The sequence below is a fragment of the Dendrobium catenatum genome, unplaced genomic scaffold, assembly GCF_001605985.2.
Source record: "Dendrobium catenatum unplaced genomic scaffold, ASM160598v2 fragScaff_scaffold_1220, whole genome shotgun sequence".
Taxonomy (NCBI): Eukaryota; Viridiplantae; Streptophyta; class Magnoliopsida; order Asparagales; family Orchidaceae; genus Dendrobium; species Dendrobium catenatum.
The window spans coordinates 1,650,980-1,712,756 of record NW_021319682.1 but is presented as its reverse complement, the minus strand read 5'-3'; the positions used below and the strand labels follow the sequence as shown (position 1 = coordinate 1,712,756).

At 34.2% G+C, this 61,777-nt stretch overlaps 1 protein-coding gene across 3 annotated transcripts; it reads left to right on the top strand.

The window, feature by feature from the left end:
* The first annotated feature begins 4,516 nt into the window (after nt 1–4,516).
* On the top strand, nt 4,517–22,545 carry LOC110111879 (ankyrin repeat protein SKIP35). Of its 3 annotated transcripts, XM_028699168.1 has the most exons (6): nt 4,517–4,685; nt 5,021–5,099; nt 5,236–5,305; nt 5,421–6,069; nt 6,415–6,847; nt 21,465–22,545. In XM_028699168.1, the coding sequence occupies exons 4-6, from the start codon at nt 5,426–5,428 to the stop codon at nt 22,278–22,280; spliced, it is 1,893 nt and encodes a 630-aa protein (XP_028555001.1). In that variant the 5' UTR covers nt 4,517–4,685; nt 5,021–5,099; nt 5,236–5,305; nt 5,421–5,425; the 3' UTR covers nt 22,281–22,545. The 3 variants fall into 3 exon arrangements, with proteins under 3 accessions (XP_028555001.1, XP_028554999.1, XP_028555000.1); XM_028699166.1 differs by lacking the exon at nt 5,021–5,099; XM_028699167.1 differs by lacking the exon at nt 4,517–4,685 and having other exon boundaries at nt 5,015–5,134.
* Nucleotides 22,546–61,777: the final 39,232 nt, after the last annotated feature.

The window sequence follows — 61,777 nt, the reverse complement described above, 5'->3', positions numbered from 1 at the left end:
TTTAATCATATAATATAAAATAAGAATAATTTATATTAAATTTATAAACTTATGTTAGAATTAAATTTATATTAAATATGTATTTATATTAAATTATATGGTTATATGTAAATTTAATTTAAGTTAAAAATTAAATTTAAAATTTGAAAAATATTTAAAATTAAAATTATCATATTTTTATAAGTGTAAATTCTTATAATTATGAGATTTAGAATTTTTTCTTTTATACGAGAATTTAAAATAATTTTTTACTTAATTATATAAATTTTATGTTTCATAGTTTTTTTAATTTAATTTTTTGTATCAAAATTTGAATGATAACATTATTATTATGTTAATTTTATTAAAATTTAATAATATTTATTATTTATTACATCATTTGGTTCGACCCACCCCGGTTAGACCGATTGAACCGGTCGAACCGTGAACCTCTCCTTCTTTCGGTTCGTTGTCCGGTCCGGTTTTCACAACCTTGGAAAATCATGGCTTTGTAATACTTGAAAGATTAAAAGGTAATCAAAAGATTAAAAAGTATGCATATTTAGGGGTGTCAAAATTTGATATGATTCTAAACCTGGCCCAAATCCGACCTAAAAATTTTTGGGTTCTGGTCAACCAGTTTGATATACAGGTTGGGTTCGGGTTTGTAATTCCAATCGTTTGTAAAATTTCAATCGCGTTAGGCATCAGACAATGTCATCTTTATGCTCAGGCTGAGACTGATCACTCTCTGAGTTATCCACTTTCAATGATATATTTTTACTTCCACTTCTCACCTGCATCAAGATCTGTCTTTGAGCTAGTCCTTGCTCACAAGCAATTAGAGATCCAAGAAGAATGTCAATAGAATAAACATTTAAGTCCTTTGATTAGTTATAGTAGTTATCTTTGCATCATAAATAGTATGCAAACAATAAAGAATTTTATCACTTTTTTAGCATTCGTTAATTCTCTACCTAAGGTATACAATGAGGTGACAATTTGTGTGAAATGAGTATACATATCAGTGATAGATTCATTCAGTTTTATATGAAATAATTCATAATCATGTAGAAAAAAATTCAATATATATATTATTTCACCTTGTTAGTCCCTTCATATGTGATACAAAGTCAATCCCAAATTTTTTTCCAATTCTATAGGTAGAGACACATATAAAGTTTTCAAACTTAAGAGCAAAAAAAAAAAAAAAAAAACAATTAAAATATTTAGTGTTTAACTGAGCTATGTCTTTTCTTCTACAGTCCAGTCAGTAAACAGTGTTTTAGTTCCAACACCATCTATAATTCTAGTTGGTCTAGTGTAGCCTTAATATACTAAAATTCACATGTGATAGTCAAGTGATTGAAGAAAAGTAGACATGCATATTTTTCAAAAATCGAAAGGGATGTTATCAAATAATATGGGTCTAATGATCGAATATCCTTCAGGTGTATTACAATTTCCAAAAGTAGTCATAATCGTTTTCAAAAAGTTGTATAAATCTTAATTTTTGAAAGTTGGTTCTAATACCACATAAAAGTACGTATAGGTTATTAGAGCTATCACAATTGTCTCAATGCTAACCAAGAGGGGGTTGAATTGGTAATTTAAAAAAGTATTGAAAAATTATAGAAAACCATTCTTATGATTTAAACAGAATGAAAATTTATTAAAATAAACTTTTAAACCACAAAATTAAAAGTGTAGAAAATAAAAAATATGGCAAAAATAAAATAAAATAAAATAAAATAAAATAAAAATTTATAGTGGTTTAGTCCAACTAGACCTACGTCCACTCCCTGAAGACTCCCTCTTCAAGTATTGCATTATACCAAAGTGACTCTCTTTTTGCTCCCACAACAAGATGAAAAAACCCTTATAATTATTATATCTTCCACCAAACCCTGATGCAGTAGAGTACCATCTTCCTTTCACACCCTCTTGGTGTCAACAGAGAATTGTCGTACTTTCGCACCCTCCTAGGGGGATATACCTTATTTCTTTCTAGTGATATCACTCTCTTGTATTTTTATTCTTTTATAAATTCAATAAAATTGAGTTTTCTTGCCATGTATTATATGTCTCGCTAAATCTCTTATTTTGAATTGATGATGCAAAGAATATGTTAAATACTAATGAAGACTCTTATTTTTAAATATCTAATGATATTTTCACTATTATCCTGTTCTTTATTTCATACACATAGTGATCATATGAGTAATTAAAGTATAGTGTGATGTATAGCTTCGATGGAAGAATGCAAGAATATAACCATGAACATTAAAATAGAATATTGGCATGCCTAAATATAAGATGTTAAATATTCTAACTTCTTAAGGAGATGTTATAATTATAGGAAGTCAGTAGATATCCTTTTCACACCTATAAACTTGATAAATGTCTAGGGATACATATAAATTGAATCATATTACCATGAAGAGTCTAATTAGAAAAAAATATAAATTTTTATTCATCAATCAAAATATATTTTTATTAAATATTGTATCTATTATTCTACCATTTTATTCAGTGGTAAAACCTCCAATTTTTTTTTATTTCAGAAGGATAATTCATACAATTAGAGTAAACGACATATTTTATTATAGTAAACATAATACTTTCTCATAGGTTTGACACACTACTCTATCACTTTAATACTTTATTTGATACGTATACTTGCGTATATTACGTAGGGTTTTGATATTACATATAAAAAAAAAAAACAAAGCATTATTTAGGATTGATATTAGATAGTAACTTTTAACCTTTAGCAGTAAGTTGCTCCGCGAGACAGTTTATTATCATTGATCGGGACAGGAAGCCGCGAAGAAAGGAGGAAGCGTACATTGTGAAAATCGAATCATACACAATGGAGCAAATGCAGGCCAATGGGAAATTGGACGGGCTCGGAGATCCTTTGTGTGGTTGCCACGTGTGGTTGCTCTCTGATGTATGTAATGTCTGAGATTCAGAAAAGAGTAAAATAATTCCTATTACAAAGCTACCAAAGATAATCAATTCTAGGTGAATACATGCAAAAAAAAGTAAGAGGCCAAAAACCTTTAGGGATTTTAATTCCCTAATTATTTACAAACCAAGTTGATGTTTTGAGATGATCAACCTCACTAGAGCATAAGAGGGTAAGAAGATCTCATCATTTACTCATTAAAAACACTACAAAAGAGGAAAATATACTTAAGAATAATCGAAAAGATCAAGAAATTGAAATAATAATCATGACACATTTCGGTGCAAGAGAACGCCAATATAACAAACAATCGCACAACAAAAAAGCTGCCCAGCCGAAGCAATTCCAAAAAACCCACCAAATTCCTTTGAATTCGATCGACAAGGAGGCTGAAAAATGGGACTTTGAACATAAAAAGCATCAAAATCTTACTCAAGGTAAGTACGAGCCAAAAAAAATAAAGTAAAAGAGAAAGTGCAGGACATGAGCAAATGATGTGAGATTTGTAGCAGTAAATAAGGAGAACCAGAGCAAACCTGTATTCGATTAAGCCGAGATTTGATTTGCGATTCGATTATTTCTACCCCGCCTCGACTTGGGTGGGTGGAGAGAGAGAGAGAGAGAGAGAGAGAGAGAGAGAGAGAGAGAGAGAGATCAGAGTTCGTAGTTTTACTTCCCCGCAGACAGATTCAAGACAAGCTCAGACATGTTACGTACGAAGCAGTTAACTATTTATTGTTAGCAATTCCAAAAAAAATTTATAGATGTTTTCAATAACTCCCTTTCTTAATTTAATTCATATAATGGTCATGTGTGTAATTAATATCTAGTATGATGTATTAACTCGGTGAAGGAATATTATAATAATTAAGATTATTAAAATGGAATGTTGGCATACTTAAATATAAGATGATAAATCTTTTATGTTCTATGGAGAAATTATAATTATAGGAAAGCCATAAATCTCCTTTTTTACCTCTATAAGTTCGATATAAATCTAAGGATATATACTTTGATACACATCTAAAAATTGAGTGTCTCATTAGGAAAACTATATTGTCTTACATTCATTAGTCTAAAATATTTTATTTATATTAGTATTTTTTATCTTGCAAGTCTTCATCTATTCAGAAGGATATCTCATGCATCTATATTAGACAGTGGTAGTTTAATTGCAATTAAGCAGAATACTTTTTTGTGGGATTGTCACTCTTATCTATTACTTAATTACTTGATTAACACATATAATTATGTATCTAGTGGCTATTATTATTTTTATATTAAAGAAAATCGAAACATAGTCATATTGTATGCTAGCTTTCTGTGTAGCTCACTGTTACCTGCCAACAAGCCCCCATTAACATTCAAAAAAGCCTTTCACATATAATTGTCCAAAAAAAAAAAAAAAACTAATGATTTGGTACTCGTAATATTATGTATATAAATATAAGAATTAAATACATAATATTTAATTTTTTTTTTTAAAAAAAAATTTTAATTGGGTTTTTTTTTTTTGGAATTGCTGACAATAAATAGTTAACTGCTTCGTACGTAACATGTCTGAGCTTGTCTTGAATCCGGCCGCGGGGAAGTAAAACTGCGAACTCTGAGATCTCTCTCTCTCTCCCTCGCTCCTCTTACTCTTTCTCTCTCTTTCTCTGTGTCGCTCCCCCCAAGTCGAGGCGGGGTAGAAATAATCGAATCGCGAATCCAATCTGGTCTTAATCGAATACAGGTTTGCTCTGATTCTCCTTAGTTACTGCTACAAATCTCACATCATTTGCTCATTTCTATACTCTTTTTTTTTTTTTTTTTTTTTTGTGTTTGGCTCGTACTTACCACGAGTAAGATTTTGATGCTATTTCTGTTCAAAATCCCATTTTTCAGCCTCCATGGCGATCGAATTCAAAGGGCTTTTGTTGGTTTTTTGGATTTGCTTCGGCTGAGCAGCTTTTTTGTTGTGCGATTGTTTGTTATATTGGCGTTCTCTTGCAGTGAAATGCGTCATGATTATTCTTTCAGTTTTTTTATCCTTCCGATTATTCTTAAGTATCTTTGCCTCTTTTGTAGTGTTTTTAATGAGTAAATGATGAGATCGTCTTACCCTCTTATGCTCTAGTGAGGTTGATCGTCTGAAAACATCAACTTGGTTCGTAAATAATTAGGGAATTGAAATCCCTAAAGGTTTTTTGCCTCTTACGTTTTTCTTGCATTTATTCGCCTGGAATTGATTTTCTTTGGTAGCCTCGTAATAGGAATTGTTTTTCTTTTTTTCTGAATCTCAGACATTGCATACATCAGAGAGCAAATCTCAGTGAATATCAACGAAGTTAGCTCCCTACATACAATTTAAAGGCGGCTGCTAATTCACTGCTCACTTTTATCGTCTGGAAGTAATCGATCAATTCATCTGTTGAAAAGGATCTTCTTATTTGGGAAAAATTAGTTGATATAGCTTTTCCTGCTCTAGGGGAAATGGAACCCAAGTCTATGTCAGTCGGAAAGAGGGATACTGTAAGGCTGGGGAAGGAAAGCCAGTTGGAAGAGCCCTTCTGCTCACATGTGGAGAAGGATGAGAACAGATTCTTAGGAACTCAAGATGAGCAATCTCTTGTTTTGGAGAAAGAAGGGGAGGCAAGCGGCATGGGTTTATCAAAAGAAGCGCCAGTTTCTACTGAGGACAATAAAGGAACTACCGGGGTCTACAGATACAGCACCAAAAAACATAAATTTGTATCTTCGACTATACAAGGATTTGATGTCCAAAGGAAGGATAAGGCTCGAGAAAGAAGGCTCAATCGGCAGGAAAGAATTGAGCTTGGCCGAAAGTTTCAAGAGGCTGTGAGCATTTTTGACTGGGATGTTGCACAGAGACTCATTATGGGGGTGGACATACAAATACTCAATGATGCACTTTGCATTGCTCTGGATTCAATCTGGTTCTTGAGCACTAGACAGGAGCTAAATGAGATCACTCGGCTCATAAATTTGATAATCTCTAATGGTGCTCATGACTTCACTAGGGCGGTTTTACGGACATCCTTTCTTGCATCTTGTGTGTCTGCTTGCAAAAGCAGTAAAATGAGTTCTTTAGATACTCAGGCCATTATGGCCCATAGGTAATCCTTAATCATTTATACTTTAATTCATGAAGCTTATTAAAAATCTATAAAACCTATTGCTTTCTTTTTTATTATGTCCTGAAAATCATGCTTTTGTAACATGGACATCTCGTTTTTTTCCATCATTGTTCTTATGAAAGGGGAAAGGGTTTTCTCCGTCCATATTGACTTTTGTCTTCTCTTTTTGTAGAATTTCAGTCAAATATAAAAGAAGGTGAAGTGTTTAATGCTATTGTGAATTTCTTATAGTTATTATTCATGTTTTCAGGATGGGTATTATTAGTATGATTTGACCTCACTTAGCTTTATTGTTAACATTTTTCTCTTTTTCACCTTTATTAGGTTGCATGAACGGCTTCAAGAGTGCAGTGGTGATGAGATTTTGAAAGCAGAAGCAAGTGTTAAAGTTCAAAAGTTTACAGAATGGGCTATGAGATGCATTGGTATCCATTCTCGTGGGCAAGACAGTGTAAATAATGGGGAATGCAAATCACATTTTGAGATTCAGATCCAGTTGTCAGCATTCAGAAGCTTTCTAGACCTTGCAGGGGATCAGCTCACTGGAAAGGACTTCACCGAGGCTTTTGATGCAGCTTGTTTCCCGCTTACTCTGTTCTCAAGTTCATTTGAAACAGGCTGGGCTTCTACAACCTCGGCAGCCACGGTGAGAGGAATGCTGGGAATGTTGGTTGAGGGTGGTGCAGATAATGTCAACCATTGCTTATTAGAAGCCTCTCGTTTTGGTAGCACAGAGCTAGTTCAAATTTTGTTGCAGGTAAATGCTATAGTATGTAAATATGTGCATCTGCTCATGCCAGCAAATTTTGGTGATCTCTTTAATGGCCATTTTTTTCTTCAAATGTTTAATATTATCTGTAATGCCTACCTGATCTCTCTAGTTCTTTGATTTGAAACTTTCCTCTGCTCGTCTTTCTCTATATAGATCTCTTCCCTCTCAGACTGCTTGCCTGCCACAGGTAGAAAGATCTATCATTGAGGTGTTGGTGATTTCTCATTTATAGAGTGCTTTTTACGTTGAAAGAAACATCAAACAAGTAGGCTAATTGTTGCAAAAGGCATAGGATGGGTAACCTGCAATACATGTGTAAGGATTAGGCGGGAGTGGAATAAGTTCTGAGAATAAAGTTGAGATAACCAGATGGCTGGGAAAGAAAAATTAAGGCTGTTTTATGGTTGATTTGAGGTTTGGTCATTGTGATACACTACACTTTTATAAGAAAAATGAAGGAATTGGTGAAACCACAATTAATATCAGCAGATTTTTGTATCAACGGGACGTGTGTGCGCTAGAATCTAATGTCAAATGCACTCTTAGCAAGAAAAAGCTTGAAAAAAAATTTAATCAACTCTAAATAACTTTGATATTGTTTGATGATAATACTACATATTTCATATTTTTCTTGAGCCTAGAAATGAAAAAGAGAATGGATTTCACTATTGGCTCACTAAGAAAGTTTTAATTCTTGATCCTGCTTTTACTGATAAGTAGCAAACCTGTATGAAGCCCTATGCCCCACATACCCCCCCACATCACTCTTTTCTTCCATTGACTACACTTATTTATGATATATTATTTATTGATGTAAGACTTTAAAAAGTTAATATTGAGAGTGAAGCTTTCAGATCTATTTTGTAAAAAAATGTTCATAAATTGTTATATGCATATTCTTATGAAATTATCAATAAAGATGTAGAGCTTTCTGTAGCAATGCTATGTCACTTTACTGTGCACTTGCGTGATCTGTCCCTGCTCCTTATAAAATATTTTTGTTTCAAGTAGGAACAGGGGAGGTGAGGCAGTAGCATTGGTGATAGGCATTGGTATTGGTGTTTCTTTGTAAGGTGATGAGCATTGGTATTGGTGTTTCTTTGTAAGGTGATGGGCAACCAACTCCCGTATATCTGTCCCCGATCTCCTACCGTCGAGCTCCCTCTCCCTCTTTCTGTATATATATATATATATATATATATATATAATGAAATAAAAAAAGAGAAGAAATATAACTAAGAGATTTTGAAATAAGTACCAAAACAAGAGAAATTTGAAGGAAATCCCGGGTTTGATTCGGTCTCCCTAAACTCTCGGTTGTCAATCTGATCCAGCTGAGTGGAAAGAAGACTGAAAGCCCAATTTCGGGATCCAACAACGTCCTAAAGCCCTCGATAATTGATTATCTTTTCAGCTGGACAGATTGAAAGGGTGAGTGCTCTCCCCAACCTCTCTTCGCAGGGAAAGCGTCGGAAGGCTGCTGATTTTCAAGGGGAGTAAAAATATTTTTTAAAATAAAATTAAACCTCTTAATTAATAGGTCGTGTGCAACAAGAAAGGCTTGAAACCAATTCAGAGACCCAACAAAGTCTCGATGCCCTCGACCGTCGATTATCTTTCTAGTTGGGCGGACTGGAAAGGGCAAGTGCCCTCCCCATCCTCCTCTCATGGAGAGGAGAAATTATTAGGTCCGGTCATTGAACCTAATTTTGCGTTTGGAACCCTGCGCTTTTCATGCGCTTTTGAAGTATTTTTGCAAAAGGACAGCTAATATGCGCTTTTACTGTGCATATTAGCTGCCCTTTTACCGAGTATTTGAAAAACGCAGCAAAAGGGCACCAAATACACAATGAGTGAGATTTTGTTGCGCTTTGCTACACTTTTGATGAATTTTTTCAAATACTCAACAAAAAGCAGTTAATATGCAATTACAAGCGCATATTAGTTGTCCTTTTGCAAAAATACATCAAAAGCGCATGAAAAGCCCACGGGTTCCGAATGAAGATTTAGGTCCGTTGACCGGACCTAATAAGAAACTGGATTATGAGTACTACTCTGAGCCAATTAATTTTGAAACTACCGCAATCATATCATGAATCTCTCATATCGGAAGGGATCAGTAATATTACCAAATAGGAATTGATACACAACAAATTGGAAGGGTTTAATATATCTTTCATATTCCGAGTTCAGGAAACATATACAACAGAACATTTGACTTTTAATTGTCATTTGATGTCTTGCAACAAAGAACTTCTCTAGGTTCCCTTATGAAAGCTCTTCGAAAAATCTTTTTCTATGTGGAGATCAGCTTAGATATTCTTTTTATTGATGGACATGTGTCAAGACTTAGCATCTCTCAGGATCTTTGTAGAACTGAACAAGACCCTTCGAACCTTGTAGTTATTCAGATGGATCTAGCCATCTATGCATGTGCAGAGATTATAAGAATTACAAGAAATCTTAGTGAGCAATTGTGTTTAACAATAAAGTGAATCACAAATTGATTTGAAAAATTAATAATTCTCATAATTCATTAAGATCTTATACTCAAAGAAATTGTGAAATTATTTAGGCCACACTCGCTTACGGGTAACAACAAATGACTTGTAATGAATGTAATTTGTTGTGCTGTTATACGGGCAATATCACCAAACTTGTGAGCAGTAAACTACAATTCACCTGTAAATGGGAGTAGAGAATTTGTAGTGTCCAATGATTATCTTATGGACATGGACAAGAAGCTCGTACAAAACAAACCAGCATGTCTAGGGATAGTAGTGGGGAACATCTAATGCCTGCTACACTTCATCTATGAGTAGGAGCAGGGGATCAGTAGTGCACACAATCAGCCTGTAAGCAACAATAGGAGATTCATATCAAATGGTTTAACTCATAAGCCAGAACACAATTTCCTAGTGCCTACTGAATAAGCATTTTCTAAATGCCATCGGATCCGTAACACTTGTACGAGTGGACAATAAATCCAATCTATATATTAAAATAAATCCTGCATGTGCTCCGATCAACCTGTTAAAGTTAAAACACAAATGTATAAGAATGCAGTGCATGATCAAATACTCACTAATATAACATGCTATTTTCAAACTAAATAAAACCCGCATGTGCTTTGATCGCCACATATGATTCCTAAATCCAACGGTCTGAAAATGCTGCGCGGGTCAAATATTTAAGTCTCATTCTCCTCAATGAGAGCACTGGAGTCGATCTGACTTGAATCATAAAAATACTTCTCAAATTTCTAAGAAATACAAGTGACTTTAACGTCACCCTAATGATGGACGTGTTAATGGAAAATCTCAATCAGAGTGGTTAAATCTCAAATCAATAAAAATCTAAATCCTTAAAATGAAGTCTATCATCTAAAAAAATTTAAAACTTAAAATCATCTACCTCCCACAACTATTTGTCGAGGGTGATAAATTTGAAATTGATCTTAACTTATAAAGAGCGAATGTCATGTCGGGTGTATCACTAAGATTCATGCTCAAATATTCTCTTACCAGCAGGGACGTTGCATGTGCCCTATGATTGGGTGGTTTTGCTACAAGATGACCATTATATTACGATCACGACCGAAACTCATATGTTCCCTAACGGTGTCAGACCCTTGAGTAATGAATCATAGGGTATATTCGATAGGGATAAAACTCTCTATCAGCTAAGGTGGATTCATATCTATCTCCTTAGACAAACACCACCCTAGATTTACAAGGTATTCGTGGACGAAGCAACCTATGGCTGCTTATAAGGTACCTTCTGTCAGGCTGGTTCGACTATCTCCTCTGATTAAGTAGACCAGGGACTATGATAGTTCGGAACGACAGAACCATGGGATCTTGATCGGGCTTGTCTTAATTCCCCCTATCACCTACTTTTAAGTTTATGTTGATAAACTTTAAAGTCTCAAACTCCAAAATTCATATCCCAAATTCAAACCCTAAAACTATTGCTATTATACCCTGGATTTATGACCTATGCGATCTCTTTAATGACTAGCCTTAATCAAAAGTTCTCTCTCATTATCGGGAGGAGTAATTAACTATAGGGGCTTGCGCCTATAGGAAACCTAAACTCATATCATAAGGTCCTCACAAAATGAGGGCGAAATCTCTGCGTAGTGTCTTATCTAAAACCCAATATGCCTTCTAAAAATTCACTAGGAACCTAAATCTTGTTAAAACTCTCTGTCGTCATAAATAACAAGAAAAGTGACAGTGTAAAGTGGCTGGGGCGCAACGAATTTTCGGAGCCCACAATTATCTTGTCCAAAGCCTAGGTAAAAATCACTAGAGGCAGGTTTCTTTGAAGCTTGCCATGGAAACTCATCACAGAGCACTCATTGGTAGGACAATAGTTAATGACAAAAACTTGGAAAATAGAAGACATTGTTTAGGATTATAAGATTTTTGTTACTGAATTGTGATAAAAAGCATTCATGTTAAGATTGCAATATAGACATAAAAAGTTGTCATCACTGCATCAATTACAGGAATTTAAACAAATTAAATGTAGAAGATACTATGATAATATGGTAAGAATAAATTGATTGCTAGAAATTTAAACAAAAGTTATAATGTTTTTTTAAATATAGTGGTTTAGAGCTGTATGGAATGTGTCAAGCTTTTGTCAAAATGCTGCTTAAGTACCGTTGTTGTTCTTAAAATACAAAGTAAAGCAAACCAAATGGTCCAGTCTAACATAGTGTTTACTTTGTTGATGTTTTTGGATGTTCAACAAGGGTGTCCAACATGCACATGAAAACACGTTTGAAGGATTCATGCTTCTTAATTTGGTTTATATTAGAACTAGTTATGATTGCCAACTCTATTATTTTGATAAAAATAAAGCTAGGCAACATGCACATGAAAACACGTTTGAAGTATTCATGCTTCTTACGTTGGTTTATATTAGAGCTAAGTTTGATTGCCAACTCTATTATTTTGATAAAAATAAAGCTAGGCACTTTTTAAAATGCTACTTAGTCATTAGTATATATTTGAAAATGATAGAAAACAATATTTGAACTCCTATCAATGAAAGCCTTTCAAACTCTTGTTTGGAAAAAATGTGGCAATCAAATAACAAGCCATTTATTTGGGAATCTTTTCCATTCATTCCAACAAATGTTATACAATGATGCATAATATTTTTGATAATATTGTATGATGATGCTTAATATTTTTTTGATAGTGGTTCACACCGAGGACTAAAATCTGAAAAGCAACGCAAGGAATAGAAACAATTAGAAGTTAAAAAACAACGTAATAAAAAGGATATTAAATAAGCAGACCGCAACCAAGAGGGAGGAGAGAGGCTTTTAGCACCATACAATAGAGGTTGAAGAAGACTATGGTCAGGGGAGGAGCTGGTTGACTTCTCCAAATGAAGAAAGCTAGATAACAACCATGATTCTTTCAAGCATTCACACATCTAAAAAGTATCCTAAGCAAGCCTTTACATAAAAGCATGTCCTTCTATATGTTTACTAAAGCAATCAGATGGAATTAAAAGGACCATTATATCCCTCTAGATATATAAGGAGTGCAATATCCTTATCATATGAAATAAATGATAATACAAATTTATCATATGACATAAATAACATAACATAAAATAAACACTGAATATAATGACACTTATTTGAACATATCAAGCATCAACTATTCTCCTACAGCAATTTTTATTGATTAGAGCATGTGATTCTGAACTGATTTGATGGGTTTTTTCCTTTAAACTATCTACCCCACCTACCACTTTTGACCAATCTCCTTGGCAGTTGTCGCCCAAGATGATCAAGGGAATCATTATCATGGTGGCTATTCTAGTGGTGGATTCGATTGTGGCTGAAGTATTTTCCTAGAGTTACCTCATGAACATTATTGGGAGAAATTTGGCCATCCTTCTTGTGCTCATTATACTTCTACAAACAGTCAAATTGCAATTACCTTCTTTGGTGCCTCATTCTTTGAATCAGATACCTTTACTCAAGAAATATAGGATTATGAGCCAACCCTTTAAATATTTCATGTTGTTTCTTCATTTGGATGCATTGAAGCTACCTCTACCAATATGTCTTGGGTTTTAGATTTAGACGTCATTCCCATTATGATAGGTAACCGCAGACTCTTCTTATCTAGCTGCATGACCTCTCTTTCTCCAATATTATTATTAACAGGTCTCCCTCTCCTATATCTAAAGAGGGTATTACACATCATTTGAATGCTCTATCTTTCTCAGGTGTTTTATTTTTCCCATAATTTTCGATGAACTTATTATCTACTCTCTTCACTTATAAAAACTCATAATTGTACTATAACATTTAAGCCCTCTTATTACATCTTTCAGTATTTCAACAAGAAGAAGATGATTGTTAGAGTCTACTACTTAATGATACACATTCCTTCCACCCTCTTATCCATTGTAACTCATTTTCACTAACATTTGTGGTTAGGTTATCCTCCTCTTAGTAGACTAATGGATTTTGTTTTTGTTTCTTTATTTCTGTGCAAACATGATTCTCACGTTGTGAGTTTGGTAAACTCCATAGCATGTCTTTTACATCTTCTTGGCCATTGTTCTCTTCCTTTTGGGATAGTTAGACATTTGAGGTTCTAGCCTTGCCTTACTCAACCAATCTAAGATTATGCTTATTTGTAACACTTATTGACTATTATCTAGAAGTGAAGCTCAACAATTCAAACATTTGTGAGATAAAAGAAACCGCATACTTATGTCAAGATCAAAGCATTGGCTTCAACTTCAAACGATTTATAGTGATTTGGCTTCTCTTGATTTATGTTCACTCCCGGAATCCTCTACTCAGTGATATGGTTGCTCCCTCTTTTGGGATCAAATTAATTTTCTATTAATGGATTTCACTTTTAATTTTTATGTTAATGGCTCTACTGATTGGTACAAAACTTGACTAGCTACGAAAGGATTTATACAAACTCTTTGGGATAAATTATTTAAACCTTTTCACTGCCCGATTACTTTAATCAAAATTATTAATGTGTACATCAATCAAGGATGGACTATGCTACAACTAGATGTCAATAATATCTTCCTCTTTAGGGAACTTGAAGAGGAAGTCTGTCTGTAGCAAACTAATGGCAAATGTTGCTTAGGAGGGGAAATACATGCTTTCTCAGGAAGGTTATCAATGGACTTAAACATAGTCAATGGGGTTTGTTTGAAAAACTTTATAAAGTCCTGAGATAGGCCTTTATAATAGCACCACAAATCATTTTTATCTTCATAAACATAGACCTTCTGTCTCCATCATACTATTTTATGTTGATGACATCTTAATACTACATATTTGAGGTAAAACACTACTTCCATAAATTCTATCACCAAAGGTATGAAATGATCAAAGTATTTTCTTGAAATTGAATTTACTTAGGTAAAAAAAGAAAGGGTTATCACTCTCTCAATGGAATATGTTATTTATTTTATTGAAGAAAGGATACCCTTATGGATCCTTGTACCATATATGAAAATAAAAAATTACTTGGTGATCCATCTCAATATTGAAAGTTAGCTGTTAGGTTGATTTATCTTATTATTATTAGGCATGAAATTTCATTTGTCGTTGTAGCGGTTAATCATCACATGTATAATTCAAAACAAAAGGAATTGAAAGGCAGTACAATGAATTCTTTGGTATATTAAAAATTTTCTGAAATTGGTTCGCTCTATACTAAAGTTGAGGACTTAGATGCTGAAATATTCATAGATGTCAATCATAGTGGTTTAGTTAAAGGTAGAAAGTCAGCCTTAGGATATTATATTTCATTGGAGATAGTCTAGTCATCTGAAAAAGGAAACGAAAAGCAAACTATTGTAGCCATATTTAGTGTTGAAGCTAAATTCATAGCGATAGCTCATTTTATATTTGAAATGATGTAGCTTAAAATTCTCTTAGGAGTGCTAGATTTTTCTGATACTTCGCATATGATACTATATCATAACAATATTTCCACCATTTGTATTACTAACAATCTTATTTTTCATGAATAATCTAAACATATTAAAAGTTATTATCATTTCTTATGAGATGTGCTTTCCATGAAAAGTGTGTCATGTTTTCAATTTGGAGCAAGCATTGAATATGTTAATCAAAGCTGTTGCTAAACCTTTTTTCTCATTTATGTAACAAGTTAAGAGTTGCCATACATATATATGATCTTTTGACTCTTCACGAAGGACCAAAATGGTTCTTGACTATTTAAATATCCCATTTTAGTACTTGGCTTTTTAAATAGGGACCTAAATGATCCCACCAAAGGATTAATTTGGTCTTTATTTAAAGAGTCAATGGACCAAAATTATAATTTATATAGTCAGGGAATATTTTGGTTCGTTAAAGAAATTTAGGGACTTATTTGGACCTTTTCTCTCTCTCTCTCTATCTATATATATACACTCTATTTTGAAGGCGAGAATTGACTTTATTTCAGTATTTTGTAAAGAAAAGTAATAATTTTGGAAGGGTTGATTTATATCTTTATAATTGAAGGATACTCTTCTCTCTATTAGTTTTCGTATCCGATTCTTTTTCATTTTTTAAATCCTTAAGAGGGATGTGATGAATGCATGCATCAGTGCTCCTATCCATTAGAGTTTTATTTGGACAGTTATGCATGCTTATGGTACTTACGGTTGCAAGTGCAGTTTTCCTCACGTGCAAATTTTATTATAGTAACAAGCCTATGTTGATTTAGAAGCATCATTGGCTCTTTCAAGCTTTAAGTAAATGCAGGTGCTTTGTGAGCCTTGTTTATTTGGTCCACACTGACATTTAAAAAATTGTCTGTGATGCCTTGAAAAGTCTTGTCATTACTATTAGGTGCTTGACTACAGAGTACAAAATTCTTTTGATTTCTTTTCTATGTCCAACTCATTTATGGATTGTATTCAGCCTGTTGATTCTACATATTTAGTAATGGCTTACTGATTCTTTTTGAAAGGGAGTAGTTTATGCTTGAATGCTATTTCTATAGGAGATCATAATGTTTTGCCATTCACTAACGTAATGGTTATATGACGTTCAAATTAAGCGTAATGAAGAGCCAAGCATGGCTGGCTGATCTGATACACTAAGATTAGCACTCCATAAGTTTTATATATACTTATGGTTTTTTTGGACATTGTTTTTCTCAAAAATAGCATGAACCCTTTCAATTAATCTGTTCATTGGCATTTGACCATCAGTGATAATATACTGTTTGATTATTCATGTAATAATCATACTCATCATGATCATCATCATTATTAGCCTTATTGTAGCTAATTTGTGACTAGCTTTATGATTCATTCTTCTTTCAAATTTTTTTTTTGAGTCATGTTATGTGTAAACTTAAAGTTTATTCACGTTTTAATTTTTTTTTTTTTTGTAATTTTTATAATAACTCTCTGCCATGTTATTTTTGGTCGAGTCATTTTGGTTTCTATCCATTCACAAAGAAACTGAAAAAAAAAAGAAAGAATACACTTTTAGGTGCTCTCCATTTTATTTGCTGTAATAGAAGTTCAATAGCTTTTGCATCTTCTGGTTTCTTCATGGGCATTACATGGTGGTGTGAACATATAATAAACATGGATGTTTTGGGGCTTGCCAATGAAGTACAATATTATAATTTAATGATATGCATTCATTTTGGCATTCAATTTTTTTTTTTTTATGTGAATTTGGTCATGCTAAATCGGATTCCTGGTCAGCTTTGTTATATAAAGTTCTTTGATCTATGAAGTCTAGTGGAACTCCTTTAATTTTTTGGTAACTGTTCAACTCAACATATAATGGTTTTGTTTGCGGATGTAAGTTATGTTTCGTAGATAATAAAGCAATAGTTTACCTTTCATCAATAATCATAAGTGACTTAAATATTTGTGTTATGAAAATCATTTTAGAATTGAAATTTTGTAATTTTGAATTTTAAATTTGAAAATTGAATTCTATTTTTTAGAATTTAGTTATGATTATCTATTTTTATCAATTGGATCCTGTGTATATACTTGTGTCTATGATGTCATCATATTTCTTAGGTTACCTTGCTCCAATATTGGGATATTTCTAATTGTTTGCTTTGTTTTTGTGGTTGCTGTTTATTTTGCTGCATTGTTTTCCATTCATAGCTCCTTTCTTTTTTTAATTTGACTTCTCTATTTTAGATCCTGTTGTTCCTTTATTTTGATTTTTGCGGCTTTTGCAACTGCTTCCTTCTAGCTGTCTTTGTAGTTACTATTTGACCTTTGGCTGTGCTTGTGTTTGTTCGCGAGCATATTACATTATCTTTTTTAAAAATATTTCAAGAACTTCCGTTCTTTAATCCAATAGCTTGAGTTTTTCACGTTGCATGGCATTTAGACTTGATACTTATTTTTAAAGTGCTAGGTGATGTGAAGCATCAACTAAGCAATTTGTCCCTTTCCATAATCATTATAGATAGCCCTATCCCATAATTTGAGGTCAGTTTTATGAATAATCTATTCATTCCGACTAAGTACTACATGAGATATTTACTCTAATATACATGTCTTTTTCATAGCTAGCTATTTGATTTGGCCTATCAAGTTTGTTTTATATTCCTTGTGCTTTCATTCTATCTGTCTATTTTATTTAGCATATTTTATACTTTATTGTTGTTGCTTAGACTACATAAATATATTTTTCTTAGGTTTATTTTAATTAGTACTATATTTTATCATCTCTTTGATATAACTATTTTTCAATATAACTTTTCTTGTTTTATGGCTTGATGCCCAAACATCTTAATATTCTTATTTTTATGACACTTAACTTGATTAATAATTTCTCTGTTGAAATAGTTAGTTTTTATTCATTTGTTTCTATATCTCCGTGATGTTCTCTTATGACGTAGGATGAAGTAAGATGTTTTTTTACTTACATATCTTTGAATTTAGAAGTTAAATCTTCATTAATATACCTATTCTTTTCTAAAGTAGATCCAATGTAATATCACTTATAGGTTCTCTTATGTTTTGCATAATTATTAATTTTGCAATGAAGTAGGTTTGGAGGTGTGGTTGTTATGGGTGTAATTTGGATAAGGTCTAATCGATTCCATCTAGGGGTGTAAGTGAGCCGAGCCGGCTCGTGAGCCGGCTCGAGCTCGACTCGATAACGAGCTCATATTTTATTTTCAAATCTCAGCCTTCTCCGATGGCGAGCTCCACGTGAATGAGGCAGATTTCTTCTTCGATGGAGAGCTCCACATGAATGAGGCGGATGGACGAGGAGGAAGACTTGCTCGAAGGCTGCCCAGACCGCCGAAGCTCGCGAGCCGGCTCGAACTCGTTAACAGTGGAACGAGCTCGAGTTCGAGCTCGAGTTCGAGCTCGACTTTCGAGCTCGACTTGAGCTTGAGCTCGAGTTCGAGCTCGCTTTCCGACTGACGAGCTGAGCTCAATAGTGTCAAAACTCGACTCGACTCGACTCGTTTACACCCCTAATTCCATCTAAAGTTGTTCCCCATATTAAATATGTTTCATCATTATTGTAACTAAAACTGACCTAAATTATGTTGTAACAGAATAATATCCCATACTACAATTTTTCATTATGTTCTTAAGTCCACATAGTACTCGTGTATTTGATATGCCTTTTTCAAAGATGAATGCTTTAGCCTTTTTTATAGCCTCATGAAAGATAATTAAATCTCTCCAATTCAGTTACAACAACATTATAATTAACACTCAATTAAATAAAACTAGCTTGCAATACATAATTTTTATTGTTTATGTTTCAAGCAACTTGCAAGTGAGCGTATTGAGTAATGTACTGCATCACTTTTAAACAAATAAAACTTACAAATTTATGGTAAGATTATTAATGATACATTTAGGTTTTTTGAATCCTTCATTTAATTTTTTTTAAAATAATTTCAAGAAATTCTTAGGTATTCATTTGGATCATCTTCTTCTTGTTACATGGCTTGCGAAGTTGAGAACTAATCGATCATCTTTGTTCTACATATTTAAGTAACCCAATCCAGTCATCACATTTTAGAATTGACTCATATTAGTTGCTTTGGTTTGGGTTGGGATGGTTCTCTTAGTATTTTGCCCATCCCTCCATTCTGATTATGTGATTATAGGTTCAACCACAAAAAAAGGTAACTTAAAATTTAACGGTTAGCATGCATATTTCACCCCACTTACCTCATTGAAGCTTCATGTACTCAACTATGAATTTTTTCTTTAATTATAAAATTTGTTTCCACTAATATTTCCTATTATGTAAATACTGTCTTTAATAAATCTTGAACCTCAAATCTCTTAAAAATTTCTTTTATTTATGAAATTTTTTTGCTTTTGAAAGACCTCAACCATCAAATCTATGTCATCCGTTTATACCATACATCAGATTATATCATCTTAAATATTTTTTATACTTGCTGCATACCCATTACTAGAAGATTAGGATTTCTATTCTTAGTATAACTTATATAAATGAAAATTGGCCACACCAAATTTACTGATGGCAATCACCACTTCATGCACAGTTTTAAGCACTTTAGCATGCCATTAGCATATATTTTATCCTTGATACCTTTGCGTACTTTTTTTCGCTTAAAACACTTCAAAGTAACTTTAGCTAGTTGTACTTTATTAAGATCTGTATGTTGTTTTTTATTTTTGTTCTATCAATTGATCTCCAATATAATGCCATTTTTTCTTGGTGTTTGTCCATTTCCCTTCTCCTTTAATTATTATTTTATGACTACCACAAAATTGATTATCTCTTCTGAGCATTTGTATAGAAATATATTTTTCTCCATCGATTTCTCATCTCCTTAGTCTTTAGGATTTTTTAAGAAAGAAAAATGTTGATCATACTGATCAAATATCTCTCATAGCACTCCAACTCATTAAGCCATATCTGCATCTGAAGTTGAACTTTTATGCATGTTGTTTAAGCTAAAAGAGCCTCACCTTTTTTGGGGTTTGTCTGTATATTTAAATACCAAATTTATTTTAGTTTGCTAAATAATTCCCTCATCAAAATTTTCATTTAATTTCTTAAAATAACAGTTTTTAAATATCTTCACTTTCTTTTCATTTTTAACTAAAATTTTATTATTTACACTACTAATAAGCCTACTTGATAGAAGCTCTAAATCTACCATCTATTGTATTTGTTACAATATTTATGTTTTTTTCTACTTAATAACTAACTTGTTATATATTTAATCTAAGCCTCTAGATTTCCTCTCTATTGTGCCCTTCCATGTTATTCATTTTTAAAGGATAGATTTTGTAATATGTGTGCTCGGTTGTGTAGCTTACCAGGCCAGCGCCTTCTATTATTTGGCACTTTATAACCCTTTTTTTTCATTTTGATTTTCCTTTTTTTTCCACTTTTGCATAATTAATGTTCAATATATGTTAAATTGGTTTGAAATTATCATGACCTCCATCAATTGATTTATGTATTATTCTGCTTTATTTTTATATCTTTTAATGCTTTTATGACTTAGTTATGATGATCTTTTTTTTTGCTTCATCATCATCATTCTTCTACTTTATTTTTTATTTTTTTTTCATGCATTTATGACTTTGTTATGATTATCTTTTTTATTGCTTCATCATCATCATCATCATCATCATCGAAATCATGTTATGTATAAGGAAGAGGTAGACCTAAAAAGACATGGTTAGAAAATATTAGAAATGATCTTTCTTTTTTAGATTTAAACGAGAATTTGACTGTTAGCAGGACAAAATGATGAAAAAGGTTTCATGCAGCCGACCCATCGTAGTGGTACAAAGGATTGATGTTGTTGTTGTTGTTGTATTCCTATTATGTGTTTTATTTGGTGATACAGCTAAATTTATTTGTAGTAAATCATATTGAATGTTTTCTACCCATATTATCTTGGGCCTACTTTTTTGCTTCCTAATATTTTTATTCAATTTTATCTTCTCATTTAATGAGTGCATTTTCTACCTGTCATTGTAGATATCACAACCAGTTGTGTTGGTTTACAATTATCTTATCTTGAATAATTGTCACTCTGATCATTCCTCTAAGTTAGTCCTTCATCAGCTTATCCTTCCTAGTTTTGCCACTTAACATTCTCATTTTCGCCGTGCACAGTTTTATATCAACGATTATTTTATTATCCAACATTTGAATCTATATTAATATAGTTAGCCTGATTATGGTTTTATAAAATTTTTGTATATATATATAAGATGGTACTGTCTCACTTGGTACTCTTGATGATTTTGATGGCAATTTCTGCTTATGTTTTTTTATTTGACGATATCCCAACACTGATGACAAAGCTAAAGTTTTGGGATCTGTGCCCATTGGAAATAAAAAAGTAAACTTTCAAAAAATTGTGTAGAGTAGGCAAACAAAATCATATCACATAACCAGTAAAGCAAACTTGGATCTGCTCACATTGGTGTTACTTAATTCATATGTGATTCCAGCCCTGGCATACTCTCTTCAAATTCTATTTTTGAGTAATTAACTAATCTGATAATTACTGAGTAAAAATCAATTATGATTGGACATCAAAGTTATCTACCTTATATTGGTCAGATTGCCGAAAGAAACAACTTGGATGTGGATATTGATCTCGCACTAGGCTTTGCTTCTTACTACTGTAAGATTGGAACCATGGAATGCCTGGTAGAAGAGGGTCATGCATCCGCATTTCTTGCTCCCTTAATGAAGGCAGCAGAGAGAGGCTGCAAGCCTGTTGTCGAATGGTTTATCAACCATGGATGCACTGACATGGAGCTCTGCCTGGCCTTAACTGCTGCAACTTCCAACAGCCAGGTTGACATTGCTGCTTACCTTCTTCCTTATGTGCCCCTGAATGTACTTTCCACCCTAAGCATAGAAATACTCAAGAAGACGGCCGAGAGGGGCAGCGGTTCGCTTGACGGAGTAGCTTTCCTCCTCCGTTCTAACTTCCTTGGTGATCCTATTGCAACCTATGCTGTTGCGGATGACTTGGCTACATCAGATGATGCTGGAGCAGAATCGATGGAGCTCAGTGCCTATCTGAGGGAATATTGGTCAGAAGCTGCATTTACTGAAGGTATGAGATTAGGGCAGGAACATTATTTGAACTTCTCACGAGTCCTAAGACGAGGCGAGTCGCCAATTTGCTTGAGCGACTTGCCAGCGCCGCTATCAGCGGCGATCGCCTTCCTTCCCCTCTATAGGGAATGTCTAAAGGCCGGCGGACCATTGCTGCCGCAAAAGTTGAGAGGGGAGCTTGTGGAAGCTGTTAGGAGGCTTCAAGGACTACCATTTGCCAATGCTGGGAATTATGGTTCTGAGCTTGTGGAAGTTTTGGAGCGAAATCTGCCTTCATTCTTACTTCCTGTTCGATGCATTGGTCATTGAAGGTACCTGCTTTGACCAAGAGTGTATTGTATCAAAGAACAGCATAGTTTTTTCAACGGTTCTTTGATCCATTATTTTATTAGTTTATGGTGCGACTGTTCCAGTGTTGTTGAGAGCTTTAGATGCTAACATTCTTGTGTGTTTGTGTCTCTCTCGCCCTCTCTATATATGTATATGTATGTGAAGATTTTGCTTGTTGCATATGTAAATGTTTTGAAGAGCTAATTGAATAACGGTCGTGGAGATTTTGTGCGTCAACAATCCACTAGGCATCATAGCAACTTCGCCAATTTGATACGAAATGAGCATATACGTGAAAAGGTTGGAGTAGCTCCAGTAGAAGATAAGATTAGAGAGAGTCGCCTTAGATGGTTTGGTCACATAAAACGGCGGCCTTCCAATGACCCGGTTAGGAGAGTAGAGGTATTAGATTTGACTTATGTTAAGAAAGGTAGAGACAGACCTAAAAAGACCTGGTTAGAAAGTATTAGGAATGACCTTTCTTTATTATATTTAAACGAGAATTTGACCTTTAATAGGACACAATGGAGAAAAATGATTCATGTAGCTGACCTCACGTAGTAGGATAAATGCTTGATGTTGTTGTTGTTGTTGTTACAACATTCTGTCACCTTCAACAGTGTTAGGTTAGTGGAATGAGGTATTCTTTCAACTGAATATTTATTAGAGAATAAAGGTTGTGAGGCACATTTCATACTTGCCTTTGATGATGTGTTTAATGTTGATGGCGATGTACCTTTATTTGATGGTGCGCACTTTGTGAAAAATGAAAAATTCCTTCGGAGGATAGAGAGGAATTTACATGTTTGGAGTTTAGTGTTGTTATAGAATTGTATTTTGGGTGCTGTAGGAGGATGGAGAGCTAACAACAAAAACTATTTAATGAATATGATTGAAGTGGTTTAGTCTTGTTGTTTTCACTTTTTTGGGGAGTAAGGCCTAGTTTGGAATGATTTTTTTATTATTTTGTAAAGTTGTTGCAAATAAAGTAATTCTTATAAGTTATAGAAAGTAGCTTCCTAGCAAAAACTTTTTTTGTAAGTAGCGAAAATAGTGGTAAAAAAATTTATAGTTATCAGTAAGAAAGTTGTTTGAAACAAAGCTAAGGTTTCTTTTGATAGTTTTCTAGCTGTTTTTAAGCAGTTTTTTAGTACAAAAATTTTTTGTACTAAAAAATAGTTTTATAAAACAGAAAGAAAGCTGCCACAAATGAAGCTTATATGAGTTGCGGTGCGAATAGGGCTGCAAACGAACCAAGACGAGCCGAGTATGTGAGTGTTCATATTTGTGTTCATTTAATATCAGCTTGTTCAAGTTTGGTTCATGTTTGTTCGAGCTTTATTGTTTGTGTTCATGTTTGGTTCATTTAAATTAAGAAGTGTTCATGTTCAGTTCATGTTCGTTCGTTTAGTGCTTATCAAGCTTGTTCGCGAACATATTTAACAAATTTTTTATCGAGCTTAATGTCGAGCTTGTTCACGAACTTCAAATGATGTTGTTCGCGAACATAAATGAGCCGAACGCATTAGTGTTCAAGTTTGTTTATTTAAGAATCGAGTATTTAAAATATTGTTCAAGTTTGTTTATTTATCTAATTAAACCATCACAAACGAGCTTTAATCGAACCGAACAACGAGTAGCTCGTCGAACGTTTGGTTCGCTTGTAGCCCTAGGTGTGAAGTTCAAATAAGAGAATTTTAAGTTGGTAGACTTGAGGGGTAAATATTTATATAAGTTAGATTTTGAACCACATAAAAATTCCTGTATTTTAACATCTATGATTATTTACTTGCATTTTATTATTTATTTATTTATCAAGCTTGAAAACTTATAATCTTTTATGTGAAGGACCGTCGAGGATTAGGGGCGGAGTCAAGATTTTTTTTTTATGTGGGGTACAAATCATTGAAGTAAAAAAAAACACTCAATCTTTTTCATTCCGGCTTGGAACCGAAATTGGCTGTTCAATTTTTTTTTTCAATCATTAGATTCATAATAAAAAAATAAAATTTATTGTAAAGCAAAAAAATTTATAATTTTGAATACTAAATCTTGAGATTCTTCTTATCTATCATATATAATTAAAATTAATTAAAATGCTTCCAAAAACTAGGAAACAATTAAACTCCAATTATTATTGATTTTGATTTTTATGAGAAATAAAGTGGTGCAGTGACCGAAAGGGAAGCAAAGCTCTGGATAACAAGAGAGGAGCAATAGAACAGTGAACCAAATACTAGTAATTATATATCAACCCCTTTCCTTTTGTCCAGTACATGCATTAATATTGCTATACTATATCAGGTCTAGCGAAGTAAAAAAAAAAAAAGAAGAAGATATTTCTAATACTCAAATAGAAAAGTCCTAACAGAATTCTGGTATAAAAGATAGTGCTAGAGGTCTTATATGAGGCTGAATGCTGCTAGGCACATGTGCGCCGCATCAGATCTCTCCGGCTTCAGATGGACTCGCTTCCAGCGAGATGCTTGTGACACGAGCATCATCTAGTGGATGGTATGAGAAGATATCAGCTACATTGAAAGTAGTAGAAGTTTTAAAGTCCGGAGGTAAGTCCATAATATAAGCATTATCATTAATGCGTCGTAGTATGGGAAATGGTCTGATCTTCTTCAGATTGAGTTTGGAGTGACTGCTCGATGGAAAATGATCTTTACAAAAGTGAAGCATAACAAGGTCACTTGGTTGGAAGACTTGAAGCCGTCGGTGTTGGTCAGCATGTTGCTTATAAAGTACATAAGATGTCTCCAGTTTGTCTTTGATATCCTTTTGCACTCTTTCAGCTTTCAAATTCAAGATTGGGTCTTCATAAATTCTTTCCTACAATATTGAATTCCAGCAAACCCCTTACCGAATTTTCCACACTGATTTTCTACCACCTAAAATTTTGCACACACTATTGTTAAATTCTACACACACTATTTAACAAAATGCCATTTCTATCAACAACATACCCATTTCAAAACCCAAAATCTAAAAGAAATAGAATCTGAGAAGAAAACTACTATTTCTTTCAAATTTTTGGAATCTTACACATCCCCCCCCCAACACACACATATATATATATATTCATTACCCTGCTCTCTCACCGCCAGCAAGTCCTAGCATCTCTTCCCTTCCATTTTGTTGGCATCTTTGAAATTTCAGCAAACCTTCTTTTACTAGATAAAGAAATCCAGAAATCCTTCAACAAACAACTAGATCTCTTACTTGTTTTTTTTTTTTTTTCACAATTTGCTGAAGTAGGCGCACGATTTCTACACAGTTAATTATGATACAACTAGTAAGCAGCTCACCCTTTCAGACTTCACACCTTTTCCCCACAATTTCATCTATTTGTGGTTCAAGCTCAAAGTGCCAGTGAGTAAATACATTAGTGCTTAGGTATTTTTTTAATATTTTATATCTTCTTGTATCTAATGCTCCACTATACAGAGATCAATCCAATTGTATCTAATGCAATTGGGAGCAAGCCCAACCACACGATCAACTATACAGAGATCCCATCCTTACATGTGCTGATTAGTGGGAAAGCTATAGTATTTAATAATAATAGATTCTTCTAATAAGGCAAAGCTTCTACAATAATTGATATACAATATATTAATGAATTATTAGTGCTAAATTAAACAGTAATGAATATACATACACTTAGACACTTAGATCATATTTTGCATATGCTTATATATGCCAAAATACTTGGAATTGAATGAACAACATTTATAGAAAATTTAGACATACTTTATTTTGAATATTTCGGGTATTAGAAGATGGTTAGGCATCTTTGTATAAACAATAGATAAAGGGTATTGACTTGTGGAGCGGTTTGTCATAGAGTTGATGCAAATTTAGCTTGGCCTACGAATTCTTTCCACAGTTTTGGATTTTGCTGAACCAGGCAACGAAGCATACTGCCTAGCTAGCGTGTAGTTGACAATCTCTGTTTGTCCATCGGTTTGCGGGTGATATGCCGACGAATGTCTGATATCTGTTTTGAGTCTTTTCCACAACTCACGCTAAAAATGGCCATTGAATTTGACGTCTCTGTTGGAGGTGAGGCTCATTGGTAACCCATGCAGGCGCACGATTTCCTTGAAGAAAATGTGGGATATATTGAGTGCATCAAAAGTATTCTTACAGAGAATAAAGTGAGGCATTTTTAGAACCGATCCACGACTACCATAATGGCATAGAATGGTACTTTTTACAGGGCAATTCTAGGATGAAGTCGAGGCTTAAATCCTCGTAGATAGAGTTGGGAATGGGAAACAAAGAATATAATCCAGTGTTTTGAGTAGTACCTTTAAAAACTTGGCAGACATGGCATCACTCAACGAAACAGATGAAATATCGACAGAGGTGCGGCTAGAGAAATCGGGATTAGAGATACTGTAAGGTTTTATCCCTGCCCATGTTTGTGGCAAATTGACATTTCGATGCATTAAGGAATAGTTTACTTGTCCGCAGTGTTTTAAAAATTTTATTGAGATGGTCTATATGGTCAGGAAGGCATGAACTGAAAACAAGTATATCATCGAAGTAGATGACGCAACACTTATCCAAAAATGGCTTTAAGATCTCATTCATATAGCATAAAAATGTATAAGGGTCATTGTATAAATTGAATGGCATCACTTTACTATTGTATAAGCCTTCTTTGGTTTTAAAATCCATCTTCCATTTGTCTCCTTGCTTGATCCTAATTTGATGGTAGATGCTGCGTAAATCTAACTTCAAAAAAATAGAAGCACCAAAAAGTTTGTCAAGGAAATCATTAAATCTAGGCATCGAAAAATGGTATTAATTTTATCATTATTTTGTTAATAGCGTGTCTATCTATGCACATTCACCATTGACCATCTTTCTTCGGAATGATGAGTGTCAGTACAGCGCATGGACTCATACTCGGTTGTATGAGTTGTTTCTACAATAGTTCATCCAATATTTCTTAAAAAATAGAGTGTTGCTTCGGGCTCATGAGGTAGTGGGGTTGGTTCATTAGAGAAGCTCCAGGAATGAGCTCAATTTGGTGTTGTAGCTGGCGTAGTGGGAGTAAACCAGTAGGAAGTTCAGCTGGCATAATGTCCTCATATTCAGTTATTAACTCTCGGATAGGGGTAGGAATTGATTTCAGCTTATTAATTTCTACACAGTTAATTATGATACAACCAATAAGCATTAGTCCAATGAGTGTTGCTTCTTTTGTCTTAGTTTATGTTAAAGCTAAGACATGGGTGATGTACACCACTGCCTTGCCTTTGCTAGCAACAGTTGCAGCTAATGACTTATTAGGGAGCAGCTTGATTTTTTTTTCCACTCAAAGGAATATTTATTTAAATGACAGTTGCTCCACTATCAAATTGCCAAGGCCTTCCCAAGATTAAATGACAAAGATCCATGTCTAATTCATCACATAAGACTTCACATGAGTAGTGTTTACCAATAGTAAAGGTGACATTGCACATGTTTGAAATGGGATCTCCATTCCTTTATGGACCCAACTGATTTTGTAAGGATTAGGATTTTTTATGGTTTTTAATTATAATGCACTCACCACTGTGCTAGAAATGATATTTTTGGTTTAGCAGCTGTCAATGAGTAGTTCACAAACTTTATCATTAATAGTGCAACCGGTGCGAAATAAAGCATTTTGTTCTGACTCCATAAGAGATCGAGGGTCTAGTAGATTTTTTCTAGGACACAAAGAAGTGTTCGGTATCTCCCATCAACTATTCTTCTTCCAATTCAATATCTCCTTCCGTTGCCGTTGCTTCAGTTTCATGTTCTCCATCCAATAACTATAATTGTTATCTAGTTGGACACTCATGTTGGAAATAACATAAGCATTTCAATGTGGTTGGTCTCGCGTATGGGTTCCCTTTCACATTGTTTCTCGAAGGGCATGATCCCTTCGCATTTACAACTAGAATTTCCATCCCACTAGTGGTTGGCGGACCAACTAGTCGTGGTATTTTTGGGAATGTGGCACCTATCTTACTAATTTCTGGCCACACCTCATTTACAGATCGGCAGGTGGTGTATGAACTCAAGTGACACTGAATTTGAGTCTCTGCCTTTATCAGAAAATTGACCCCTGGGACAACAACCAAATGGAGTTGAGTTCAAGTTTATCTTTAATGGCTTCTCGCAAACCACCTATACAATAAGCTAACAGCTAATTTTCCACTCATTGAGGTTGTTCCACGCACTAAGCTAGTAAAAATCCTCTATATAATCTATAACTATTTGGCTTCCTTGTGTACAATGCTGATATTGTAGGTATAGCATTTGTTCATAATCAGTTGGGTGGTAGTGGCCCCTTAGTAATTACTTCATGCGATGCCAATTTCTGACTACTCCCCTGCCCTCTTACCCTCGGGCCTGCAAAACCTACATCCACAATGCTCTTGCTCCTCCTTGGAGTCAGCATGCCATATACTTTAGTTATTTTTTTGGTGGAATTACCATATAATAAAAAAATGTCTCTACAGCCCTCTCCCAATCGAGGTAATCCTCAATGTGTAGTTTCCCATAAAAAGGTGGAATGTTAAGCTTGACATGGAAACCATTCTGCTTTTTATTATAGTTACTTGGATGGGCTCTGAGTCCTTATCGCCAGATGAATTACTCATCAGTTGAATCAATAATCTCTCAAGGATTGTGTCATCCATGTCATCCTCTGATCTGGAAAAATTAGGGAATGCGATTTAGGGTCATAGAGGGTTCGGCCTAAGTTCACATTAACCTTTGGCACCAGCAGTTAGGGATTAGGTGGTGGGTTTGGAATTGGTTATTGATGGTCAAAAATTGGTTGTGGTTGGGGTTGAGTTTGGTTACACATTTCTACCGTAAAATGATAGAACACAAAGGTGAGTTTATTGAGTTGCCTTACAGTGCTATGATGAGAAACCCACAAGGCATCAATGCTCTGATCTTCATCAGGAATAGGGTGTCTACTTCCTTCTGCCATCAACATTGGAAACTAAGACCTCTGGCTCTGATACCAAATCCTGGTATATTAACTAAAAGGGAAGGAAAACTCTAAATAATTAGAGAGGAGCAATAAAATAGTGAACTTGCTAGAGATTTTTTTTGTCCTAAAAAAGATTGCATTTTTTAAGATTAAGTACGTCATAAGAATGATGATATATTACCCTGAATGATAGAAATATCATTTCCTTATGGACTCAATAATAAAATTTACAATTTTAATTGAGATTCCCCATTTGATATTTGGTCGAATGGGGTTTATTTATTCTGGAGTATATATATCCCATATGGGCAAGCTCCTATGGTTAATTACATCTCAAGCTTTGGTGCTTGAAAATACTTTTAATTAAATTAGTGGTTTTCTTTTCTATTGGAAGTCATTTAAATATTAGCTAAATTTTGATTTTTGAGAATCCATGAAAGTCTTATTTAAAGGGTATTGGCCTTTAGGAAATTCAAGGAAGAAGGGATCAACTTAAGATTAGATTTTCAAATGAGAGCCGAAGGAAAGAATTATAGGAGTACTTGATTCTGAGGTGAACTCAGAGGTACTCAAAGTATCATATGTTGGACTTTACATTTTAGAAATTTAATTTTTGTTTAATTGACATTTTCATTAAAAGGTTGGGACTTACATTCCAACAACATATGTTGGGGGAATTGCTTAGATGGTGAAGACTTATATGGTGATTGTAATCAACCATTGCCTCAAATCCTAAACCTAAGGTGATGATTACTGAGAGGTAGTGCCTCGCTCCTAAGTCTAATAAAATGCAAAATGGACTTACAAACAATGCCTCACATGAAACGTAGCCAGCCTGACCCCTACATGTATTGTCCTTCCTAGAAATGATTACCAGCTAAACCCACCTAATCACTTTTAAAACCATATTTTTCGGTCTCAATACATAAGAAGAGTGGAAGGTAATTTTTGTTTAAGTAGTGCTTATAAATTGACTTTGAGGCCAATATGTCTATTTATGCAGGGTATGCAGAATTCTAACTCATAAATACAGACTTTTTGTTATATAGTCCTTAACTGAGGGATTTTCTATATGTGACATGTTTTTTATCTATGCATGATTATTTTGAGTTTGGAAAACTTGGCTCCTTGAAAGGGAGCCATGCAATTTTTTTAATTCAGAAAATTATTGAGCCTAGATTAATTTTAAGTTGTTTACATTTTAAAGAGTAGAAATCCTATTTTATCCTAGAGCCTACCGTATACAATAGTCCAAGCCACCCCCAAGCAAAGCAAGAAAAATACATAAGAAAAAAATTATGTTTTTCTATTGCGTACCCGATAAGCAATCAACACATGCTTGTATATATGAATCAAACACAAGGAATGTAAATGGAGTCCAAATTATTATAATCAAATTTGACAGTTGAGTTTCCTGCTATTATACAACCCAGTCAAATTTTATTTACATACTCTCTCTTATGGGGTCTTCAAGCTTTAGCTTCTGAGTAAATCTTAATCCTCACCTTCCATAGGTACACCCTTCTGGTTCACCTCCCTTTTTTAATTCAAATCCTACAAGTCTGATTACATCCTAATTCTATCAAATACATATTTGAAAATAAAAAGCCTCAAGCCTGCAAGATAGAGTTAAAAGGTAGTTTATATAATATATCACATCCAGAATTTGCATAGCACTTGAAGTGCTAAGCTCCTACTTCTACCTTATTGGCCACATCATTTGGGGGAGGTGGGGGGGGTGCCTAAGGGGCTGTGCACCTAATTGTGTATGGCTTGTGTGGCCTATCACACAAAGGGTGTTTCACTTGGAATTTGGATCTAAGAAAGAGGTGTCTAACATATAGCTCTGGGCTAAATGTTGGAGAACCCCCCTTTAGCTTTTTGGGCTAAAGAGAGGGGAAATCTCATATGACATGAAAATTGGAAGAGAGTTTGGGAAATATACAACTTATGAGTTGCAAATTTATGACTGTCTTTGAACATTTTGATGTTCAAAGAGATGGTTTCACCCTTCCAACTTGGGTTGGGAGGTTGAATTAGATATAGGACTTTTGAATCCTATGTTTGGGATGAAACTACTTGTTTTTTATTCAACAAATAGATTGATTTGTCATAGGTTTAAGTCACTCAATATAGGTTGAATGAATGAGAGTTTCATACAACTTTTAGGTTGTAGAAAGAGAACTTCTCTACAATTTGGTTTATAGAAAATAGAGGATAAAATGCAACCTGTGAGTTGCAAATTTATGGATGTTCCTTTGAGTATTAGATATTTAAAGAAAGAAGGTAATCTACCCAACTTGTGTTGGGTAAATAGTAAAAAGGTGATATCTAAATTTGGACTACAAGAACTATGAATTCTCTTTAAATTTTCAGGTGTCTAAAGAGAGAAATTCGCTCTTTCAAACTGGGTTGGAAGGATGAAATGGAGATATTTTCTATAATCATTGAGTTGTATAAGAATGAATTTCTATACAATTTTGGTTAGTGGAGAAGAAGAGAGAAAAAGCAACATGTGCGTTGCAAGTTCACAATTATCTCTTGAACATTTGTTGTTCAGGGGCATACATACATTCTCCTAGCTTTGTCTTAGGAAGATGAGATGGTTTCTACAACCTTTGAGTCATAAAAAAGGCAAAGAAGTATGCAACTTTGGGTTATAAACAATATATATGACTCTTTGAACATTTGGTGTTCAAAGAGAGGGGGGTACACTCTCAAAATTTGGGTTTAAGAGAATGGAAAAAGGTTTGAATGTTCTCCTATAATCTTGATTTATAGAAGATGGCGAAGGAAGTGCAACTTAGAGGTTGCAATTTATCGAAATCACTTGAATATTTATTGCTCAAAAGGAGATGTTCAATTACCTAATATATAACTAAGCAAATGAAAGGGAAGAGATCAAGATTTGATCTCAAGCTCAAATGTTTTATAACAAGATGTATTTAGGATTTTAAGGAAATCCATCATACAAGACATGAAGAGGATTATATGTTCTCCTACAATTTTGAGTTATAGGAGAAATGAAAGAAAGTGAAACTAATAGGTGGCAAATTCTTGAATATTCCTTGAACATTTGATCTTCAAAGAGAAATACTCATTTTCCTAATTTGAGACTAGGAAAATGAAGAAGAATTCATAGGTTTCCTACAATTTAGGCTTGTAGGAAAAGAAGTGGTCCAATGTGTAACTTAGGGATTACAAATCGGAGGAGTTTCTTTGAACGTTTGGTGTCCAAAGAAGAGTCTCGTTCCTCCAATTTGGGTTGGAGGGATGGAGGAGAAGAAGATGCAACTTAGAAGTTGCAAACTCTTGAAAGTTCCTTGAAAGTTTGACATTCAAAGAAGGATGCACACTCTCCTAATTTAGATTAGAAGAATGAGAAGATCATCCTACAACCTTTGATTTATAGAAAGAGAGGAAGAGATACACAACCTATGGGTTGCATATGGGATGATAAATCAATGAATAATGTGTTCAATGACACATAATCATTTACCAAATCTATGTTAGGTAAATGGGAAGAAGAGATGTGCAACTTGGAAGTTGAATGTTTGATGTTCAAAGAGAAGTGTACATTCTCCTAATTTTGAGTTTTAGGAGAATGAGATGGTTTCCTACAACCTTTGAGTTGTAGAAAGGGAGAAATGAAGTGCAACTTATGGGTTGCAAGTTGGAGGAATTTATTTGAGTATTTGATGTTCAAAGAAAGAGACACACATTCTCTTAATTTAGGCTAAGTGAATGGAGAGATTTTTTTACACTTTTTGCTTGGTAGAAGAATGAGATAAGGTGTAACTTAGAGGTTGTAACTTGGGGAAAATTCCTTAGACATTTTGAGTCCAAAGAGGAATGTTATTTGCCTAATTTGAGTCTAGGAAAATAAGGGATAAATAATATATTGGTTTCTTGCCCCAACAAATGGGATGAGAGAAACTTAGAGTTTGCTTCTAAGTACAAGAACTTAACACATGATGTATTTTAGGATTTAGAGAATTCCATAATGCAATACATGATGAAGATGGGTGATAGCTACTAAGATAGGCTACGAGTCATGCAGTGAAGTATTTGAAACATTGATAAAGCTTCAAAGGTCATGCATGAAAGTGGAAGATAATTGTTTGTTGATTTTGTCTCAATAAATAAGAGGTGGATGACTTAGAATTTGTTTCTAAGATCCAACATCCATGTAATAATATTGGTTGGAGCCTTTAGAGGCTCCAAATTATCATATATGAGAGGATATGTGTTGGTTTTATGTTCTAACAACAAGAGATGAAAGAACTTTGGAGTTGGTTCTAAGTTTCAAATGATTCTTACACTCTAACACTTAGAGCTTTGAGAATGCTCCGTGCATTATGCATGAAATGGGATTATTTATTTTTTAATATCATGTCTTAAAAAATAAAGGTTTGGACTTAGGAATTGGATTTGAGGTCTTGAAGATTTATGTGATAGAATAATTTAAAGCTTGGAAAGGCTCCAAAATGTCACACATCGAGGTGTATATGTTTGTTAATTTTTTTGTCTCAACAAAAGAGATGGATAACTTAGAGTTTTGCTATAAGATCCATGATTCATGTATAGAACATTTGAAACCTTGGAAAAGTTTCAATTATCATACATGGGAGAGATACATTTTTGAAAGGGATCTTCCTAATCTTCCATGAATGTTTTAGATTCATTTGGAGGGGAAAACTCACTCCTATAATTCCTAGGAAGTTTGGAAGATAACTTTTGGCATTATCAAAGGAAACCTAGAGGCATGTAAGTAAATCATTACTTGAATGCTCATGTATAGATCCTAAAAATCAATTTGCTATGATCTAAGGAAAATTTAAGAATGAGTGCATTTGATTTGAATATTTACTTGCTTTGGCTCTCAAAATTTGGAGAAACTTCAAAGATGGTTCAATTAATCAATTCGTTATGGGATTTAAAACATAAACCATAAATGTTCATGAAAGACCCCACGACCTCATAAAATAATTGAAACACACATTTAAACATCTAATAAACTTGGAGAAGATCACAAGTAGCATGGCAATACAAACCTTCTACATGCATGCACTAATTTTGTCATATCATACAAATCTAGAGGTCAAACAACTTCTGTCACATTTAAAGAAGAATTCTATACCATGACATTCGATTCGGCATCGAATGAAGCAACCTAACCCAGGGTTTAATTATAGGTTACGATGTTAGAAAGCAACATGATGCTATTTCATGCATTTGGAGGGCATTGGCAATCCAACGCCCCTACGCTTATCGACATGCCCCTTTGGCTCTCCCAAGAAAGCAAAAAAACAGAAATCACTAGATTTTCACTATTTTGTGGGGAGGACAACAAATGAAGGGTTTTGGAGAAGCAATAATTAAGTTTCAAAAGGACCTAGGGCTTGGGGCGTTAACCAGACATCAAAGGCTAGGGGGGCCTTAGGGCTTTTCCTATGTTTTAGGATTTTACCTCACCCGGGCTATCCAAGCACTCTAAATTGTTGTGCAAGTTATTCCAAAAGAAGCATACTATTGTCCTAGCCTCTCTGGACGTCACTCCTGCTGTCTAAGCTGCTCCAGATGTGGGTTTGTTGTCTAAAGTGCTCCTGAGGGTGAATTTGCTGTCCAGGAATGCTCCAAACAAAAATTTTTACTATTTGAAAGCCTTCAGATGCTACGTAGTTGCTGTCCAAGTAATTCTAGAGGAAGAATTTGATGTCCAAATGCTTCAAACTGCTATCATTAATGTTTGAAGGCTCCCGGATGTTACGTAGCTGTTGTCCAAGATTTTTTACAAGACAGATTTGCTATCTAAGATGTTTCGGACTACTGTCTTTGATTTTTGAATGCTCTTGGATGCTGATTTTACCATCAAGAGGTCACTGAAGATGAAGGAAAAGGGAGAAGAAGTCTCCACAGGAAGTAGACAACCTCTAAGTATCTATACTATCCTCCAACCCTCCCCTTTTTGCTTGAGAAGAGGAAAAGAGCGGGATTATGCTCTTCCACTTGGAGAAATGGAAGAAAACATAGAGGTATTTCCCTCTTTTGGTCCAAGGAAGAAGAAGAAAACAGCAAGGGAGCCCTCAAGAGGCTCATATCCTCTTCTTCTTAGTTGGATGGGTGTGGGAGTCGCAAGAGCCGAACGTCTCTCTTCTTTTCCGCTCTACCTAGGGCGGGTGGGATGGACGGCATGCATGACTCCTCCCTCTCTCTCCCTGTTTCGTTTAGCTTGGGACGGATGAACAACACATAGGGGAGCTCAATCCCCTTCTCCCTTTTATGATCTTGGAGAGCACGACCAGTAGCGCACCGCCTAAAATGCCTAATCAGGCATCTCACGCATGAAATGAGGGATATTGACATGAAATTGAATGGGATTTCAGATGAAATTTGATCCCTTTACTTGATTTCCTAATTTGGGAAGTAAAATGATCCTGAATTTGGCAATTAGAATTGAAATTGAGCCTAAATCAGACTAAACTCAAACTAATTTAAGTTGATTTGGGTCTGGTTGGGTTTGATCAAGTTAATTTTGTGAAATTAAACTTGAATCAGTGCTTATTTGCATCGAATTATGTTGAGTTGGGCTTGATGAGGCCTGATTGGGGTTTAATTTGGATTGATTTAATTTTGATTTAATTTAATTTAATTGATATTTAATTTGGGCCAATTTCACTTTGACGACATTTAATTGAGTTGATCGAGGACGATCGAGCCTATTCATGTTTGAATCGACTCGATCCGGATCTGGTCGATAAAAAAATATTTATCAACAAAAGGTTCACCAATATGTGTTGTGAACGAATAGAAGTACGCCACACAAAATGGTGTTGACCAAATAATGAACAAACGAGATCTTCCAAATCAAATGGAATTGATTTAAAAGAGAAAGAGATATCTAAGAAAGCCTAAGCTTGGATTTAGGCAGGATCTACAATGATAAGGATATTTCTTTCTATCACCTTAGGGAAAGAGTTTTATATTACTCTTGGAAGAGAAGTTTAGAAGCTTTTGACAACTTCTAAAGAGGTCTCTAGAGACGTTTGATATCTTTAGAGAGACCTTGATAGGAATAGAAGTATCTTGACAACTTCTAAGGAGAATTCTAGAGACATTTGGTATCTCTAAAAAAATTTGGTATGAATAGAAGCCTTTTGGTAACTTCTAAAGAGACTTCTAGATATATTTGGCATTTACAGAAATGATTTAACTTGATTAGAAGTATCTTGACAACTTCTAAGGGGCTTCTAGAGATGTTGGGTATCTCTAGAAAGATTTTGAATCAATTAGAAGTATTTTGACAACCTCTAAAAGAAATTTCTAAAAATATTTGGTACCTTTAGAAAGAATTTGACTTGGTTAGAAGAAATTTGATAACTTCTAAAAGAGCTTAGGGATATCTTCTTTCACTTAAAAAGCTAGGGGTATTTTGTCTACCACCTACAAGTCTTTCAAGGATGTTTTGGCTATCACTTGAGAAGAGATTAGAGGCATTTGGTTTCTCTAAAGGGGTCTTAGGGATATAATGTTATCTCCTAAAAGTTTAGGGGTATTATGGCTATCACCTAAAGGGTTCTCAAAGATATTTTACTATCACTTGAGAAGGGTTAAGAACATTTGTTGTTTCGTAAAAGTCAAAAGGCATTAAGCACTTATTTGTAAAGCTCTAAGAGGTATTTTAGGAATAACCTAGAGATAGAGCTTATCTTATTTTGGTAAGATAAAACTCAAGAAGGCTAAGGCTAAGAATATTTTGACTACTACTTAAACCTTGAAGGTACTTGGTTTAAGGTCATCTATTTTGACTAGATAAACCTTAACATTTGGGTGGACTAAAGGGAATTTTGGCAACCACTAAAAGTCCAAATTTGGGCTGATCTATGACGTTCAATTTGAGTAGAACAAGATCAAGAGAGATGAGCTAGGAGAGACCTTAGAAGGTTTGAATTTTACCTAAACTCAGAAAATGATAAGAAGACTCCTATTTGGGGATATCTATACTTAGCATTTGGTACTAAGATTTGTATTTGACTCTCTCTTTTGGAGAAGGAAAAGATTAATTTGCTTTCATTAAAATAAATAAAATATGAACTTTCTTTTTGAGAAAGATAAATATGAACTTTTATATGGAGAAAGATGATTTTGATTTTCTATTTAGAGAAAACTGGATTTTCTTTCCTTTTAGGGAAATATGAATTTGCTTTCCTTTTGGGGAAAGAAGAAATATTTGAAATTTTAGACCAAGGTTTTGATAATCCGGACCCAGTCCATAACTAGATCGGATGAACATTTATATTTGGAACTCTATTTGAGTAATACAAAGCATTTTCATTTTCTTTTATTATTGGTTTGGACCAGTAGAACTTCAAGAGATTCATTTAACACTGCAATGAAAAGAACTAACGACCTCCCTAAAATAGGAGTGATCAAAATAAGGTGGGATATGAAATAGTGTTTTATTCTATAAAGATCTTTTTGCCATCTATCATCCAAATATAATTTTGAGTCCTTCTTTGAAGGGTCTGCAAAGGGTTGGCACCTACCAAACAAGTTAGATATAAAGCGTCTTAGATATGCCAACCTACCTTGGAAAGATCTTAGTTGAGTGAAACTTCTAGGAGGTTTGATTTCTAATGCCACCTTGATTTTGGTAGGGTTAATTTCAATTCCATGGTATTGAACAACAAACTCAAGAAAATTTTTTGAAGTCACCCCACAGGCACACTTCCATGGATTCATCTTGAGGTTATTATTATAAAGCCGTTCGAATACAACCCTTAAATCAAAGCGTCCTCCGAGTATTGCACTACAAAAGTGACTTTCCTTTTGCTTCCACAGCAAGGCGGAGAAGCCCTCACAAAAACTCCTTTCCACCAACCCAGTGAGCCAGAGAACCCAACTCCTTTTGCTTCCTCCTGAAGCTGGTAGAGAACCCAACTCCTTTTGCTTCCTCCTGAAGCAGGTAGAGAACCTTGACTCCTTTTGCTTTCTCCTGAAGCAGGCAGAAAACCTCGACCAATTGCTGAAGCTTACCTCCTTTGAACCCCCAAGGATGAAGGACGAAGATTGGAGAAGACGCCTTAGAACCTTTCTTGGAACCTTTGTGAATCCCTCTCACAAACTCCTCCTCATAAGTTCCTCCCTCTCTCTCCCCCCTCTCTCCCTCTCCTCTTAGCTCTCTCAGGTCAAGACAACAGCTAAAGGTCACATTGCTTGAGAAAATTTTGGTCCTTTAAATAAAATTTCAAGAACCGACATTATCATCCAGGACGATATGAATCGTCCTGGCCGATTAGTATAAAATAGGCTTAATCAGTCGGGATGATTTGAGACGATCAAAATAAAATTGGTTACATCATCTAGGCCAATAAAATATCGTCCTGGCCGATTAGTTCAAATTTGAGTACAATTATCCTGAACATCACCCGGAATAGATACTGGCTGATGTCAATTGTCTAGGACATCATCTCGATCAAACTTGTGATCAGTTTGGCCGATGTGATCGAATCAATCAGCCTTAATTGCTTTTCATAATTACCAAATTAATTTAGGCATAATTATGCTTCATCGTACAGGCCGATGTATAGATCGTCCTGGCAGATGTTCTGAAACAAAGAATACCTAAATTGATCATGGTGGCTGATTCTTTCTGATTTGAGCCTATTGTCCTGGCCGATACAAGGATTGTCTAGGAAGATGTCTTAATAATGGCTGCCTAACCAGGATGCCCTAATTAGAGTTTCTATTTTAAGTCGAATCGTCCTGGCCAATATGAACATTGTCCAGGCCGATGTACTCAAAATAGAAAAATACAAAAAATCCCTCAAGTGTGTGTGTGCAAGGTTACTTAGCATCAGGATCCACTTTTACAATTGACTCAAGAAAAAAAAAAACATTACAATCTGACTCAACCTAAATCTACTTAATCTTGAGCTAGTTTGGGTTGCATTCGATCATGTGGACCTAAAAAGTTAGTAGGCAAGGCAGTCGTAGAAAATCATGAATGTTTGCTATCATCAAAAGTCTAATCCATAAACTCAAATTTGTAACCATCTCCCCCTTTTTGATGATGGAAAATACACCCAAAAAATTTCAAGCAGTTATGGCAGTTTAATAAAAGCAGTGTGATGAAAAATCAGTTCAGTAAGTTCCAGAATCATATTACAAGATACATCAGACTACTCCCCCTTTTGACATCACAAAAAGGAGGAGGAAGCAGAACACAAACTAAAACAAACATATAAAAAACAAACTACAAAAAACAAAAACTAAAACTAATAAAATGAGGGACCCTGATCATAAGACGGAGGTGGTGGTGGCTGCTGGAAGTAACTAGTCAATGAGGCAAATTGAGATCCAAACCAGGCCATGTCTTGGTCATGCTGGTGCTGCATGCGGATGATGTCCTCAGTATGTTGCTGCTCCTGTGCAACAACGTAGGCCTCAAAGTGTGTGTCCCACTGATAAAATCTCTCCACCAACTGATCCAGCTGAGAGTGCTGACAGAGAGGAACAAGTTCAGGAATAAGAGTAGGAGCCTCCTCCTCCTCGGCCCCCTGAGCTTCCCCATCCCCTGGGTGGAGATGAGTACTGTGAAGGACGTTGAAGGAATTGTTTGAGTAGAAGGGTGGTTGAAGGTTGGGAGGAGCAGGATATTGAAGATTGTATTTGGATTCTATAACATATGCAATGATGTGTCCTAGAGCAAGATTAGGCTTCTTTCTATGACCTGGATCTCGAATTGTAGTCAAATGTTTGATGTAGTAAAAGATCAGGTCGATTGCATTGAATTCACGATTGGCCATTATGTAAAAAGTGGTGAGTGAAAGAAGGGGAGTGATATGGACACGATCACCGACTTTGGGAATCACATAGGTGCGAAGGACACGCTGGATCATCCTAGTATCTTTAAGTAAATAGCTAGTCTCTCCAATATGAAAGGGGGAATTAGTGTGGCGAAGAAAGTGATTGTCCGTAGCCCAGTTAAAATCAAGATCAGAAACGAGGGAATGCAGCTTATCCCCAGTGGTGGATAGTTGCAACAGTTCGACACAATCCTGGTATGTGATATCAACTGGGCCTCGATTCATATACGAGGTGAGAACAGTGTAGGAAGAATTGAAGCGAAGGTTGGCATAAAATTCAAAAAGAAGTTCAAAATTAAAGGGACTGCGAGGGTGAGAATAAAGTACAGAGAGGTTTGAGTAAAAGATCGAGTACCGGATAGGAGAGGTGGACTGGATTGATTATTCAGGAGAGAGAAATGTTACATTCTTTGTATCAGTGGTAGGAAGCCTGATCGTTTGCTTCCCGAAAGCGAGGGTCTAGTGTGCCCCTCGAGGAGCTTCCATACATATGTCGAGAACGCTTCCCGCTAGCCATCAGCAAGAAAAAGTAAGGATCATGAAGTATAAAGCCAAAGGGAAGGAGAGGTGTGAAGAAAACTTGCTGGACGGCTCAAAATTTAAAGGATCGGCCAGATCGTCCATGCCGATCGCAGGATCATCCAGGAAAATCCGGTGCAATTATTGTGTACAGGCTGATTGGTCACAAAGGAGGTCCGATCATCTGGGACGATCATATATCATCAAGGACGATTAGACACAGACGATTATCCCGAGGAGTCAGGCCGGATGACTGTTGAAAAAGTATATCGTCCAGGCCGATTATGTGGATCATTCAGGATGATGCTCAATAATGGATCATACCAGCCAAATTTAAAATGTTTTAAATTATGCGCCACGTGTATCATCCAAGAATAACAGTGGATCGTCAAGGATGATTGTCCAAAAATGGATTGTCTCGGGCGAAATTATAGATTTTAAACATGCTGACACGTGTATCGTCCAAGATGAACAGGTGTATCAGACGGGACGATAACCAATAAATGCATCATCCAGGATGAAAAAGGTATCGGCCAGGATGATCAAGATGATTGTAGTAGAGGACGATCATATCGTCCAAGATGATAAAGGATCGTCCAGGATGATGAGAGCAGAAAAGTCAGAATATTTAGTAAGATGTAGTTTTTGATGAAAAAAGAACATATCGTCCAGGAAGATAAAGGTATCGGCCAGGACGATGTGAAAAAATTTTGAACTCAAAGGAAGGATGGAGATGATTAGAGAAGGCCCAAAAATAAAAAAATCAACTAAGAACAACACTAAAATACAAAAAAGTCATAAAAACTAGCAATGAAATAAGTTTTTTTTGAAATTAGTAAGGCATGCATATGATAAATGCTCAAAAAAATTAAATTTTAAAGATTTGTAAAATCAATGAGTTAACAAAGTCAAAATTTGAAAATCGTAGAATATCCGATCCTGTTAATCCTAGCTAGGACTTCTTTCATGGCAAAATCATCTTTTGAAAATAAAAGACCTAACTAAGAACAAACTAATTGGGTAAAAAAAGATCCGTTCAAAATTTGCTCCAAAGAAAATATCTTATAGAATAATATACCAAAGGAATTTGTCTCAATCATGAAATTTAAAATCAAGCCTTTGAAAATATCAAGTAACCCATGAATTCTTCTAAAATTTTAAAAGTTTGAAAAAGGGGTAAGCTTGTCTTTTATGGGCTCATTTTATGCCTCTTGTCAATTTGAATGGCGCTCTTTGCGCATCTTTTGATTTTTGATACACTTTTTGTATATATTTTCAATTTGGCGTCATTGACCTTTTTATTTTTTTGTTCTTAAAAGCTAGATCCCTTTTCAAATACTCTTAAAATATTTTTAGTTGTGAGTAGATCTTCTAGATATTAGAGAAGAGAAACTCACTCTCTAATATAAGAAAGAATATACCACAAAGCAGACTTTAATAATTATATGATAAATGCAATGGCAAGATTTCAATTAACTTGAAAGATATATAAAAAACTTTGAATATTATAAATATAAAGTAGATTATTGTAACAAGATAGAAAAGATTTTAATTTCAAAAACCAGTTGTTAATTTGAGATAGACTTTTATTTAGAAAAGAAAATTATACCACTAAAAGAGGTTAGAGGGAGGGAAACCATCAGCAGTGTTTCTCCCTTTAACTGATTTAGAGATGTTAAAATATTGACTAATCTCAAAAAAATAAAAATAAAAAGAAAATATCAATTTAGCGATGATCCAAAAAGAATCGTGCTAAATCAACAAAAGTAAAAATGAAAAAAAAAATAGAGAAAGAAACCAATTAAATAAAAAGGAAAGAAAAGAAGTTAACAATAAGCAATTGATCAGAAAATCATGTAACTCAAATTTAATTAAGCAGCAGAAATAAGCAATTAAGAGTTATGAGCCTCTACAGTCCAACTACCATATGCTCTCACGAAGTCTTTGGTGAGAGCACACATGTAAAATCATCAAATGTCAGATTTAGGAATCCAAACAGGTTTGGATTCCTTCTTATGAAAAGAAGAATGTGATGCATGAGTGTTATGCAGTGAATTATGCAATTTAGGTCTCCATACCCAATGTGTACTACGGTGAATGGTGCAAGTATGTGTTATGTGTCTTAACATGCCACATGAAAAACTTCTAATTCCAGGAAAATGTTTTCTTAATCTATTTGGGTTATAATGCTTCTTCCTAGTTATTGGCTTTGAATCAAATGTGGGTGTCATCCAATTTTTCTTACATGCATCCAATTCAACTTTAAAACTCAAGTGAGCATTTTCTAAATCAATCTCCAAACAGTGTTTTTTATGCTCATATTCTTTAGTAGAATCTTTAAAAACAGTTTCAGCAAGGTGTAGGAAGCTTTCAAAGAATCATGCTCAATTATTAATTCAGAATGCTTTTTATTTAAATTATCAAATTCATCAAGTAGAGACATGTGATTGCTATCAATTTAAAAGTGATCTTTACTCAAAATTTCATGCTCTTTTTATAAATTCAAAAACTCTAATTTCAAACTAGCGTGAGTTTTCTTAAGTTTTCTATATGATGCATGAATTTTCTAACATATTTCAAGCAATTGGTCATAGGTTAGTTGGCATACCTCTTCTTGGTCAGATTGTTCAAAATCATCAGTCATTAAGCATAAGTTTGTTGTCTCCTCTTCAGGTTCAGTCTTAGATGAGTCAAATACAGAATCCACCCAGAAAGCTTTTTGGGCTCGCTTCTTATCCTTTCTGAACTTAGGTTTCTCCTCATTCTTTTCTTTGCTTGAGTGATCCTGAAGTGTAGGACAATCAGCTCTGACATGTCCAAGCTTCCTGCATTCAAAATAAATTGTATTATTAGAATTTTTGAAATTTTTGTTACCCTTACCTTATTCCACTTCTGATGATTCTTGTGCTTCTTCTTTAGAAAGATCTTAAATTGCCTCATGATTAAGGCAATATCTTCATTTTCAGACCCGGATGAGTCAATTTCTGAGTCGTTCGCCTTAAGTGCCACCGTTTTCTCCTTCTTCCTCTCACATGCATCAAGATTTCTTTGGTTCACCCCTTGCTCGTAAGCAATGAGTGAACCAAGTAAGTTGTCGATCGAATAGGTATTTAAATCTTCAGACTCAGAAACTACAGTAATTTTAGCATCAAAAGAGGAAGCCAAACATCTTAAAATTTTGTTCACTTTTTTTATAATTAGTAAGTTCTCTTCCTAACGCATGCAATGAAGTAACAATCTGAGTAAACCTTGTATACATTTTAGAAATCGTTTCATTATGTTTCATATAAAAAAGTTTGTAATCATGCAATAAAATATTCAAACAAGATTGCTTAACTTCATTAGTGCCTTTATAGGTGATACACAATTTATCCCAAATTTGTTTTCCAGTAGAGCAAGTAGAAACATGCATGTAATATTCAGATTTTAAAGCAGAGAAAAAACAGTTCAAACACCTTGCATTAAGTTGTGCTAAATCTCTATCATCAAAAGTCCATTTAGTAAAAGGTAATTCAATTTTAATTACATTAAGTTCATGAGAAGGTGGAGAATATCCTTCTTTAATAATCATCCACATACGATAGTCAGTCGATTGTAAAAAAATGCACATGTGAGTTTTTCAAAAATCAAAAGGAAGATTATCAAACAAAGGTGGTCGTATTATAGAATATCTTTCTGTTGTATTATGATTACTATTGTTAGCCATGGATCAAAATTTCAAAAAGTTTTCAAACTTAATTTTTAGGAATCCCGCTCTGATACCACTTGAAAGTTTGTTAGGGATGTTAAGCCCTTAAAAACTGGTCCAAGGCTAACCAAGAGGGGGGATGATTTGGTATTTTAAAAAATCTTTCTTATAATCAAAAGAACAAAACTTAAACTAAAATCACCACATAAATCAAAGTGCAAAAAAATAAATATGGAAATCAAAACAAAGAAAGATCACACCAGATTTATAGTGGTTCGATCAACTCGACCTACGTCCACTCCCCGGAGGCGCTCTCCGAGTATTGCACTACAAAAGTGACTCTCCTTTTGCTCCCACAGCAAAGCGGAGAAGCCCTCACAAAAACTCCTTTTCAACAACCCTGACGAGGTAGAAAACCCAACACCTTTTGCTTCCTCCTGAAGCAGGTAGTGAACCCAACTCCTTTTGCTTCATTCTGAAGCAGGCAGAGAACCTCGGCTCCTTTTTCTTCCTCCTGAAGCAGGCATAGAACCTCGACCAATTGCTGAAGCTTACCTTCTTTGAACCCCCAAGGACGAAGGACGAAGACTGGAGAAGACGCCTTGGAACCTTTCTTGGAGCAACCTTTGTGAATCCCTCTCACAAACTCCCCCTCATAAGTTCCTCCCTCTCTCTCTCTCTCTCTCTCTCTCTCTTTCCCTCTCCTTTTGGCTCTCTCAGGTCAAGACAGCAGCTAAAGGTCACATTGCATGAGAAAATTCGGATCCTTTAAATAAAATTTTAAGAACTGACATTATCGTCCAAGACGATAGGAATATCATTCTGGCCGATTAGTACAAAATATGCTCAAGAAGCCAGGACAATTTAGGAAGATCAGAAGAAAATTGGTTATATCGTCCAGGCTGATAAAATATCATCAAGGACAATTACTTTAAATCCGAGTATAATCATCCTGAACATCGCCCGGAATAGATGCTGGCCGATATCAATCATCCAGGACATCGTCTTGGCCGAACTTGTGATCGGCCCGGCCGATGTGATCGTATCAACCAGCCTTAATTACTTTCCATAATTACCAGATTAATTTAGACATAATTATGCTTCATCGTCCAGGCCGATGTATAGATCATCCTGGCCGATGTCCTGAAATAAAGAATACCTAAATTGATCATGGCGAGTGATTCTTTCTGTTTGTAGCCTATCGTCCTGGCCAATACAAGGATCGTTCAAGATGATGTGCTTAATGACGGCTGCTTAACTAGGATGCCCTAATTAGAGTTTCTATTTTTAGTTGAATCATCTAGGCTTTTATGAACATCATCCAGGCCGATGTACTCAAAATAGAAAAACACAAAAAATCCCTCAAGTGTGTGTGTGCAAGGTTACTTAGCATCAGGATCCACTTTTACAATTGACTCAAGAAAAAGAAAAACATTACAGACTGACTCAACCTAAATCTACCCAATCTTGAGCTGGTTTGAGTTGCATTCGTCATGTGGATCTGAAAAGTTAGTAGGCAAGGGAGTCATAGAAAATCATGAATATTTGCTATCATCAAAAGTCTAATCCATAAACTCAGATTTGCAACAAATACATTCTAATGGTTGTTCTAAAAGTAGTGTATTACTCATCCATCCGGGCCATTTTGATTTGGTTGTTCCTCAAAGATCCATCTATAAAGGAAAAGAGACCATGAGAAGAAGCAATGTCAATCATGAGTTTAGAGATGGGTAATGGGAACTCATCTTTGGGGCATGCTTTATTCTAAAGTCAACGAATACACGAATCTATTTGTTCTTTTTCTGAATAAGGATAATGCTAGCAAACTAAGAGGGGAATTTTTCCTCTATAATAAAATCAACTTCAATTAATTTTTTAAATTCTTCAATCACTTCTTGTTCAATCTCCAAACGCATCTTTCTAGGAGCTTATTTGACTTGAATAACATTTGGTTGAAGGGCAAGTTTATGGACTGCTATGTATGGATGTAAACCTGGCATTTCATTATAACTCCATGAAAAATAATTCTTAAAATCTTTTAGGAGTTGTACCATTCCATTTGGCATCAATTTTATTTAGTAATGCACTTATGAAAGTGGGGCGTGGATTTTTTCTGTACCTAAATTGATTTCTTTCAATTCATCAATTATTGATTTGATTTCTTCTTCAAACATAGGGGGTGCATCCCTAATATGAAGGTAATTTAGATCATTACTATCCTCTAAACACGACTTCCCAACAGCGTTGTAGGTCTTTGTAAAGATCATATCAACCTCCAAATTCTTGGTAATAACCAAACAGTAATCATCATCATCTATTGGTCCGATAGTACCAAAGCCAACACCATATCTATTTTTTAATCAATTTTAATTTAGAGTTGCATAGAATTTCCAAGTGTTGAGCTTTTCCCTTGGACCACATAGAAGGAGTTAAAGCTCTTTTGACCAGGTTTTCAACACAAGTGGGACACCAATTAAATGGGAGTTCTACTATTTTATTTAGAGAAAGTTGTCAAGTTTGACACCCACTTTTGGATTTTGATGATGGAGGTATACTATGAAAGACACGCTCCTTCCCTACATTTTCTTTGAAGTTGGGTGTAATACAAACATTCAACTCTTCCACAGTACTTTCAAAAAATGAAGTTAATGCTTCTATAAACTCATTCAATTTTCCTACTTAGTGAGATTAGACACCTCCTCTTTTTGAGAGTTATCTTCATCACATGGGAAATTTTATTTAACGTTTTAAGTAAGCTTTTCAGCGACTACCCATTCTTGAAACTGCATCTTTGATTTGTTGAAGCTTCTTCATTTCCTTTAATGAACTACCCATCAAATTTGGCTTAGCCTTTGAATTGAACCCTGAGCTTATATGGATGATGGGTCTTCCTAGAGAAAATAGTGGAGATGGGGATTTGGTACCCCTCATCTTTCACCCTTCTTGACTTTGTCATGAACTGTATCAGGAACTCTTTAGCCCATCCTACCTCCTTGTTGTGTTGAAGGAGGGGCAGGATTCCATCAGATCTTTTCCTCAAGTTCTTCTTCTTGAGGATAGTTTTGGACAGTTGATGTAGACTTTGTCTTTAGTGTATTAGTTTCTTCTTGATCTTTAGTCGGTACCACAAATATGGAAAACATTGATGGCCTCTTCGGAACATAGAAAGAAACATCTTCATATCTCCTAACTTCATATACACTAAATGGTTTCAGAACACCCTTCAAAACTGAAAGAGTAATTGAGCCTAAGGCTCTTTCTCCTTTCTCATTGAAGCCATGTAACATCATTTTATCAGAATTTAATTTCTATGTGTCAACATTGAGGTGGGCTAAAGTTCTTAGATTTATTATGTTGGGTCATGCACCTGGGTCAATAAGTACTCTATACAACTTGAAATTATCAACATAAATTGTTATATATAGTGAGCAATTATGATTTGAATTTCCTAAACTATATCTGCATCAGAAAAGGTTAGTTCGAGTACTTCTTTAAAGTGTAATGCATCCTCAAAGGAACACTTTACAAGTTGAGCTAAACAAATGTTAGGATCAAGAAGAACCTTGATCAAAGCATCTTGCATTTTAGGAGAAACTATGAGTGTATCATATATACTCAACCTCATAGGGAGTTTCCTAAGGTGAGCTAATACATAGTAATCTGTTTTTGGTGATCCACCACACACTTGCTCTTGTGGAGCAAGTGTTGGTGGAACCACGCCCTCATTTTGATTGGTAGGTTTTTTTCATTCATCCCTTTTTTATGTCATTCGAGATGACACAACACGACCACTTTTGAGATTTATTTCTATTATTTGTTCAAGCTCATAAGTTGAGGTCACATCAACCCAAATTTTAGAATCTGATTCTTCTTTCACTTGATTTATCTCTAAGTCAAGTGACTCAGGCTTAATGACAATCTTCACTCCCTATATTTTATATATGGGTAGATCATCATTAGAGCTTGATTTACTTGATTTAGAGAATTGAAAAGATTCATTTATAGTTTGTTCATTATTAGATTCAGAATAGACATATTGTATAACGACCCCAAGATCCGTGTAGCGAAAAGATTCATCTGATCGATCATTCATTTTTTTTTCTTTCTTTTTCAGTTTCTATCGGTTTCCTCATCTATCCATCCATACATACATCCAGAGCCAGAGATAATCACATTACAGAAAAGAAACAGCAGCGGATACTATAATTCACAATTCACATATAGTACAATCAGAGAACAAACAAAAGAGAGTCCAAAAGAAATATCTACACTAGCCACACAGGCTACAAAAGAAAGCCTACCAAGGCTACAAAACAAAGAGCTACAGAACTTATCAAATCAATAAGTGCTTTCAGTCAATATCTATTCATCGTAGCCCTTTTCTGTCAATCAATATTATCAGTTCAATCAGTCGTGTCGTCTAGTCAATTTATTGCATCTATTATATTCATCTTATCAATTGAATATCTATTTCAGTCAATAGCAATCTATAATATCAAATCAATCAATAACTGACTCGTGTCAGAACGTACTCTTGCAACAGTCAATCCAATTATGTTCAATGACACTACGACGGATTCAATAATGACGACGTACGATGCTACAGTAGGGAAATCATCTCAATCAATAAAGCACTTTCCAGTCAATTATATCAATCAGCTCAAGTCCCAATAAACAATCGAATCCAGTACGGCGAAAGATCAATTGAAAATCAAATCAATAGAATGAAATCATCAGGCCAATAGAAATCAAAGAAATCAATTCTACGATAAATCAAATCCATACGGCATTCAATCAATCCATCGATAAACGGCACGACGAGTCAATGTACGGCACGACGAATCAATGTATCAGTATATCAATAACCTATCAGGATCTGTCGTATCAATAATATTCATATGTCAATATCATATCTATATCAATGTCGATATCGGTATCTATCATCGATACAATCTATATTCATGTCGCTGTCGATATCTATCAATACACAGAATCCATATCAATATCGGTGCCGGTGAATCAATACAATCTATATCAATATCAGTGTCAATCTCTATGACTCAATACGCATGATCCATATCAATATTAGTGCCGGTATCTATGAATCAATCAAGTCGAGAAAATCAATCGGAAAAGCAATACGATAAATCAATAAATCCGTCAAATCGATCAATCAATCAAATCCAGTCTATACTATCAAGTCGATCAAATCAATCGGAAGGACAATACGATAATCTACAGTAGCAAGTCGAATCAATGCATAAATCAATGGTATCAATGAATCTATGAATCTATGCCGTCCATGTCCATATCAATATCAATATCAATAATCAATAATCAATAGTAGTATCAATGCTCGATGATCAATCAATGAAATCAATGAATCCGGACGTTAAGCAATCAATTCGAATCAATAAATCAATGCATAACAGGAAATCCATACGATGCACATGCAATTCCATACAATGGTCTTACTCGACAAGCACAAACACTAGCTATTATCAATAGTGCTGTTGTAGAATCTATATTGCTGTTGTAGATATCCGCACGTTGGTTCTATCAAGAAGAGTCGTCACTCTTTTGCCCGTCGGCCGCCCGTCGGCATATAAAACTCCTTATAACTCCCAATCGTTATATCGATGATCTATGGTCTATGATTTAAAGGAAAGCCCGTCGGCCCACCATCCTGTACAGGTCAATATCTATCTTCAACCAACGTTCAACCAGGTTCCCACTTGTCTTTCAGTATCAATCAGTCAATGCAATAATCGATGCAATAATCAATAAGAAAGAAAACGAAGACGATCATATCAATAGTTATGCACATATCAATTCAATCTATCAATTTCAACCAAATCAGAAATCGTACGAAAATCGGGCAGAGTAACGGCAGTCGGTCAAATTTACACAAAAATCTCCAAAAATTACAATTCATCAAATTAATACAGAACGTGCACAGCAACATTCTAAGACTATTCTTCTACTGCTCAAACCAATTCGGACATCATAATAAATTGCAGTCAAAATAAAACTCCGCAGAACCAAAACGAACCGGACGAAATCTGCCAGAAACTAATCAAATCGTGCAGAATAATCACGTCTACAACATACCAAAAGTTACGCGGTGAAATCTTTGTCAGTACCAAACCGGGTACGAAAATCACTTACAAAAACACAAATCTGAGCACCATTTCGCAAAATCTCAAAATCTCTGAAAACAGAAGTAGGGTTCGGAATCCTTACAGCGAGACAAACAAAATATCCAACAGCAACGAACGACGAAAATCGCTCCGCGGGCCCCGAAATCGGACTTCTTCCTTTGCTTTTCTGCCCTTTCTCTCTCCTCAAAATATCTGATTTATAAAAATGTTTTCTCTCTCCTCAAAACGAGCTCATTTTCTTATATCATTAGTGGGATCGGCCCGGCCGATCGCCACATCGTCCCGGGACGATCAGACCAAAATTGATCGTCCTGGACGACTCCCAGAACTATTCTCAGGACGATATTTTCTACAGTACAGATCGGCCTGGACTATCTCCAATCGGCCCGGACGATCCTGGGAAAAATTCACTTTTCCTAACAGCTACAGCAACAGCAAAGGAACGAGGTCTCACATATTGCACGTTTGCAAGAGGATCATTCATTTCATTAACACCCTTTGGAACATATATGGACTCAGAAAGAGTGATAGGCTTAAGGGATTCCCCTTGCCATTTAGAGGGATAACCTATTTGATTTTGGAAGTTGATTTTTTCTTTTTCCCTTCACCATTGAAACTCTCTTTCATGAAGTTTCAAGGGTGAAGGACCCTTTCCACCCATTGAGTTATTTAAAGGAACATAAAAAGAGGCCTTTTTATGGGCATTTGAGTTCTTTTTAAAAAAACTCCAATGGGATTTTGGGTAGTTTTTTTACAATCTTTCGGGAAGATTTAGACAAAGATAACTCCCAACCACATGCATCTATAAGCAAATCACTAGTGTTATCTTTTATGACCACACATTGTTGAAGGTGAAGAAGCTACAATTGTTGATTCTGCTTTCTTTGTACTGGTAGAAGGCTTATCTACTGTGCTTAGGACCTTTTAGGGCCCCAAAAGCTAAGTAGTAAGAACTATCATGGCGAGTGACATCTCATCCAACCTCTTGGTCATCTTTTGCTTTAAGCTGTAGTTGTAGAGCACAAATCTAAGGATTTTCACTCCCTTCCTCCACTTAAAACAACTCGTTTGTATGAGGGTCTTCTGAAAGAGAGGATCCTCTTATGTTATATTGGATGACAAAGATATCCTTCTCATCCATGAGATCATCCTCATCAGGATTGAAATTCTCAATCAACTTTCTATAGTTTTATTCCTCCTTTTCTCTCCTTTCGTCCTCATCAATTTTCTTGAGGCTATCTTTCAAGTATTTAATCATTTCTTCAACAGTTTTACCTATTGAGGGATTGACAGAAGAAGGATGGTATTCTTCATAGCTGTTAATTTCCACTGGTGCTTTTCCTTTGTCTTTGAAATCAACATGGGTAGGAGGAGAAGAGTGTACCATAGATGGAGCTACCATCTTGGGTCTCCATTCTTTCTTCACCCCAGATGAGGAGGTATGGGATTTTTGGTGTCCCACATTTACCTTATCCAAAGGTGGACTCTAAATATGACCCCTAGAGTGTAGCTCATTGAGAGGACTATAAGGTCCATATTTTTTAGGAGACCTCCTGAACCTAGTAGGTACATCAGATCTATTAGAATTTGACAAAGAAGTCTGAGGGACCACTTGTTGATCAAGGTAATCAGCCTTTTGTTTACCATAGATCTTAGGTGATACTGCTGAACTGCCAACTATAATTATCTTCTCACTGACATCACTTTTCTGGCAAGGTTCAAAATCATAACTATCCACCAATGGTGTCAACTATCGAGCAAACTATTGCCTGTCTTTCTGTGATGGCTGAATAACAATTTACTGTCCTTAGGATCTTTGTTCTCCCTTAGGATTGTATCAACACATTTGAAAATCACATTCTTCATAGTTTTAGTTACCTTCTCTTTTGTTGAGCGGGTTTTATCATCTACTCTTTGGAAAAAAAATTTGATGTCATTCTCCCACTGCTTTTCCCTTTCCTCGGGTATGTTTTTGGGAACTTTAGTTAAAGGTCTTGAAGGCAATGTAGTTAATTTTTCAACTTCTTCTTCTCTCCTAAACACATAAAGAGGGTAAAATTTACTACCCTTAGTAAAAGGATAGAATTCTAACATCTTAGCCTCTAGCTCAGCTTGCTCCTCCTTTTCCAACCTCTTTTAAAGTCATTTATTTTTATTTCTTTATTGAGACTTGGTTAGAACATAGGTGGAACTAGTCCCTTCTTCATATTAACTTAACTAAATTTGTTTCTCAAGCTCTGAGTGGCTTGGGACAGTTGTTAAAGGTTGAACTATCTCATACTGTATCTCAACTACTATCTACTCAAGCAACACTGGAGTCAAGGTTATTTCTTTCACTAGACATTTGAACCTTAGGGAAGGTCAGCCTATTGAATATAAAAGTTTGAGAGGCTAAGGATTTTGGGGAAACCTCAACCACCCTCTTCCTACTATTTTGAGGATATGACCTCTTCCTAATAAGTAAGTTGACTTATAGGACCCTTTTAGATCGGGGTTGGCTTTCTAAGACTTTCACTTCATAAGGGGTTGGGCCTTGGAATAGGACCTCCACATCTTTGAAACCTTATCCAAATTTTATCAGATCCCTTAGAGCAAAATGAGACTAATTAAAAGATAACTACAGATGGAAACAAAATTTGAAACTAATTTGCCTTTTGTCTCGGCTTTCTTGAATTCTCAAACTTTAGAATTTTACTGAAAATAAAAAAATTTTATATCAACCTTTCTGTTGTACTTCCTTGAATCCAATTAACATAACATAAACCAATCATTGTATTTTTTTGGGTTTTCTGACCACTAACTTAAATTATTAACCACCAAGATCTGTGACACGGATTTCATGGATATTGAATGAATTTATTTGATTTTGGAATCACCATTTGACATTGTTTGGTTGTAGATTTATACAACCACCATAATTATGGTGAAGAGAAGATTTCAAAGCTAGATATTTAAGAATGTGGATTTTTTTTTTTGAAAATGATTGATTTGGAAAATCAAATTTTATCTTTCTCATTTTTAAAAAAAATTTGAAAAGTTTATCTTGAAGGGCATTTGCTTGTATTGACATCACTCAACCCCATTGAAAATTGGAGAGGTATACAATATAAAATTGATCTTGTAAATGTTATTTAGCCAACGTTTAAAATGACTAAATGAAAAGAAACATCCTCCCTAGTGGAGTCGCTAAAAAATTTGTTGGAGAATTTTGAAAGTGCTCTGATACCAATTGAAAGTATGAGATGCGCCAAGAGGAGGGGGGGGGGGGTTGGTGGGGGGGGGGGGGGGGAATTAGATATTTTAAAATATCTTTAACAAAAGGAAGTATCTTTTTATAGCTTGATGCGGAAGAGAATTACATTCATGATAAAAAGATAAATTATTAATCTCACCCATGTAATTAATCACAACTAAAATAAATATGAAAATAAAGTGCAAAAATAATAAAGGAAAGAATAAACTGATTTATAGTTGTTCGGTAAAACTATGACCTATATCCTCTCCCCAGAGGCATCATACTAGTATTACACTAAACCTTTAGTGATTTTCCTTTAGCCCCCACAGGCAGAGATGCCCTTACAAAATCACTTTCACCTTCCCCGGTGTGGAGGAGGAGCCGGGTTCTTTGACACCAAATAGATCTTCTTCTTTTAACAACTTCCCTCAAGATGAATCTTAAATCCGATGGTATTGAGGATCAAGCTCACTGGAGCAACCGTGGGAAATATCCTTCACACTCCCTTGAAACCCCTTCCAAGGATCTTCTCCCTCTCTCAAACTCCACTCTTTCCTCTCTCCCTTAAAAGATCTCTCTTCAAGTTTTCTCTAGAAAAATGAAGCTTCAATGGATGCTAAAGAGTCTTACAAAGTCTTATGAGAGTGATTAAATAGAAGGTTAAAAAAACCTTAAAAAATGCAATTCAGTTATCATGATCGTACAGTACGAACAGTTCAAAATAGCCTTCGTCCTGGTATGAAAGATTATGAACAAGCAATATTTCTAAATAATATCATACAATACTATATAACATCATCCAATATGATATGTAAACTCCTTCTGTTCGTATAGGACAATTGCTGGGATGACGAAAACTCATCTCTGTATGTTGTATGGTACGAATCACTTCGTATAGTACGATTAGTTCAAAATTAAGGGATCGTCTGGTATGATGTTTGGGATGATCAAAAATATCTTCAATATATCGTACGGTATGAATAATGTCATACAGTATGATCAAAAATAGCCTCAATATATCAGTTATCATAAGGTTAATTTAAGTAAGTATTCAAAATATCATATAGTATGATACAATTGTACAGTACGATTAGTTCAAAATTTTTATATTAAGAACTGACTTAAATTAATCTGGCAGCTAGGATTTTGAATTAGAAATACATCGTATGGTACAATATTCATTGTACAGTACGACTTATTTATAGATAGTCGTTGATACAGATCAGATCGTATAGTACGATTAAAACTCGTACAGTATGATCGATAAAGAAAAAATTTTTCTTCATTTTAAAACCCTTTCCCCCTATGTGTGTGAACGATTATCAATCTAACATACATCATTATAGGACTTGACTCAAGAAATAAAAATTATAGACACATTTAATATAACCAATTCTACACAATCTTGAGTCTTTAATATTCAAAGAACGATGTATGGTGTACTTGAAATATTTGTCAACACACAAACAAATATGCACTACAAACATTAAGACAAATAAAATATTAATCAATATTATTTTTTATAATCAAAATCATAAACTAGGAAGCCCGAGTTGCAACAATCTTCCCTTATTTGATGATGGCAAATAATATTAGTTAAATTTGTAAATTAAAAATATTTTCTCCTAAACTCCCCCTCACTAAAAGAATTAAATTAAAAAAAAAATAGGGGAAAGAGTTTTTTTTTATTTTATTTTTTAAAAGTTAAATAATAGAAAAAAATAAACAAAAATACAACCAACTATAATACATTCTCCCCATTTGACAATATTAAAAAGAAGATATAAAATAACACATAAAAATAACAACATAATAAAGAAACCAAAACATAAAATTATGCTTGAAATATAATAAAAATTAAACACACAAAATAAATAAACAAACACAAAAAATAAATAAATAAACACATAAATAAAACATATAAACATACCATAACATACTTATACCTCATCGTCCTGCTCCTGTTCTGAAGATTCAGAAGGTAGGTCTGCCTAGAAGATTTTTTGCTTTTTATCTTTTTCACATATTACAATCAGTTTATTCTTACTCTTTTCCTTTGCAGGAAGAGTTATTTAGTTAAGGCATTCAAACTTTAAATTTCTGGGTTTCCTAGACCCAAAGCAAGTAATGTTAGTGAAAATCTTAATATTCTTACCATTTTTACCTTTTTTCCAATTTTGTTGATTCTTTTGCTTGTGCTTTAGTAGGCTTTCAAATTTGCTTGTTATGTCATTACTTTCATGAACTACTAAGCCACTTTTCTCTGTATCTTCAATTTTTAGCACTATCGTTTCATATGTATCCAATAAAATATTTATTCAAATTCTTCCACTTAAAAATAGTAACAACTTTGGCATCAAACTTATCAAGTAGACAACGTAGAATTTGATTAACTTTTTCAAAGTTTGAAAATTCATTGCCTAAAGCATGTAATGATGTCACATTTTGAATAAATTTAGTGTACATATCTAAGATCGTCTCATAAAATTTCATGCAGAAAAGTTTATAATCATGCATTAGAATATTCATCTTAGATTGCTTGACCTCACTAGTTCTTTCATATGTAATGCATAAACTATCCCAAACTTCTTTGCCATTAGTACATGTAAATATTTTCATGTAATCGTCAGAATTTAACAAAAAAAAAATTCAAGCATTTAGCATTTAGTTGAGTATTGACTTATTCTATTCTACTCCATTTAGTAAAAGGAATATCAATTTTAAATCCATTTATAATACATGATGGTACAGAATAGCCAGATTGAATCATATGCCACATTCGATAATCAATTAATTACAAGAAAATAGACATGCAAAATTTTCAAAAATTAAAAGAAATAATTTTAAATAAAGTTGATCGCATAATTGAATAGCATTCCGTAATATTGTGATTTCTAAAATATGTCATGATCATTTTTCTCAAGGTTTTTTAAAACACTATTTTTGAGACCCCGCTCGATACCAATTAAAAGTACTCTAATACCAATTGAAAGTACGAGATGCGCCAAGAGGGGAGGCCGAGAATTGGATATTTTAAAATCTTTTTAATGAAAAGAAGTATCTTTTTATAACTTAATGTGAAAGAGAATTACATTCATTATAAAAAGAGAAATTATTAATCTCACCTATGTAATTAATCGCAATAAAAATAAATGCAAAAATAAAATACAAAAATAATAAAGGAAAGAAAACACTGATTTATAGTGGTTCGGTCAAACCATGACCTAGGTCCACTCCTAGGAGGCACCCTATGAGTATTACACTAAAAATTTAGTGATTCTCCTTTAGCCCCCATAGCTAAGCTGAGAAGCCCTTACAAAATCATTTCCACCTTTCCCCGGTGCGGTGGAGGAGCCAGGTCCTTTGACACCAAAGAAATCTTCTTCTTCCCAAAACTTTATTCAAGATGATGCTTAAATTTGATGGTACTGAGGTACAAGCCTGTCGAAGCAACCATGTGAAATCTCCTTCACACTCCCTTGAAACCCCCACCAAGCATCTTCTCCCTCTCTCAAACTCTACCCTTTCCTCTCTCCCTTTCAAGACATCTCTTTAGGTTTTCTCTAGAAAAATGAAACTTCAATGGATGCCAAAGACTCTTACAAAGTCTAATGAGAGTGCTTAGATAGAGAGCTAAAAAAATCCTAAAAAACTCAATTCAACCATTATGATCATACAGTATGATCCAATATTATACTGTACGAACAATTTAAAACAACCTTCATCATGGTACGAAGGATTACGAACAGGTAATATTTTTCAATAATATCATACAAGATGATATTACATCATCCAATATGATATGTAAAATCCTTTTATTCATATAGGATGATTGCTGGGACAACGAAAACTCATCTCTATACGTCGTATGGTAGAAACCACTTTGTGTATTATAATTAGTTCAAAATCAGGGGATCATCTGGTATAATGTCTAGGATGATTAAAAATAGCCTTGATATATCATATGGTATGAATAAAGTCGTAAAATACGATAATTAATCAAAAATTAATCCTTAATTTACTGACTAATCGTGGACTAAATTTAAGTATTCAAAATATCATATAATACAATATGATCGTATAATACACTTAGGTCAAAATTTCTATATTAAGAACTTAAATCAATATGTTGGCTAAGGTTTTGAATTAAAAACATATCATACATTATGATATTTATCATATAGTACGACTTATTTACAGATAGTCGTTGAGCCAGATCAGATCATACAGTACGATTAAAACTCATATAGTATGATCTACAGAGAAAAAAAAAATTCTTCATTTTAAAACCCACTCCCCTTGTGTGTGTACATGATTAGCAATCTAACATACATCATTATAGAACTTGACTCAATAAATGAAAATTATAGACTCATTTAAAATAACCAATTATACATAATCTTGAGTCTTGAATCTTCAAAGAATGGTGCATGGTGTACCTATAATATTAGTCAAAACACAAACAAATTTATACTACAAACACTAGGAGAAATAAAATATTAATCAATATTATTTATTATCATCAAAATTATAAACTCAGAAGTCTGAGTTGCAATAATTTCCCCCTTTTTGATGATGTCAAATAATATTGGTTGAATTTATAAATTAAAAATATTTTCTCCTAAACTCTCCCTCACTAAAAGAATTATATTAAAAAAATAGGAGAAAGTATTTTATTTTATTTTTATTTTTAAAGTTAAATAATAGAAAAAAATAAAATATAAATACATCCAACTACAATACATTCTCCCCCTTTGATATTATAAAAAAGAAGAGATAAAATAACATATAAAAATAACAACATAATAAAGAAACTAAAACATAAAAATTATGCTTAAAATATAATAAAAAATAAGCACACAAAACAAATAAATAAACACATAAAAACATATAAATAAAACACATAAATATACCTTAACATACTTATACCTCATCGTCCTGCTCCTACTTTGATGTTTCAGGAGCTAGGTCTACCTAGGAGATTTTTTTGCTTTTTATATTTTCCCTATATTACAATCAGTTTATTCTTACTCTTTTCCTTTGTAGGAAGGGTTTTTATGTTGGGGCATTCAAACTTCAAATGTTTGGGTTTCCTACACCCAATGCAAATAACGTTAGTGGAAATCTTAGTATTCTTACCATTTTTACATGTGTTCCACTTTTGTTGATACTTTTTTTTTGCTTTAGTAGGCTTTCTAATTTGCTTGTTAAGTCAATACTTTCGTCATCTGTTAAGCCACTTTTCTCTGTATCTTCAGTTTTTAGCACTATCGTTTCACCTGCATCTAAAAGTCTTTGACCCGAACTTTACTCTTAGGCAATACGCGAGCTAATTAAATTATCAATAGAATATTTATTCAAATTATTTGATTAACAAATAGCAATAACCTTGGCATCAAACATATCAAGTAGACAACATCAAATTTTATTGAATTTTTTCAAAGTTTGAAAATTCTTTACCAAAAGTATGTAATAATTTCATAATTTAAATAAACCTACTGTACATATCTAAGATCATCTCATAAAGTTTAATACAGAAAAGTTCATAATCATGCATTAGAATATTTAACTTAGATTGCTTGACTTCACTAGTACCTTCGTATGTAATGTATAAACTATCACAAACTTCTTTGCCAATAGTACATGTTGAGATTCTCATGCAATCATCAGAATTTAACTCACAAAAAAATAATTCAAGCATTTAGCATTTAGTTGAGCATTGACTTGTTCAATTCTACTCTATTTAGTAAAAGGAATATCAATTTTAAATCCATCTATAATACGTGATGGTATAGAATAGCCAGTTTGAATCATATGCCACATTCAATAATCAATTGATTCCAAGAAAGTAGACATGCAAAATTTTCAAAAATTAAAAGAAAAAATTCAAATAAAGGTGGTCGTGTAATTGAATAGCCTTCCGTAATGTTGCGATTTCCAAAATGTTTCATGATCATTTTTCTCAAGGTTTTCTAAAATACTATTTTTGACACCCCACTTTGATACCCATTGAAAGTGCTCTGATACTAATTAAAAGTATGAGATGTGCCAAGAGGGGGGAAATGGATATTTTAAAATCTCTTTAATGAAAAGAAGTATCTTTTTATAACTTGATGCATAAGAGAATTATATTCATGATAAAAAGATAAATTATTAATCTCACCCTTGTAATTAATCGCAACAAAAATAAATGTGGAAATAAAGTGTGGAAAAAATAAAGGAAAGAACACACCGATTTATAGTGGTTCGATTAAACCATGACCTACATCCACTCTCCAGAGGCACCCTCCGAGTATTACCCTAAACCTTTAGCGATTCTCTTTTAGCCTTCATAGCTAGGCGGAGAAGCCCTTATAAAATTACTTCCACCTTCCCCGGTGCGGTGGAGGAGCTGGGTCCTTTGACATCAAAGAGATCTTCTTCTTCTCAAAACTTCCCTCATGGTCAACCTTGAATATGATGGTACTGAGGTACAAGCTCGCTAGATCAATCATGTAAAATCTCCTTCACACTCCCTTGAAACCCCCTCCAAGGATCTTCTCCCTCTCTTAAACTCCATCCTTTCCTCTCTCCCTTTCAATATATCTCTTAAAGTTTTCTCCGAAAAAATGAAGCTTCAATGAATGCCAAAGACTCTTAAAAAGTCTTATGAGAGTGCTTAAATAGAGGGCTAAAAAACCCTAAAAAAACTCAATTCAGCCGTCATGATCGTACAATATGATTATAAATCATATAGTATAAATAGTTCAAAACATCCTTCATCCTGGTACGAAGGATTACAAATAGGTAATATTTTTTAATAATATAGTACAATATGATATTACATCATCCAGTATGATATATAAAATCCTTTTGTTTATACAGGATGATTGTTGGGATGACAAAAACTCATCTTTATACATCGTTTAGTACAAACCACTTCTTACAGTACGATTAGTTCAAAATCAAGGGATCGTCCGGTACGATGTCTGGGATAATAAATAATAGCCTTGGTATAATGTACGGTATGAACAATATCATATAGTATGATAACCAATCAGAAATTAATCCTTAATTTATTGACTAATTGTAGGGTTAATTTAAGTATGTATTCAAAATATCGTACAGTACGATGCAATCGTACATTATAATAAGTTCAAAATTTTGGTATTAATAACTTACTTAAGTTAATCTAGCAGTTAGGGTTTTGAATTAAAAACACATCGTACAGTACTAATTGTTTATAGATAGCTGTTGAGTCAGATTAGATGGTACAATACGATTAAAACTCGTACAGTATGACCGATAGTGAAAAAAAATTTCTTCATTTTAAAACTCTCCCTCATGTGAGTGTATGGTTATTAATCTAACATATATAATTACAAGACTTGACTCAAGAAATAAAAATTATAGACTCATTTAATATAACCAATTCTACACAATCTTAAGTCTTGAATCTTCAAAGAATGGTGCACTGTGTACCTGAAATATTGGTCAACACATAAACAAATATGCACTACAAAAATTAGGAGAAATAAAAGATTAATCAATATTATTTGTTATTATCAAAATCATAAACTCGGAAGCCCGAGTTGCAACAATCTCCCCCTTTTTTATGATGACAAATAATATTGGTTGAATTTGTAAATAAAAAATATTTTCTCATAAACTCTCCCTCACTAAAAGAATTACATTAAAAAAATAGGCAAATATATTTTTTGTTTTATTATTTTAAAGTTAAATAATAGAAAAAAATAAGCTTAAATACAATCGACTACAATACATTTTCCCCCTTTAACATTATGAAAAAGAACATATAAAATAACATATAAAAATAAAAATATAATAAAGAAACTAAAACATAAAGTTATACTTAAAATATAATAAAATTTACACACAAAACAAATAAACAAACACACAAAAATATATAAGCATACCTTAACATACTTATACCTCGTCGTCCTACTCTTGTTCTGATGATTCAGAAGCTAGGTTTGCCTAAAATATTTTTTGCATTTTATCTTTTCCCAATATT

Excerpts from the sequence above, each read along its gene's own strand:
- LOC110111879 (XM_028699166.1), top strand. The coding sequence starts at position 5,426 with ATGGAACCCAAGTCTATGTCAGTCGGAAAGAGGGATACTGTAAGGCTG. Across the intron at positions 6,070-6,414 it reads CAGGCCATTATGGCCCATAG|GTTGCATGAACGGCTTCAAG; the intron begins GTAATCCTTAAT and ends CACCTTTATTAG. Across the intron at positions 6,848-21,464 it reads TAGTTCAAATTTTGTTGCAG|ATTGCCGAAAGAAACAACTT; the intron begins GTAAATGCTATA and ends TATATTGGTCAG.